Source organism: Tenrec ecaudatus, chromosome 13, assembly GCF_050624435.1.
Source record: "Tenrec ecaudatus isolate mTenEca1 chromosome 13, mTenEca1.hap1, whole genome shotgun sequence".
Classification (NCBI taxonomy): Eukaryota; Metazoa; Chordata; class Mammalia; order Afrosoricida; family Tenrecidae; genus Tenrec; species Tenrec ecaudatus.
Genome location: NC_134542.1, coordinates 83,621,878 through 83,693,966, shown reverse-complemented (window position 1 = coordinate 83,693,966; position 72,089 = coordinate 83,621,878). Strand labels below are relative to the sequence as shown.

General features: G+C 42.4%; 4 non-coding genes and 1 pseudogene across 4 annotated transcripts; 2 read left to right on the top strand and 3 right to left on the bottom strand.

The window, feature by feature from the left end:
• Positions 1-9,051: 9,051 nt before the first annotated feature.
• Positions 9,052-9,901, bottom strand: LOC142423886 (TLC domain-containing protein 4 pseudogene; annotated as a pseudogene).
• A 786-nt stretch (positions 9,902-10,687) lies between these two features.
• On the top strand, positions 10,688-10,831 carry LOC142425267 (small nucleolar RNA SNORA48). Its single transcript, XR_012779616.1, has one exon. It is a non-coding gene; the product is annotated as a small nucleolar RNA SNORA48 (small nucleolar RNA).
• A 29,905-nt stretch (positions 10,832-40,736) lies between these two features.
• On the bottom strand, positions 40,737-40,885 carry LOC142425182 (small nucleolar RNA SNORA57). Its single transcript, XR_012779541.1, has one exon. It is a non-coding gene; the product is annotated as a small nucleolar RNA SNORA57 (small nucleolar RNA).
• A 6,230-nt stretch (positions 40,886-47,115) lies between these two features.
• On the top strand, positions 47,116-47,187 carry TRNAA-CGC (transfer RNA alanine (anticodon CGC)). Its single transcript has one exon. It is a non-coding gene; the product is annotated as a tRNA-Ala (tRNA).
• Positions 47,188-47,469: 282 nt separating this feature from the next.
• On the bottom strand, positions 47,470-47,540 carry TRNAG-GCC (transfer RNA glycine (anticodon GCC)). The gene has a single exon. It is a non-coding gene; the product is annotated as a tRNA-Gly (tRNA).
• Between the last annotated feature and the right edge of the window lie 24,549 nt (positions 47,541-72,089).

Here is a 72,089-nt window from a genome sequence, read left to right as displayed (position 1 = left end):
GTGTTCTTGCCAGAGACACTTGACACCTCTCAAGGTGGCAACGAAGAAGGACTCAGCTCTCCATTTCAGAGGAAGAAGCCACTGAAACCCGTGTGCAGAGCTTCGAAGCATTGTCAGATACTGAGCGCTTAAACAAAGGAAGCAGAGCACTGGTGAAGGTACTGCTAGCAGCTGAGCCCCAACAGATCCAAGGGCACTTGAAATGTGACTGCAGAGGAGCTGATTTCCTGGAGGGGAGTCAGCCATGGTGACCCGTGAGTCCGATAAAGCCTGTGGGAGCGGAGTCTTCGGGACCTTCGTTTGCTGCTGGATCACGACTCAAGATAAAGAGAACCCGCTGCAAAAGTCTTCTAATGGTTGAAATTTAGACTGTGTGAAGTCCGAATTAAGGAAAATTGGAAGTGGTCAAAAGTGAAATGGAACATAGGAAAATCCTAGGCATTAATTAGCCTAAATGTCCTGGCATTGGCTATTTTGAATCAGAAAACCATATGATTTACTACGCTGGGAATAACACAATCAAGAGGAATGGTGTGACATTCGTGGTCAGAAAGGATCTTGCTAAATCCACCGTGAAGTACAATGCTCTCTGTGACCAGATGATAGCTATCCACCTTTATGGAAATCCAATCAATACAACTATAATTCAACTTTATGCACCAACTACAAAAGCTAGTGATGAGGAAACTGAAGAATTTTACCAGTGACTTCAGTTGGAAATTGATCAAACATGCAATCATAATAGTTATCAGTGATAGTTATTAGTGATTGGAATGCAAATGTTGGAAACAAAGAGTTGGAAAACATGGACTTGGTGATAGACGTGAACCTGGAGTTCCCATGAGTTCCCTAGATGGAATACACAGAAATCAAATTGACCACATCTGTGGGAAGACACAATGGAGAAGCTCAATATCAGCAGCTAAAACCCCATGAAACAGACCATCAATCGCTCAAATGTAAGTTCAAGATAAAGCTGAAGAAAACGAAAGCAAGTCCATGAGAGCCCAAATAGGACCCCGAGGCTCTCCCACGTGAACTTCAAGAGCATCTCAAGAAGAGCTGGCCCACTGAACAGCGATGGCAGAAGACCCGTGAGCTGAAATAAACTCAGCGGGAGTGAATTTGGCTGGGGCTATCCTAACACAAAAGGTCTGGTGGCACACTGGGGTAAGCATGAAAAGGACACACCAGCCCCTTGAGAGGAGAAAGATGTGGTGGCAGTCTGCTTCTTCCAGAAGGATATCCAATCTCAGAAACTCTATTTGAGTCAGAAACAACTGATAGCAATGGGATTGATTTTTTTTTCTAAATCATAGTAGAAAGGATGTGTGGTAGAGCAGGAGGTAAGCACTTTTGGCAGCTAAAAGTCACCAGCGGCTCCATGGGAGAGAGCTATGACTGTTTACTCCTATAAGGATTGCCAGTCTTGGAAACCATATGCCACAGTTCTCTCTCCTACGGGTCACTTGGCGTCAGACTTGACTTGAGGTCTGTGAATACAGAATTTTATCATAATAGAGAATTCTATGATCAAGCTCTGGACATGGAACACGGCTTTTTATCTTCCACCCCTTCTTTATGGTGGAAACTTGGCCTCCAGTTTCAAGTCCAAATCATGAATAATTGTTATGAACTAGTTGGCTCTGATTGGTAGTGACTCTATTGTGCAGAGCAGAACACCTGGGCCCTGGGCCATCTTCACGATCGTTATGTTGTGTCCATGTTTGCAGGAACTGTGCCAGTCCATCGAGTTAAGGGCTCGTTCGTGCTGCTCTTCTACGTGACCACGTGTGATGTCCTTCCCCAGGGACGGATCTCTGCCGATAACACGTCCAGTAGGTGAGATGAGTGCTTCTGAGGGGCATTCTGGCTGTACTTCCTCCAGACAGGTTCGCTGGTTCTTCGAACAGTCCAAAGTACTTCCCATATTCCTCACCAGCCCCACAATCCAAGGGCCTTCTCTCTCCTTCCTTATTCTGTGTGCAGCCGTCATATGCGAATGCGGCCATGGAAAGTAGCCATGTGTGGGCCAGGCGCCATAAATGTCCCTTGGTCCTCAAAGTGACATCTTTGCCCTCCAACAGTTTAAAGGGCTCTTGTGAAACAGCTGTGCTCAGTGCAATATGTCACTTGATTTCTTGGCTGCTGCTTCCACGAATGTTGATGGTGGATCCTGGTAAAATGAAATCCTTGACAATGTCAGCTGGCTTTTTTTTTTTTTTGAGGCAACTCCCTACAAATGACTATGCTACTTTCACAACAGAACCTTTGCACGAACGCTTTCCTCAGGCGAACCGTCCTTCAAGGTCGAGGTCAGGTGCCCAGCCTCTGTGAGCTGCTCTCCACACAGGCACTGCTCAGCCCTCACACTCCTCCACATGCTCAGAAACGAATTGCTCATTCATGTCACAATCTGCACCCATTTCTATGATGAGCTTGATACAATTTATGTTTAAAACTTCTCTCTCTTCCGTAGTAGAATAAGCTGCATGATGGTATAAAAATCTCTCCGATTAGAGATCTGGCCATTCTCACTGCCTTCAAGTCAGTTCTCACTCATGGCCACGTATAGGGTAGGGTAGAACTGCCCCCTTAGTTTTCCAAGACTAACGCTTTACTGGAGTAGAAAGCCCACATTTCTCCCTTGGGGTGGCTGGTGGTTTCCAACTGCTGGCCTTGTAGTTAGCAGGCCCACTTGTAACCACTCTGCCCCAGGACTACAGGCTGGGCCATTTGGCTATGAACAAGTATGTGTCAGTAGGAAAAATCATGGAAGACATGAAATGAAGGAATGGGAACACAGAAAGCTTCACACTTTTTGTACCCTGGAGCTCAGAGTTCACCTAAGTGTACTGCTGTGGGCACATCAGGCCACAATCCCGGGAATTATGTGCTTGTAATTTGTAAGGCAGTGGATTTTCAAATGTCATCAGGAGTCATCATATGATAGTATACTTTACATTATCTTTGTCTATGTGTCGCAACATATTGAAAAGTTAAAAAAATTTGTGTTTGAATGCGGCTGCGTTTTCTGTGTCTTTTCAATGTAAGACTTTCTCTCGGGTCTCTTTAAGCATTTTGTTTGCCCTCCGTGGCTGCATGATATCTGCAATAGCAGGTTTTATTAAAACTAAGCTACAAATATTGGCTTCTTTAATGAATGAATTCAGGTACCTAAAAGTATCTAACTAAATATAATGGAAAAAGGACTTTCCACTCAATTTATAAACAACCCCCCGCTCCACATACACAAACATCATCCTAAACCCACTGCCACTACATAGAGCTTCTGAAATAGGAGCAGACAGACTCACATAGAGCTTCTTTTCAGGAGCAGAAAGACTCACCTTTATCCTAAGGAGAACAGCTAGTGGGTTTGAACGGCCAACCTTCCGATTGCCAGTTCAACATCTAGCCTACAATGCTACCAGGACTCCTTAGGCGAATCTATAGACCAAACCAAGCCAAATCTACTGACATCAAGTCAATGCCAATTTACAGCAGCACTGTAAGGCAGGGTAGAACTGCCTCTGTGGGTGGCAGAGGCTGTGAAGTATTTCTGGCAGCAGAAAGCCTCATCCTTCTCCCAGGGAGCGGCTGCTGAGTTCAAACTTCAGACTTGGTGGTTAGCGGCCCAGTGCTTTACTCACGATGCCACCAGGTGGCTTCATCTTTGCGTAGGAAGGGGTTGTAGTCACTTGAAAAGAGTAGGGCAATAGATCCTGTCTTATAGCTCTATAGCAATCGGGGCATGCTTGGAAGCAGAATGATGAACAGAGTGGGAATCAACACAGCTTTGTATAAAAAGATATGCAGTTATTTCTCTTGAGGTTAGATTCTGTGCAGATTATGTTACATGTGGGGAAACGTTCCACTTCTTTCATGTGAGTTACCTTTTACTGTTTGCTGTTGGGAGATGTGTGTGTGTGGAATCCGGAGGATGAGCAAGGAGAAGGTATGGCAGATCTTCAAACACACCAAGAAATGCACGGTTAGAATCCATCTCTCGCATTCTGTAGACTGACTCACTCAGCCTTTGGGAAAGGCATTCCTACTGAGAATAACCTGTGGGTGGCCGCATGGCGTGCCTGTTTGCCTTGACTTCCCATGTCCTTTCTATAGTTCTGTGCATCAGCAGACCCTCGGGACCCATGATGATCCAGTCTCAATGGTCCCACCCCCATATGGAAAATAAGTCTGGGTCTTTCCTTTATTCTGTTTAATACTTGAACAAATGTTCTCCTTAAAAAATAAGTTAATTAAATTACTGATGGGTTGGGCTGCTTAGAATGGGAGAATGGATTCTATTTGACAAACTGCCATGAATAGAAGCAGACCCATTGAACCGAACCTGCCGCTGCCAAGATGATTCTGACTCGTCATGGCCTGCAGATGAGGAGTGTTGGTGGCGGCGCATGCATGTACATTAGCGACATCAAGAAAGTCACAGGAGGGCCCGGCCAATTGAGTAGCCGGGAAGAGGAGAGCAGTGGCCCCGAATGGGTTATGAACAAGCAGCTAGCACGAGAGCAGATGTGGGGAAAAGCCAAACAAATCTTTCACTCTCAAAGGTTTCAGAGGTTTCCTGTCAATTTTATCTTCAAATACTGTTCCTCTTTCCCTAAAAACAAACAAACAAACAAACAAACAAAAACAGTCTGTTCCTTACATCTTCCTTTAACTTTCATCATGTACTTCCAGAACTTCCACAACAGCCTCCTCCTGCTCTCACCAGCAGTTCCTCTGCTGGTGCAGTCTTCTATGCCAACTCTCTGGTTCCCTTTCTGAAGAGTGCTGACTCATGCCCTGCCTATTTAAAAGCTAAAAACCAAAAACCAGTTGGTGGTGAATAAAGTCCAACTCATGGTGACCCAAAGGGCATCAGAGTAAACCAGAGTTCCATAGGTTTTCAGTGATGGATTATTTTTAAATCATTGTATTGGGGGCTCATACAACTCTTATCACAATCCATCCATCCATCCATCCATTCATCCATTGTGTCAAGCATAGTTGTACATTCTCAAAACATTTGCTTTCTACTTGAGCTCTTGGTATCATCTCCTCATTTCCCCCCTCCCTCCCTCTCTCCCCTCCCTCACAAACCCTTGATAATTTATAAATTATCATTATTGTGTTATGTCTTACACTGTCTGACATCTCTCCTCACCCACTTTCCTGTTGTCCATCCTCCAGGGAGGGGGTTATATGTAGATCCTTGTGATCGGTGCCCCCTTTCTACCCTACCTTCCCCTTCCACTCCTGGTATTACTACTCTCATTATTGGTCCTGAGGGTTTTATTTGTCATGGATTCCCTGTGTTTCCTTCTGGTCTAGCCGGATTTGTAAGGTAGAATTGGGATCATGTAGTGGGGGTGGAGGGAGCATTTAAGAACTAGAGGAAAGCTGTATGCTTCAATGGTGCTATACTGCACCCTGACCCTACTTCACCTTGACTGGCTCATCTCCTCCCCGAAACCCTTCTGTAAGGGGATGTCCACTTGCCTACAGATGGGCTTTAGGTCTCCACACTGCACTCCCTCTCATTCACAATGATATGATTTTTTGTTCTTTGATGCCTGAAAACTGATCCCATCAACACCTAGTGATCACACAGGCTGGTGTGCTTCTTCCATGTGGGCTTTGTTGCTTCTCAGCTAGATGGCCACTTGTTTATCTTCAAGCCTTTAAGACACAGACACTATATATTTTGATAGCCAGGCGCCATCAGTTTTCTTCTCCACATTTGCTATGCACCCGCTTTGTCTTCAGCAATTGTGTCAGGAAGGGGAGCATCATGGAATGCCAGTTTAATAAAACAAAATATTCTTGCATTGAGGGGAGTAAGGCACCGCTGGGTGGTTTTGAATCACCAAATTTTGGGCCAGCAGCTGAGGGCATCCATTGCACTCCATTTGTTTATGAAATTCAGTGTTCACATAGTAATCGGTAAGACTTCAGGAATATGCTTTCTAAATAACTCTAAAAATCCACCAAGTGAGCTAATTTGGGAGAAACAATAACTAGGTCGATGATAGAGAGCATGATGGCATTCCCCGGATACAAATTTTGGAGGCAAATGGACTTATTCTGACATTTTCAGTGTGATATACTTGAACAAGTTTCTTCACATCACCATTGTGTAACATCAGAGTTTTATGACACACATAACCTGGTTAATTACATAAAAGTTAGTTATTTGTTATTAGGTGGATGTTAAACTCATGTCCTACTTTTGAACGTGCATAATGGTTTGGGTTTCTAAACACATATAAAAGAAAGAAGTACTTAAACACCTAGAAAAATAATCCCCTCTCTCCATTCCAGTAAAGACATACCACTAGAAAGGGACCCAGGCTTAGTTTGAAATTCAGTCTGGAATTCCCATTACCCCTCTCTTTTCATATCTTTCATCTATTTTGACAGAACGGATAGCATAAAGCTGATATTTAGAACCTTGCCCTCATCTGTGTCGTAAAGAAAGTGCATCACTGATATCTTCATAAATGTCATTGACATAAGATTTCTCCAGTATCAACGATGATGTTATAATACGTTCAACTTTGGTATTTAGTTTATATGCCTTACATTCAAAAGCTCTTCACCCACTGCTGCCCACAAATGCTGACAACCGTTCAGTTCCCAGCAGGAGTAACAGATTTTGTTTCTCAAGCATCGCAGAAGTACAACCAGAGTGTTATTATTAGATGGAAGATCTCATACTGGTTTGTGATAGAGGAAAAAAATTGAGATGAAAATAATTCAGGGTAATTTAAAATATCCCACGTGACAAAATTGCAATTCAATTTTCATTTTGAAAATAAAATATTTAAATGGATCAAAATTCTAAAGTCACGGAGTATAATTTCTGTTGCATCTTTGTTCACTTAATTTAATTCTTTCCAGGCTATATCAATGTTATAAGATATTTGTATTTCCTCCCAGAGATTGTCTATGTACATACATGCAATCACATGTAAACACACATATGCATTTCAGTATGCACCTTGTCTGTTTTCTCTTTAAAAAAAAAAAAAAAAGGAAACTGAGCTGATTCCAGGAACCCAAGTAGAAGGTGAATTTTGAGAATGACGAGTGCAACAAATGTATAAGGGTGCTTTGCTCAATTGATGTTTGTATGGATTGTGATAAGAGTTGTATGAGCCCCAATTAAAAGATTTATTAATTTAAAAATTTTTTTATTTCAAGATTTATTTCTTTCTAAAGGAATGAATTTCCAAAATAGTCTTATAATATAAATGGTTTCCTTTTAAAAAGCCATTTTTTTCTGCAAAACAGCAAGAACAAGATAAAATCGCTTACTTTCCTACCCCTTTAACCAACCAATACACATTGAAGTGCCCGATGTGGAAGGCACTAAATTTAGTAGCAAATTATCGCTATCATACTAGTTAACTCAAAAACAGAAGACTATATTTCACATTATTTTAAGTCTTTCAAAGAGCAGTGTCCCTATATAAGACAATCACATTGTATCATTTAGTTATTGACTGAGATTTCCAGTATTTTCTTTAAGTGTCCTAAAACTTAATTTTTCTAAGCTCTGTCTATCTTGGGACATGAAATCAAATCAAAGGTCTTGGTTATATTCAGCCAGCTTCCTGACCATAATATAAACAATGTGAGAAAGTTGAAAATTCTTCTAAAGGTAAAAACTGAATGGATTAGGTCTTTTGGTTCGGGTTCAGTTAAGTTCAAGTATTCGCCACTGTCGAATTAATTATTTTTCCCCAGGCAAGAACAATAATTGCAGTCAAATATTAGAGAAAAATAAATAAAGGCAGTAATAGCTAAATGTATGATTTTACTGAGCTGAACGAACTAAAGCAATAGCAAGCACACAGATGAACAACACCCAAAAGAAGACAAAACCAAAGAGTCACCAGCCGTTTATAGTCACAGACAGGTGGCCTTTCTTTAGAGGCACCTTTGAGGGGGCTGCAATCTCCAACATTTCAGATAGCCACTAAATATACTAACTGCTTGCTCGATCCAGGAAGTCTGATTTGGGGGTTATAAATAAATTTTAGCAAGTAGGGGAATTCACAAATATGGAATCTGCAAGAACCGAGATTGACTGGAATTTATTGTTCATAGAAAACAGTGCCAGGGAGGTAGATAGGAACAGCAGTGTTAAAGCTCTTTCCTGTATGATGCTCCTGTTGGTCTAAAGAGTGATATTATCAGCATGCATTTGCGAACTCATTCACTTCGGAAGGAGATTTATAAACTCCGTCTTAAGCCTTACTGTAAAATTAAAAGGCAGTAACTTGACACAATGCCTAAAACAGAAAGACGAAATGGATGTCTGGGGGGAGGGGGGCAGCAAGTGTTTTCCACAACTAACAAATCCGACTATGCAAATTAAACATGCCCCAAATAAGTAAAACACTTCATCATTAATAGATTATATACATGAAATGAAAATTACATCACTTCTGAGAAGCAACCAAGAGAAATGACTGCCGTCCGGACTATTCAGACTTACAGCAGCCCCCTAAGAGAACAGACCTGCTCCTTCACGGGAGGAGACGGTCTCAGCCTTCTCCATGGAGGGGAACCCACCAACCTCCCGGCTCTCTGTCCCATTCAAAACATCCTATGCCCCGCGGGCTCCTCCACTGCTAAGAGTCGAAGAAAACAACATTTCGACAATGTAGAACGCAAGCTTTATATAGGTCTTGACAGTCATGGAAAGGAGTATAGTGCAAAAAAAAATGTTGAGAAATATTTATAGGTTTAAAAGCGGTTTTCCATTCTTTCAACAGAATTAATGATGTAAAACCAAGTGTACTTAATTAGCATAGAGAAAAATACCAATGCAGATTTAAAGGTTTCTTAAAAGATTCACCAATATATTTGTAAATTTTCATTTAAACCTTAGAATGCAGAAGAAAAAGCAGAAAGGAAATCTTGAAGAAAAAACCGAATTTTAGTTTTACTTTCTAGAGTTAAAAAACTATTCACACGGAAACTCTGGATAACACTTATAATTAATAAAGAAACACAGGAACATGCCAAGATATCATCCTATCAGCAGCTATAAATGCCAGGCTGGAATGAAGTTTGCTTCTCTATCTCCCACTTTTAGTCAGTTTTTCCATTTTGAAGAGGATTCTTGGCCTGTTCTTGTCGGGTGGAGGAGATGACTTTGATGCATCCCTTCGTGATTTTGATCATCCACAAGACATTCATTACATCTAAGACAGCACAGGAAGAGATCCAGGAATACTGTATTAGCGGCCCAAGCCGGCTGTACGGTTCTGTCGCGCACACAGAATATATGAAGAAGTAGAAAGGCGGTATCACAGCAATCCTGACGATGAAAAACACCAGTGTCATGAGCACTCCATTGATGACGTTAGCTCTGGAAAACTTCGGGTACTGCAGAACTTCGAAGAACCACCGCTGGTTCACAAACGGGCTGGAGAGCTCTGCCAGGAGGCGGACGTTCCCAATACACCCCAGGCTTCCGTAGGTCAGGATAAAGTAGTATGCGTACAGCACTGTACAATGGTGAAGGACAAATATTTTGTCACCGATCACTCTCCAATACAAAATGATAAGCAACAAATTAGAAATGAGGTAGCCTGATGCAATAGAAATATTCACATTCACAAGCGAAGAATCACCCCAAAGGGGATCATTTCGAGAAGGTTCATCAAAAAGCAATATATACAGGCCAAAGATTCCGACCAATAAAGAATGGCATGTAGACACTACCCTGGAGTTCCATTCGATCTTCTTGGCGTAGCTGAGCCTCGGAAAAGCTGGAGAAACTTTTGCTGAAAACCAAGAACTTAGAAAGTGGAAAAGAAGCTGAAAGACGACAAAGCTGGTAAAAACAATGCTTAGTTTAGTGATGGCATCCATATTTCTTCAATCTCAGCTCCTCTTGGTGGTCCACGTGGAGGTGAGGCACGAGAGGGCAGGAGAGTGAGAGGGCGAGAGAGGGACTCATTGCTAACCCAATTAAATTTTTTTAAAAAAACTTACCTTGGGGAGAGTTTTGTAACAGCACATTGAGATATGCTTAATTCTCTCTTCTGGTTGCATACTATCCCATTGCAGGAACACATAATTTATTTCATTTGTACCAGGTGACTGGACATTGAAGCTATTTCCAATGTTGAGCTAGTCTGGACACTTCTGTAATGAAAATCCCTGTGTCTACATTATCTGCTTATGTTTAGGTATTTCCTAATTACACACTGTGAGGTATAGGCTTTCTTGGTTTAGGTTATATATCATAATTTGAAAGGAAATTAACCTACTCATTTTTATTGTAATACAAATGTGAAAATAACAAAAGGATGAATTTGAAAATTAAGTCATTCCCACATCTTTTTTTTTATCTAATCAGACACCACCTCTCCCCAGAAGAAAATATGTTACCAGCTTCTTGTATGTCCTCTCTGAGATTTCTCTCTCTCTCTCTCTCTCTCTCTCTCTCACACACACACACACACACACACACACAAAATGTAGAATAATTATAATAGAAAATTTGGTTGGGTAGATTTATATTTTCTTCTGTATTGTAATCTACAGGGATCAGAAGGCTCTTGATAAGATACTGGCTGAAAAAATTAGTTTAATAATTTTTAAGTTAAGAACATACTCTTATAATCCGATATATTATCATCACTTAAAATGAGACAATTCCAACCCCTGGCTATAGGCAAAGAGACACCTGATTGATGGTGGTGCTCTTATATCAGTCAGGGGCAGAGCAGACTGGCAGCCCTTTATTCATCCTAGTTTGATGCCTAGATCATGGCCAGAGCTGTTTCATGCCTAGGGCACATAAGAAAAAAATTAATTAATTAATTAGATGAAACAATTCCACCAATTTTCTCTATCATATAAATTCTGTGTGGAAGAAATATAAGGGTTAAAAGCTCTGCCAGATCCTCAACCAAAGTTTCCCTAACAAAAACTAATCCGGACTGTTTGCTCTCTCTGGCTGTTGTTCAGCATTTGAATAAGTTCCAACTCACAGTGACTCTGTACCACAGAGTGAGATACTGCCCAGTCCTGAGCCAGCCTCACAATTGCTGTCATGTTTAAACCTATTGTCACAGCTTTGTGACAACCCATCTCATGGAGGGTCTTCATCTCTTTCTCTGACCTTCTACTTTACCAAACATGATGTCCTTTTCCAAAGACTGGTTTCTCCTGATCACATGTCCCCAACCTATGTCTACTGAACAGGGATCATCCTGCCGTCCTGCCCAACTTTGTCTATGGATTCTCCTCCTTTCTCAGAATGTCTTTCAGTAGCCCCAGAATAAGGACATTTGAGTTAAAATTTTGAGATATTGCATTTCTAAAATTCTCTATATTTTTTCCCTTCTCCTTGTTAATAGTTTGGTAGGTGATAGAGTTGTGGGTGTATAGGTAGCAGGGTTGTAGATTTATAGTTAAGAAACCCAGTGTCATTATGATTTGTGACTCATGGTTGGTTGGTTTGCTTTCTGGAATTTTCCGATCTTCTCTTCGCCCCAGTATTCAAATATTTTGCAATGATATGCTTTGATGTCATTCCACTTTCGTCCATTGTTCTGAGCATTGAGTGGATTATTGTTTTGAAATACATGCCATACTGTACTAGGAGGGTACTTCTTGAATTGTTTCTACTGAATCCCATTCCTTCTCTACTCTTTAAAATTCTCATTTCAGTTTTGTTATATTTTCAGTAAAAAGTTTTAAAATTTATCTTCATAACTGTCTATCTAGTTGCTTTTTTTTTTTCCCCAAAGAGTGCTTTTTTGGTTTCTGGTTGTTTTATTTCTGTAGTACTTTGTAAATTTCTTTTAATTTTTTCAAAACTGTGACTATCCTCTATATCTCTGAGGATATATATGTTTATATATGCAAACAAACTTTTCTCTGAAGACAGCTCAAAAATGGTTGCAGTGTCCCATCGGCAGCGAGCTGCTGAAATTCTCGCTGGATTCAGAAGATGATATGTAAGGAGTGATGTCATGCTGATGTGACCGGGACCTTGACTGAAAGCAGAGTTTGACATGGTTAGGAATGATGTCAACCAGGCATCCCTAGGTTAGGGTAAGAGCCAGGGCCAAGCTTCTCAAGTGGATTGCAGGCTAATGACTCCTCCTTGGGGGGGGGGGGCAGGGGTGACCTTTCTGTACACAAGAGAGAGACTGAGCAGAGTCATATCATTTTTGACCCTTCGCCTTCTGCTAGTGCTGGATCTTGATCTTGCCAGGAGCCATCAACAGAATACCAATAATGGATTCATTTGGACAACTTCAGATTCATATTATCTCTGCATCAACCAACCTGGGCTGCCCCATGCCACCAACACCCTTCCTGTTCATCAGGTTCCAAGTGTCAGGAGAAGTCTAAATTGAACCAGACTGGACTGACCTGTGGTTAGCAGTTCAAAACCATCCCCAAGGGAGAAAGATAAGGTGTTCTGTTCCAGTAAAGACTGTAGTGTCAGAAACTCACAGGGCAATTCTACGCTGCCCTAAAGGATCACTATAGGTTGAAATCGACTTGATGGCAGTGACTTGGGTTACTTATTTCTACAACTGTTTAAGCCATTTCTCGATAGAAATCTTTTTCTATACACAACACGTAAAGCCATATAACAACACATAGAGCTGTACCAATATCACTTTTGTTTTTCCTCTAGGGAAGCCGATCTAACACATAGAGAATATCAGAAAGATTTGTATTGACTATGTAAAGGCATTCAGTGATGGGAATCATAGCAAACTTTAGATAACGCTGTGGTCATGAAGAAGTTGTCACGAATAGAGAGGCCATGATTTGTGCAGGTAGAAGGAAACCTGGGGTTTCAAATTAGGAAAGGTGTGCATCAGGGTTGTTTACTTTCCACAATCTCATTCAATCTGCATGCCGAGGGAATCATTGGAGAAGCTGGACTCTCTGAAGAGCACTTGGCATCAAGATTGGGGGAAGGCTTCTTAACGCCTGATGTGTAGGTGATTTAACCTTGCTTGGGGAAAGCGAAAATGACTTGAAATACTGATGATGATCAAAGACTACAGTCGTCAGTATGGATTATGCCTCAGTGTATCGAGAATTAGAATCCTCACAACTGGATCAAGGAACAATATCATGATAAGTGGACAAAGACTGAAGCTACCAGGGAGTTTATTTGACTTGGATTCACCATTGGCACACCTGGAAGCAGCAGTCATGACATCAGATGATGACAGTGCATTGAGCAAATGTGCTGCTAGAGACCTGTGTTACGCGTTAAAGATCCCAGATGTCACTTTGAACGCTAAGGTTCGCCTGACCTGTCATGATATTTCCAACTGCTTCATATGAGCGGGAAAGCTGCGCAGTGAACAAGGAAGAGTGAAGAAGAATGGGCACACTGGAATGACAGCATTGGTGGAGAAGGAACAGACCTTTCTTGGAAATTCTAAGCAGCCAGCTCCTTCTTAGAACTGAGCGTAGTGAGGCTTCGTCTCCCATACTTTTGACATGTTATCAAGCGGGACCAGTCCTTGGGGAAGGCTATCATGCTTAATCAAGTCGAGGGTTCTTGGAAAAGACCCTCAGAGAGATGGATGGATGCAGGAACGGGCTCAAACATAACCACGACTGGGAGGGTAAGGCAGGACTGTGCAGTGTTTGTTTCTGTTGTATATGTGTTGCCATGGGTGAGGCAACTTGTGTCGTGTGTGTCTGTACGAATATATTCAAATGCGTATGTACACCGATGTGGGAGTGCAGCCGGGACACTTTGGACTGCTACCAAGGTCAGCAACCCCAAACCACTAGCCGTTCTGCTGGAGGAAGATGGAGGCTTTTTACCTTCCTAAAGAGTCGCAGTCCCAGAAACACATATCAGGCAGTTCTACTCTGTTATACAGCATTTCCATGAGTTGGCATTGACCTGATGGCAGTGAGTTTGCGTGCTTTGAGCATGTATTATATGTATTCATGTAAGGGTGCATACACATGCACGTTTCAATTTACTTCTCCATGTATTGTATCTGTTTCCTCCAAGTGCATTTGTCTCTCTCTGCATGGTATCCACTTCGTCCAAATTGTTTTCGATTGCTGGGCTCAGAGGAGGGGTCAGGGATTCTTTTCAATAGACTGTGCATTTTGTCAGTCATACCTGACTTCCGTCAGTCCCGAAACACTGCTGTACATACACTTCTCCAGACAATAAAACCACAAAGTTATGCCAAGGAAGAGAGTCAGTCTCTCACTGGTGTGGAGATGGAGAAGAGATGTAGAGATCATTGCCTCTCAGTCTGCTTTCTCCCAATCTTCTTACCATAGCACTGACCTTCCCTCCATCTCCTTCACTTTCTGCATCATTTGACACGGCTTGTTTTTAGCCTTTTGGTCATGCTGTTGTCTTGATAGGGGGGAGGGGGGGTTGGTCAGTTTTGCCAGTACCCGCTGAATTTCCGCTCTCTTGGGTTGACTAAGTCAGATACATTTCACCCACCTGTTTTCCAAAAAGTCTGTTGCTGTTATCTCTTCCACCCTATCTGGTGTGTGTGTGTGTGTGTGTGTGTGTGTGTGTGTGCACAAATCCTTAAGATTGCCTTAACAGGATTTCCTGAAGTGGCGACAGCTAATGTGTGTGCTTGCGTTTCATCGTTATTTTAACCCTGAACTGGCACAACATATTCGTTGCTAGGCTAGAAAAGATCATAAAGATTTTATGGGCTCGTTACACTTCTAAAGGATTTGGAGATTTAAATTTTAGTTTTTTGCCATTGAAACTATGAAGAATTCTTTCTGTTTCCTTATTTTTAAAGTGAGATTTTTAAAATCAGCTCATTTGCTTCAAAATTAAGACATTAAAGTCTGTGCTTATCTCATATGAGATGTGTGCATCCTGCACATACACTTAACAAGAAAAAAAAAAGAAATCTGCCAATAGATGCACGATTACAAGGAATTATCATTGAAAAAATTGTCTTTGCTGATCATAGATTTTGATGATCAGTGATTCGGGCTCTTTGGTCCCCATTTATGAATGAAGGGAACGACATAAACACTCATCTAGGTAACATTTTTTGAGAAGTTTCCCATATTTTCTTTGAGGTCATTGCAAATGAGCCCATCACAATGCTAGTGTTGCCGTCCTTGAAGTAAATCTGCAAGAAGAAGTAAACTTGAGAATAAAAATGGCACCTGTTTATCGCCCAGATATATCTACTCCCTCTGCTTCGTTTTAGTCATCGCTATTTAATTTCCTGAAACAAAAAACAAACAGATTTTTCACTAATGTCAGTGCCGCAGAACTAGCATGGGACAGAAGAGCCAGCTGTACTCTATTTCGTCTTATGCATCATCAACAAAATTGGCAGCTAAGTTCTGATTTCAGAGCCTTTATGGTTAATGATGATGTACAAGCTGTGCTTGATTTTCAGATACAAGACTGATCTTGCTTTGCTGACAGAAAAATCTATTTTTGATTTTTAAATTGAGCAAATTTAAGGCAAGATTATTGGTGTAGGATAAACGCAGATCATGGAGATACCATTTTTAGACTCATATTCCTAACCCTGGAACCCTCTGGGTTTATCATGATTATCACCATTATCTTTATAATTATTAGCATCCTGATGATGGAACCTAAGCATGTAACTGTAATTGCTGTTGAGTCTTGTGAATGAGTCATGTATCAACAAGTGTCATACTAACTTAAGTGTGTGACTGCCATGAAAAGGAGCAACAGAAGTCAGTATCAGTTATGTTAGCATCCTGGATTGAGTGCAATGTGAATTCAGAATTAGACAGTGCAGGTCATCATGGGCAAAAAATACCTAATGTTACATAAAGGATGGGGGAGTAAATCAAGGTGAACGAAGAGGGAAATGTTCTCTTTACACACTCCTTCACACAGAAATAACATCTCAGTGATTATTTTCCATTGGGAAAAAGTCATGTGATCCTACTCGTCATGAGTGTATGACTGCAGTTTTTCGAGGCAGCCATGTTGACCCTGTGAGGAAACTATGTAGCTCTAATATCCCGGACATCCTTTCTTCTTGTCTCCTTTTGGAGCCTCTAGTACAAATACTTGGGACTTTTGTGCTGTCTTTACTCTGGAGGTGGTTCCCTGTGCTTTTACCTGGATTTTCTTCTCTCTTGTTTTTACCACACTTAGCCTGATCAAAAATTACCAGAACTTTTCTCAAAATATGGCATGGACACAAATTCACCTATTGTCCAAAAAGCCTAGCAGTGTAATTGCTTTGAATATGTTATCCATCTAGAAGTTCATATTTGCGATTTTAAAAAGAACCCTCGAAGTCCTTTTGCTTGCGGTTAAAATGTCACCTGTCTGTGAGCAGTGGCATAAATCTATATCGTACAATAATCAGCTTTAACATATTGATTCCACTCAGCTTAAACCGGTGTGTATTTGAAGCATAATGAGATCATGAGCTTTGCCTTCAGACCAACCTGGCTTGGGAACTTGACTCAGCCATTGGTTTACTGTTAGTCCCAACTGCCTTTTCATTCAGATTTGATAGCGGTGCCCACTCATAATATTGTTGTAAGAAATAAATTACTGCATATAAATGTAAAATTACTTGTGTAATGTTGAGAAATGGTAAGAGTTTGGTCACTGAATTGTTATTATTTAGGTATGGATATTGATATTTATATATTGAGATTGTTTTCTAAATTCTTCATTTTTTTCTTGGTCGCATATATATAATATATCATTATATATTGCAATATTTGCATCCTATACAGAAAATGTAGACACCTAAGTAAACCAAGAATGGAAGGCACTGTATTATTCTGGGTACTTTAGAGAAACAAATCCACAGAAACTCATGTATAAGAGAGAGTTTTATATAAAGGGTAAGTGCACATCAAGAAAACATCCCAACCCAGTGCTACCCAAACCCACAAGTCTAACAGTAACCTATTAACCCATATGTCCAACACCAGTCCACAAAGTCCTCCTCCATCTCACAAAACATACACTATGGTGTCTACTGCAGTAGGACAGCAGAATCGGTGAACATATAAGCATCTCAGCACTGTCAGGGGTCTCCACACGACTGCTCTAACACCCAGGGCTGCATCGGGGGAGGTTCATGTGGCTTCTCCTCAGGAATGTTTTGCAGGAAGTGAGCCTTGCCAGCTGAATCAGGAACTGCCTAAGGTAGCTGCACCCTAGTCCATCACAAAGCAAGAGACCCAAGAACTCAGAAGGTGAGGCTCACTGAGCCATTTATCTCTCTGCCTTTCAAGTATCCCCATATGTGTTTATTGGCCACGTTGGCACAATAAACTAACTACCTCAAGCACCAAACCTTATTCAATTTTGTTTTCCCAATAATGTATAAGACTTTGCATATAAAATGTGTCAAATACATGTGGAATTTTAGTCAAACCAACATTAAATTTCTTTAAAACATATATGTGTACTTTCATTGAATTAAACAGTGTGTGTGTGTGTGTGTGTGTGTGAAAATCAAATGAAACTTTCTTTTAAAATAAATTGGGCCCATCTCTTCTGTCATCAGTGCCACATAAACCTCGCAGGTTGTAAGTTGTAAGCAATAAAGCAGTGTCCCAGGGCCTAATTTACTTCCCACAAACATATTAGCTTCCTTTGGGTTACTAGCAAAGTACACCAAATTATACTCTGGAGTTCTGAAAGCATTAATATCTCCCTACAAAATGCTTCCAGGATTATTATTAGAGAAGAATTTAAACATTGAAAGAATCTGTTTTTAATAATATCAACAAAGTAACCACAGCATGGATGATGTTTGGTCCAATTTTGTAGCATATAACTGATCGTCTGGGAGTAAAGTCTCCTAGAAATGGGGGTAAAAAAAATCTGTTGTTCAAGAATCATTTTTTAAGATCCAGACATCTAGTAAAATTTCTTCTCTAAATTGAATTTAAAATACTCAGAAAATAAGTGACTCTCTATCTGATACAAAATGCCAGGGCATCAAATAGATAAGTTAATGCCCAATAAAATCTAAAAGCTTGCTTGACAAGAAGCAGTTGAGTCATATTTAAACACTGGAGAAACATGAATGAAAGCCTACTCAGTTGTGTCCTGTCTCAAACAGCATTCTCTACTCTTTCCTAGATCCTATGATTCATCGAAATGATCACAAGGAAGTCACAGACAATGCTCTTGATTATAGGGTTTATTAAGGATGTTACAGGGTTACAGTGCAAGTGAGAGATGCTCGGGATACAGTTGCTCAGTCGGGTCATGTTATAAAGTTCTTTCTGGGCTGCTAATAAATGCCTACAGGGCATGCCACTCTGATGTAAGCCCCAACTGGAAGACATTTGACTCAAGTTCCATGCTCCAGCCAACCCAACTCCCTGAATTAAGTGCCCGGACACACCTCACACCAGTAAGCTACAGCCTGAAGGTGTTCAGCTCCACCTTCCTGGGTCAGCAAGCCCAGCATCCTCTCTCCCCTCATAAAATGCCCAGAGGCAGCCCACTCCACAAGCCAGCATCCTGTCCCAAAGCATTAAGCTTGATTTGTTCTGTGGGCTGGGAAGTACACCACGCTGGTCCATGCTCTGACTCTTGGTTCTGCTGCTCCTCTGATGTCACAGCTGTCTTTCTGATCCAGGAGGGCCACAGCACAGGGATCTTGGGGTCTAGAAGACACACACCACACCTTGCTTTTAATGGTAGTGAAATCCTCCTCTCCTGTTTCTAGGAGAGCTTGTTTTATACCCAGCTGGATGGCAATCACAAGGACTCCTGTTCATGCTTTCTCAGAGATGAATCCTATCAGGGTCTTCCCTCGCTGTCTTACACAGACCCATGCAGGAAAAGGTTGTTTGATGGGACTTACAGAGACTTTGGCTGAAAGAGCCACATTAAGTAATCCACTGCCCTGCATCAGTGCTGGCATTTTTGGATTTTGACATTACCCTGGTAATATAAACCTTCACCACTCCCAAATTTACTAAGGTCCACAACTACTGCTATTGAGAAACTCAATCAAGGTGTTTCTACCTATATGAGAGGGTCTTATCCTTTCTTCCTGAGTTAAAGTGTTGGAGTGGAAGGTCTTCTTTCTTATTCCCATAGGATTTATCCACTGACCTAGGATTTACCACTCTGAGAAAATAGACATCCATGAAGGAGCACATGTCTCTGAACATCCAAAAGAGGTGGTCCTAAGTCTCTAGCTTCAAGTGAGAGCCCCTTAGAAAACAAAGAAAAAGATGCCATGAGGTTGACTAATTCATGGCGACAAAGTGGAACCATGCTCCAAAGTGGTCTCAATGGCTGGTTGAGGTAGTTGGTTTATTATGCCAACCTGGTGATAAACACATGTGGGGTTAATTGAAGGGCAAAGGGATAAATGGCTCGGTGAGCCTAGTCTTTCGAGTTCTCGGGTCTCTTGCTTTGTGATGGTCGCACCAGGGTGCAGCTGCTTTAGCAGTTCCCTGCTTCAGTTTGCAAGGCTGACTTCCTGCGAGATGTCCCAAAGAGCAGTCACATGGACCTACCCCAATGCAGCCCCATGCAGCCCTGAGTGCTGGAACAGCCGCGTGGAGACGCCTGCCAACACTGAGATACTTACTCATTCACTGACTGAGCTTTCTTCCTGCGGTCGGTATCGTTGTGTCTGTTTTGTGAGATGGAGGAGGACGTTGTGGATTGGTGTCGGACATATGGGTTAATGTTGGACTTGTGGGCTTGGGCAGCACAGGGTTCGGATGTTTTCTTGATATGCACTTACCTTTATATAAAACTCTCTCTTATACATGAGATTCTGTGGATTTGGTTCTCTAAAGTACTGAGACTAACACACTGGTTTTTCCAGAGATTACCTGGTCTTCCATCTGGGGGATACCTGGGTATACTGGAACCTCTAATCTTTCAATTAGCAGCCACTTGTGTTAACCAGTTGCACCACTTGTACAACACCCCAGGCTACCAAAGCAAATGTCTTCACCCAAAACAACAAATGCTCCCTGCCCTTTCTCCCAGCAATTCCACGTCAGGCCTTCTCTCCCTTCTGGCTGCCCTATCTGGGAACTGGCAAAGCAAACAAATGCTCAATAGCCGCACACCTTTCATTTTAAGCTGGTTGTCATCTTTCTCCAAGAAACACCAAGCACATCCATCTTGACCTGCATTAACCCTTTAAATGGGTTATGCATTGGATGGCTGACAGCAAGGTCAGTGGTTTGAACCCACCAGCCAATCGGTAGGAGAAGAGAGATCAAGCTATCTGCTCCTGTACTGAGTTATAGTCTTGGAAACCCAACCGGGTAAGTTTACCCTGCCCTATAGGGTCGCTATGAGTCAGGATCAGCTCAATGGCAGTGGGTGGTTTTGGATGTTCACTCTGCACGGGAGCCTAAGTTCTCTTATTACCAAGTCTGTTTATTACCCAGGGGCCAGACCCAGCCCACTGAATGGGGATACTGTCACACCCAGTCCTTCACACAGCTGCTTGGAAGCTAAAAGGCAGAGATGCAAAGTTGCAACTGAGATCATCTGACCTGGGAAACCAAAAATATTTACTATCTGGCAGTTTGTAGAAAAGGTTTCACAAACCCAGGGCTAGATATTCACCCCCAGAGCACTCTAAACATCCACAACTCTGACCTGCTTTTCCACCCCCTGTCCCCTCCCACTCTCTTCCAAGTTGCCATTTATAGCTGGTCCTCTAGCGTCATCAAACTTCTCTGTAACCTCGACTGCTTCATTTTCTTCCTCCCCTCTGTAACGCTCGCCGTGACCTGCTGAGGTCACTCTGTTGCCGTCATTGTCAGTGGATTCTGCTCCTTCTTTGAGTGCTGCCTAACTAACTATAGGCTTGACCCTGGGGTCGACATCCCTCTAAACAGAGACGTGGATGAGGATGGAGTAGAACTTTAAACATACTGTAGACATGTGGAGCATCCTTTCTCGTGGATCGCCTACACAACTGGCTTGGCCCTGGGGTGGGAACTGCTGCTCTCCACTGCCACTTTAAATCTATTCTCAACCCTCTTCCTTCAAACTCGCCAAACCAGAAAAAATAAAACAAACAAAACACCAAACCCGGTATCAATGAATTAATTCCAACTCTTAGCCACCTGGAGGACAGAGTAGAGCGGCTCCCTAAGGTTTCTGAAGCTGTAAATCTTTGTAGGAGCCGACAATCTTATCTTTCTCCTGCAAAGTGGTTGGTAGTTTTGAATCACGAACCTGGTAGTTGGTAGCCCGGCGCTTAACCCACTGTGACACCAGATTCTTTTCTAAACCCCGAACTGAACCGCAGCCTATGCTGACTCATAGGGTTTCCAAGACTAACTCTTTACAGGAACACACAGCCCTGCCTTTCTCCCATGCGCTGCTAGGTTTGAACTGCTGACCTTGAAGTTAGCACCCCTACTCCAAACCCTCACAGTGTCACAAAACCCCCAACATCTTTAAGTGGTGCCATCATATTTTGTCTGGTTGTTGTTGTTTTCTAGAAAACTCAGCTGCCTCTAGTCTTGGTGACTTAACCACTGGCTCATCGTCTTTTCATTATTCTGATCTCACTTGCATGAACTTCAATACTAGCAAAGATGGCACATCTAATACTGCTGACTCTCAGTTTCTGGACCTCCCTCCCTCTCACCTAAATAAGACTAAACTAAACCAGCTGCCATTGAGTTGATGCTGACTCATGACAATCCCGTGTGTCAGAGTGACACTGTGTACCATAGGCTATGGACTGGCTGGTTCTTTGGAATTAGATTGCCAGCCCTTTTCAGATGCTGCTGAGAGGATGAGAACTTTCAACCTTCGGGTTACCAGCCAAGTGCCTTAACCATTTGCATCATCCAGCAATTTCCCACCTCATCCCTAACCCATCTCCATCACTAACTCTTATGATTGTACATATTTATTGATTATCATCATCAATATTCTCATCATCCCCAAATTCTCAAGTTCAAGGATTCCACTCTGTGACAAGCCTTTCCTGACAGCTCATTAAGTCAAGTATATCTCTACAAACAACATCTTCATTTCTTTAAGACTTGAATCTGCAAGTTCCTCACTTTCTCACCATCAACCTGCCTTTCTCCCATCCTCTCTGCTCTCTAAGTAGCCTCGATTCTAGAATGCATTACGGAGCCACTCCTTGAAAGCATTCTTCTTACCTTGCCTCTGCCTCCCAACCTCACCTGGTTGAGCTGAAACCTCAATTATACTCAGAGTCTCCTGCAATCACACAGCTGTACTTTGATGACCCCACGAGAATGGTGCAAGCCAATATCACTCTAAATTCTGGCTACAAGGCTCAAGCAGGCAATCAAATGCAGTCGTATTCATTCCATGAGACTTTTGCTCTCCCACTTCCTAAAGTGATCGCTTTGCTTTAGTCTTTACTCATGAAGTCTCACGCATCCCTTTTCCCTCATGCTCTTCATTGAGCACACTGCTTTCTAAATTGCTGAGAAACTGGAAGCAATCTGACAAGAATCTTCTAAGCTTTCCATCCTAAAACAATCCACCCACTTCCGTTGATACCCGCTCCCTGCTCGCATGGAATTATTATAGATCAACTGTCTCTGCTCTGTCGAGGACTCAGCCTTGTAGTTTTGGACCCTGTTCCTCTTTCCCCTTTAAAAAAAAATCATTTTATTGGGGGCTCATACAACTCTTATCGCAATCCATTGTGTCAAGCACATTTGTACATTTGTTGCCCCATCATTCTCAAGACATTTGCTTTCCACTTGGGCCCCTCATTTTTCCCCTCCCCTACTCCCTCATGAACCCTTGATAATTTATAAATTATTATTATCATGTCTTACACTGTCCAACGGCTCTTTCACCTACTTTACTGTTGTCTATCCCCCCCCCTTTCCACCTCACCTTCCCTCCTCTTTACCTTTTTTTTTTTAAATCTTTTAATTGGGGCTCATACGACTCTTATCACAATCCATACAAACATCAATTGAGCAAAGCACCCTTATACATTTGTTGCACTCATCATTCTCATAATTCACCTTCCACTTGGGTTCCTGGAATCAACTCGGTTTCCTTTTTTTTCCCCTCCCCCTCCCCGCTCTCCCCTTCCCCCTGGTCCCTTGATAGCTTATAAATAATTATTATATCTTATCTTACACTCCCCAGTGTCTCCCCTCACCCGCCTCCCCATTGCCCATCTCCCAGAGAGGAGGTTACACATAGATCTCCAAGATCGGTTCTCCCTTTCTACACCCCCTTCCCTCCTGGTGTCGCCACTCCCACCGCTGGTGTTGAGGGGTTCATCCGTCCTAGATTCCCTGTGTTTCCAGATCCCTACTGCACCGCTGTACATCCTCTGGTGTAACCAGGTCCGCAAGGTAGAATTGGGGTCATGATAATTGGGAGGGGAGGAAGTGTTCAGGAACTAGAGGAAGGTTTTGAGTTTCATTGTTGCTACACTGAACCCTGAGTGAGACACAGTGGGGGACGTGCGACTGAGCTGACCCCACCACACTGAGGCAAACACTGGGGGCGTGCAATGGAGCAGCGGAGGAAGCAGAGCAAAGGGATCCCGAGGGAGTATAAAGGATGGACTTTCGGGCCAGGACGTGGCACCTCACAAGCTACATCTAGAAAACACTCCTAAAGGCCAATGAACTGACCTTGAACTACTAGCAATTTTTCTTTTAATATTTGCTATCTTTTTGTTTTGTCTTTTGTTTTGTTTTGTTTTTTACCTTGTAAATTTTGTATGTTAGTGGCTTTTCTGCTTATCAGCGTCCCTCTTTACCTTTTAAAGGGCCTAGTTTCTCCTTTACCTCTTCTCCCACTCCCGTTTTACTTCTCTATTCTATCACTTTCCTTGTCTTCCATCACACCAAGAACTCCTTTTTGTCACCCACCTCCAGCACCAAGTACTATCACAACAATAACAATATCAACAATCACAGCAAAACCACCCTTCTAGCGCCCCCTGTGGTCTCTTGTGCTTCCACTCAAACGTGGTCTTTCTAGAGGCATTGCTTAGTCCATCCATTTCGAAGTAGCCCCCCCACCCCGCCACTTACAATCGTATCGTTCTATTTGAAGTCTACATTGCATTCATCACTCTCTTACATGTATAGATGTTGACGTACGTGTGTTTACTATTACTCTTACTCTCCACCCTCCCCTAGGCTTTTCGCTCTATGATAATTATGCCCTTCGAGCTACACCTGTTCTCTGCAGCAAGTTATGACAGCTCGTGTCTGTGCTGCTATCACTGGCTCACCTCATGCAGGTTGTTAGACTATATGACTGACATAGAAGCTCTAAATAATAATTTTTATAATTTTATTTCAGGGGCTCATACAACTGTTATCACAATCCGTACATATATCAATTGTGTAAAGTACATTTGTACCTTAGTTGCCCTAATCATTCTCAAAACATTTGCTCTCCATTTAAGCCCTTGGCATCAGCTCCTCATTCTTCCCCTCCCTCCCAATATTTTTCTTAATGGATGGAAATTTCCTCCCTTTGCAACCACTCCCCAACCCCACCATCTAGCTAGAATCCACTCGATGGCAATGGACTTTTTTGTTTCAATTTGCTTTATACTACCAACCAAAAGCTTGGTGATTGGAACCCCCTGCCTCACACTAGGGAACTGGCTCCTGTGAAGATGACCACATAGAAAACCCCACCTGTGGAGCAGCAGCGCCCGGTCACATGGGGTCCCTCAGATCAGAATCGTCTCAACAGTGCACAGCAACAACACGAGACTGGAGGTTTACAGGGCTCTCTATCTTATATATCCTTATAATTACTGTTTAACAAATGCCGTAGAATTGTGAATGGGATGAATCATTGATATAAATGAGCAATAACCTAAAGATGAAAATTATTAGCAGGATGTTCTCCTTTTAAAATTAGCATGGCCATTTTTACTTTTAAAAATCTGGATATATATTTTTTAAGTTATACTTATTTCCTTTAAACTAGTGCTAATTTGTATAAAATCCATATGCAACAAAGATTAATTTTTCTAACTATAGCTATGGCTTATAAATAAATAAGTATACATATATGTATGTAGATGAATGGCTATATATACACCTACCCACACACATATAAAACATATGTTAGGCCTGTTGTAAGACTCTGCCAAGCGTTCTTGGTGAGACTTGCCAATTGCAATCATGTGACAGGATGACAGTTCGCTTCTCTGGGAGAAGTCCAGACTCCCAGTGTCTGGGACAGAAATAATATAGACCAGGGAATATATATATATAGCTGATGACAGGTGATTTTTGGCTCCTACAATCAATGTGAGATTTGGTCCTCTTATTGGGAAACTTTGAAAATCATTAGACCAGAAATTATTTTAATTCTACTCAGCTTAAAGAAGTTTTCCTTCTTGTATTTCTGCATGCAGATACACTGCAAAGGCAATCTGGCTGATCAACATGGGTCTGTACTGAACTCTGCCACTCCATAATAGTATAAAATATTTGGACAACATAGCAGCCTTACTTTATTGGCAAAAGTATAGTATTTGCCAAAAGATACTCAACTACGGATGTTGTCAGTCATACTGTCCTGGTTAAGAGTAAAGATTTGTTCATCCTTAACCAGCATGAATTCTGAAGGGGTGACAGGGCACTCAGGGACTGCATTGACACCCACACAGGAGGAACCGGGACTCAGTGGTTCAATGCTTCCCAGGGTGCCATCTCTGCAGTCTGTCGGCCTTTCTGTAAAGTCAAAGGATAGCTTCAATATAAAAGTATTCTGGCACTTTTTTTAAAAAGGTGCTCAAAGTTCAGAAAGCAGAAGTTGGTGCGAGCAAGGGCATGCTCTCCTGAGGTACAGTCCCACCAAGAAAACGCTTCTTGGAGACGCTCCATGGACTTCACTTTCCTTTTGGGGGGCTAGAAATTGATGCCATGCAAATCCGTACACCAGTTGATGAGGCCACCTTTTCTGATATCTAATCCCATTGTTCCATTTCTGAATACAGTTTAGACTCCAACTGAAAGAAAAATGAAACCGCTTTTGAGTTGACAAGGAGCCTGGTACCACAGGCCACCAAGCACAATCATGAGATTTCATAGAAGGCAGATTATGCTTACACTGAACTTTGAAGGCAAATAGAAGTTGGTCAGATAAAGAAAGCCTGGGAATGTTTCAGTAGCAGTGAAAGCTAATTATGGAAGTGTAAGGAACAATCAGAGAACTGTACAAATTCATGATCTGCTCTGTCAACTTGCACCTAGACCATAATAAAAAAAGTTAAAAGAAAAATTACAGTTCAGTGGTCCACCCACTAGATATTCTGACCCAACCGGACACGAGTAAGGTTAGCGCAGGCAGGAGGCAGGGCTACCATTGTGGCAGACATAAGCTCTCCTTCAGTTACGACAGCTCTCCTTTGCTTGCTTTTCACAGAAGTCTCTTCCCTGCTCGCCAATCTGCTTCCATGTGTCCGTCAGGCTGTACTCAGCTTGGCAAATGCATGAGTCATAACTCTTCTGCTCCGCAGTTTCTTTCTTTACTCTGTTGTCTCAGGGATCTCCTGGCTCCGTTTTCAACACTGTTTCCTCATTCAGAACTATGACGAGAAGGTGGCGTCTCTCTAAGCCATGAACCACATGTTCACAAAGAGGCAACTGTGACATTAAACCTCAGACACTTATCCTGAAAGATGGAGAGGAATTCAACCTGTGGATAGAATTATTTAAGATCACAACTTTTATAGTTTTACCTGGATATATTATATTTTGGGTGGGTAAGATTAGACCACATTTTAAAAATATACTCTATACCTACTGCCACAAGTCAATTAGACTCATAGGACAGAGTAGAACTCCTCTGGGGTGAGCCTTGTGTCAACTGGGCTGAGCTAGGATTCTCAGTCACTTAGCAGTTGAGGCCCCTCCCTTGATATGACCTAACATGTAACCATGTATGGGATCTGCTGTGAGTGGCCAAACACAGCCCTGATGATGCTTCCTCAGGAGTGTGCCCTACTTCACATGTAAGTAGATGCTGTGGAGAGCTGCTTGATTCTTAATGGTCTGGATCCGACATCTGGATCATCAACTTCTGGTGCATTGGACTTGATCCAATGCTACACCACGTTGCCTGACAGCCCTGGGAGCCATCAGCAACTTGCCATATGACATGCTGACATTGGACTCATTGGATTCTGTATCCATCAGCTGTCATCTTCCTACTTGGCCTTGCCAATTCTGGGTTCATCAGCCTTGGCAGCTACAGGAAGCAGGAAAAGCCCCTAGCTTAACATCTGACCAATGACCTTGATCCTGACTGGACTTACCTGTGTCTACAACTGTGTGAACCACTTTTTTGATAATAGATATATATATAAGCATCAAAGATTTTGCTTCTCTAGGATTGATCATGACAGGGTAGAACTGCCCCTGTGAGTTTCCAAGACGCTAACTCTTTATGAGAATAAAAAGCCTCATCTTTCTCTCCTGGAGCAGCAGGTCATTTGTGAGTCCCTGACCTTGCCATTAAGAGCCCAACATGTTAAAAAAAAAAAAAAAAGGAGCTGATGCCAAGGGCTTAAGTGGAGAGCAAATGTTTTGAGAATGATGAGGGCAATGAATGTGCTTTACAAAATTGATGTATGTATGGATTGTGATAACAGTTGTATGATTCCCCCAATAAAATAATTTTTTAAAAAGAGCCCAACATTTAGCCCACTACACCCAACCAAGATTTCCTCACTGTTCCATAGGGCTCCTTCCCTTCCTATGCTACCTTCTATATTACGTGACAGAAGAGAGAAAAGTATCAATGCTCTGTGTGACTTACAGCATTTTAAATTATGCTCAATAGCATAATTTAAAAATCAAAAACTAAGGCTGTCTTTTAATTTTTATCAAAGTAATTTAAGGTATATATTTTTTAATGAAAACAGAAGCCCCCTTCTCCACCCTCTACTCCTTGTAGCCCATTTTCCAAATAACAGCACAATTTTTATTAAATCAGCGTTAAAAGTTTATAGTGCAAAGCCATGAAAAATTTCAGTTAGGCTTGCTTGGTTGGTTGGTTTTTGCGTGCTCAACAGCATAATTTCAAAATCAGAGTAAGGTCAGATCAACAACAATCAAACTCACAGCCACCCAGTCAATTCTGACTCAGAGGACAGAGTAGTCACTTCTTCACATTGCTGAGGCTTGAAATCTTTATGGGAGCAGAAAACTTCCCTTCTTCCTTGGAGTGGCTGGTGGGTTTGAACCACTAACCTAGAAGTTAGCTTAATGCATAAGCCACTACACCACCAGGGCTCCCTGAAATAGTATTTACCCACTTCCCAAACATTAATCTCTTGTTTTTATATGAACCTCTCCCAATGTTATGAAAACTAATGCATATAGTAAAATGTATTGAGTTATTTGTGTGTGTGACATTTCCCTCAATTTGATCTGTCCAAGGAACACACAGACTCACTGCTTTTTTTTTTTTTAAAGCTTCATTTTCTCTCTCAGAGTACATTTGAACTGCTGACTTTGTAGCTGTCAGTCCAATGAGCAACTCAGGAAGCCAGCAGGGCTCTCTGACTGACTGCCTGCCTGCCTGCCTGCCTGCCTGCCTGCCTGCCTGCCTGCCTGCCTGCCTGCCTGCCTGCCTGCCTGCCTGCCTGCCTGCCTGACTGACTTCTATGGCTTCTTCATGCTTGCCCTGATGAGTGAGGATGGTGCGGGATCAGGCAGTGCTCTGTTCTACTGCACATAGGGCCCCGTGTGTCAGAACTGGCTCGATGTGTGTGATGAGATCTCTGCTGGAATACATTTTTCAACAACAGGGTGTTTTCTCTGATTACTTCCTTGACCATTTCCTTTTGTCCATCCATCTGCTTGTCACTCTCTTCTCTTCCTTTTTGGAATTCTTTGGGTTTTTTTTTTAATACTTTTATTGGGGGCTCTTACATCTCTTATCACAATCCATACATTCATCCATTTTCAAAGCATTTTCTTTCTACTTGAGCCCCTGAAATCAGCTCATTTCCCTTCCCCACCCTTGCCCGCCCCCTCCTGAGCCTTTGATAAGCTATAGACCATTATTTTCATATCTTACATCGTCCTCTGTCGCCTGGAATTCTTATTCATCTGATGTGAGGCTTCCTCAGTTGGCACTCTTAACTTTTTTTTCCCCCTGTAATGAATCGTTTTTTTGCCTTTTATAATCCCCCACCCCCACCCCGGGAGATTCCCTAATCTTTAATCCCAACATTCCATTGCTTTTCCAGTTTATGTGGCTTCCCCCCACCCTTAATTTATATGAACTTTTATTTCTCCTCCTCCTTCCTTATTCATTGCCTCTTTATTTTCTCCAAAGCACAGTTTTTGATTTATAGATGCAATATCATCTCCGAAAGTGATTGCATTAATTTATATTTTTTAAAACACAGTTCTGTTCCCTAAATCTCTTATTCTTCTGCATTCAATTTTATCTTTCTTTCCATTAAAAATTGTGTTTTCTATCTTGTAGGTTTCACTCATGGTGTCAGGCCTGACTGACTTTAGATTCAAGCTTGAAGTTCTGTAACAAACTGAAGTGCAGAAGGAGGTGTTTGTGGTAGGGCCTTCAGTGAGGGGAGGTTGTTGACTTTTGGCTTTAATATAAGATGATAGGAGGTGGGTCGAGCTGTCCAGGCCTTAGCATTTGTTGACCTTTTCTTCTGTAGCAAATTACCTAAACTTCCTGACTTCAAACAACGTAAATGTATCATATCACAGATCTCTAATGCCAATGTCCCCAGGCCAGTCTCTAAGTGTTGGTGGGTGTGTTTTCCTTGCTGAAAGTTCTAGGGGAACTTTTCTTGTTTTTTTCCACATTTGTCATGGACCATGGCCCTCTTCCATTTCCCACACCAGTGATAACTGGTCAGCATCTTTCATGTATTTCATGCTCCTGCCTCCCAGTTCCATGCTCAAAGGACCCTGTGAATGCATGGGACCAGCTGGATGATCCAGAATAAGCTCTTTATTGTGAATGCAATGGGTTCACAGCTTAAATTCCGTCTGCAGCTGAAATCCCTTTTTTCCTTGTAATGTAATCTATTCGTGTGGTTTAGGGATTGGGTGTGGACATCTTTGGTGGGCAGGGTGTGTGTTGGGGGGGGATGGTAATGACGGGACACTATTCTGTCTACCACACACAGCACAGCAGTTCCTACCTGATGATCTCTTCCACGGGCAGAGCAAGGAACAGGTGTGAGAGGTCTTGATATTCTACAGAACTTGTGCGCACGGTCCTGTCTTTGGCGGTGGCCTCACTTCCATTCTTCCATGTACCTGGGTCCTCCAGTGTGAAACGCCTGTGATTTAATTTATCAGACAACCCAATCCCAGAATCCTGTTAGAAATGAAGAGCCTGAAGCCTACTCGGGAAGATGCGATTCCCCGTGGTTGTGTTGTCTGAGTGGAGGCTTGGCTGGGTGCTGTGGGGTAAAAGGAGGAGGAGTTTCACTGTCCTTTACAATCCGTTAAAATCCCAGTGTTTTTTTTTCCATTGCGGCCACCCCTGTTACATTCGGAAGCACTTGGTGGCTGTCGCTCTTGTACCTTCCCAAGGTTCATCCATCTGCTTTCCTTCTTTGACCTAATTCTAGACGCCTCTGCTGTCCTTTCTGCTCTTTTCCTTTTGTAGGTTTATGCTTTATGCTATTCTTTTATTTCCTGCTTAGTGGGAGTTTTGCATAGATCACAGATAAAAAAGGTGATCATTAACCAGAAGTTGTTTATCATTTTTTAACAAGTGATAAAACCAAAAAATAACAGATATTAATCTAAGGTGTCACGAAATATGGAGGGAAGCTCTAAACAAATCAAAAGGTAAAGCTGTGCAAATAAACATTCCTATTTGGGAAATCAGACGAAAAACAAACAAGTTAGGGAAGCATTGCAGATTCTTATTGTAAATGAATGATTGTAAAGAAATCATCTGATATTACATTTTCAATTGGATTAATGAGAGGAGTCCAAATCCTGCAAGTCTTTTCAACTCGCTGTTTATGACTGTGTTCTTGAGTTCTTATTTTTGAATGGTGCCTGAATTATAAGGCCAGAATTTTCTGAGAGAATGCCTATTTACTAGCATTAACACTGGCATAATCCAGCCTGACTATTGAATCTGCAAAATAACTATTTCAGCTGGATTAATTATCATGTTTATTTTTAACTAGTTAATTTCTTTTTCTTGACAAATCTCCTATTCAAATTACAAATGCTATTTTGTTTCTTTCTCACACCCTATTGTTCTAGAGTGTGAGTCTCATGGACTATGAGGTCCTTGAAGATAGAAGCCATACTGTACATCTCCATGTGGGAAGAGGCACGCCCAGCCATCAGCAGGAAAGGAAGCCAGCAGATGTGAGTTGTGGACTGTCTGCACACAGGGAGTCCATATTTAAGGAAGGAGTTACAATGGCTTAATTCTCATCACAGCTTGATCCTGGGCTACCCAGACCATGGGAACTGACCTGTGGTTTTTGTTGTGAACTTTGAAGTTGCATAACATACACAGGATATTTGCCCTTAGTAGCTTCAGGGCCACGGCACCTATGAAGGTTAACTACAGGTTGGTACTATCCACAGAGTGTTGGATAAATTCTTGAGGGTTTGAAGTGCGATAACCATGCTGGATTATGCCCGTGTTAACTCTCACAGAGTGCTCACTCTAATAAATATGCATTCTTTTAGAAAAAGCATCCCAGTTGTGAATTTCTAGTGCAGTTGGATCAATAGCCCCATGCAGTGCAAGCATATGCTGAAGGAGGTGAGAAAGAAATGTAAATTCTGAACCTGCTTAAGAGTAGTTGCCACTGAGTCATCTGCATCTCAAGGGGACGCCTCTAGGCCAGGCCAGGGTAGAACTGGGCTTTCAATGGTTCATTGCCAGACCCTCCTCTCACAGTGCCCTCTGGATGAACTGAAATCTCATATGCTCATTCATTCCCATTTGCCTGTCCCAGCCCTGAAACTCCTAAAGCTGTTTACCACTACCCACCCACCGCCATGGCCATGGAGCCGCGACTCACAGCAGCCCTATACAGGAATCCCAAGGCTGTCAGTCTTTACAGGGGTAGACAGCTCCACCACCACCCAACACCCCCTGGTAGATTTGAACCTTTAACCTTGAGGCTAGCAGCCCAATGCTTACCAAACAGCCCTGCCAGGCCTCCTATACTTGGGGGCCTTTATTGTATTTTGAATATCTTAGGCTTTGGAGTTTTTAGGGAAATTCTTATTCTCCTCCTATCCTCACAGATCATATAGTAACTTGCAATATAGGTTAGCCCCATTGAAGAATTAAATACACCTAAGTTTGATTTTGCAATAGAGAAAATTTTAATCGTGTGGTCTACTCTTCCTTGAATGAACACATTCAGCTCTACCAATGACTAAAATATTTCACCAGCCACACGCTGACTTGGAGGCAGAGATTTCTGGTGTGAAATCTGAACGATTGCCAGGAGAAATGAAGTTTTTGGCTTAACTGAAACAAGGTCAATTAAGAATCAGGCTCTGTTAATGACGCTCCAGATGTTTGTTTTGGCTCTGGCCTTGCTCCTAGTTTATTAGAGAAGGGGGTCGACTTAATGAGCACCTGTCCTAGTGGACGGGAGCAAACAACTCTCTGCCCCCTCTCGCATTGCTCCCCCAAAGACTTCACCAGTCTTGTAGTATTATTATTTATTTATTTTGCCGTTTTCGTGGTAGAATACCAGAGTCGTGATGGCTCATGTGTTTGGAAATAGTTCACCCACATAAATAGAGTGCACTGTTTTTGGTAAAAATACGATAGTCGAAATAATTTGGAAAAGATACTTCATTCATATTCTAACACTATCACAAAATGGATATCCAAACTGCATATGAGACACAGAATGTTCCTTAAATACCATAGTTCTGAGAATTGCTTCTGTATGACAAGTCCCTCGGTGGCAACCAGCAGTTTGCACCCCATCACTTACCAGAAGGATGACACTGTGGACCCCCCAATGGTATCCCAGAAGAAAGACCTGGAGTCTGCTGTGGCAGCACCCTAATCTGGTGTCAATTTCAGGATTAAGAGTGAAGGGGTGGAGTTTAGGCTGTCAATCAGATCGCGGCTTGATGACCTCATTTGGAGGCTCTAAGGAGAGGAGAAAAATAGCTCACTAGCGGCAGTAGACACTCTCTCTCTGCTCATTCCCTGTGAGACATCCCTGTGGAGAAGACACATGGAGCAAGGCTTATGGAGCTGGAGAAGCCATGTGGAGACCGCTGCCAGCGCTGAGATGCTTACAAGTCTTCCACAAGACTTCCCACCCACTGGCCTGAGAGCTTTGTGCATTCATTGTCATTGCATATGTTTCTGTGAGTCTGACGAGGACACTACAGATTGATAATAGACATATTGGCTAATTTCAGACTTAAGGACTTGATCTGGACTGGGCTGGGATGTTTTCTCAATATTCAACTGCTCTTGTTTATAAAGCTCCTTCTTATACACATATGAGAGTCTCCCTGGTTTTGTTTTCTAGTCTACCCAGACTAACACATCCTGTAAAGATGTAGATCCTTGCAAACCTACAGAGCCAGTTCTGCCCTGTCCCATAGGATGGCTATGAGTCAGAATCAACTACACACCGATGGGATTGGTTTAATTTCTTTATTATGCAAATTGAACTCCAAACAAAAACTAAAATTCTGCAAAGGGATGCCCCTCAAGTCTCACTTCTCCCTCAACATCCAGAATGATCTTTCCCATGCATCCCAGAGATCTCTTGTGTGTAGCTTCCATATTTTCTGTTTTTTGTGTTCCTGGTAAATGACCTATATATTTTATTTAATTTAATGTAGTTATGTAGCTGTAACTAAAGCATATCACTTGTATGAGACAAGCACAGTTTCAAGTGCTTAGGACATATTGACCACTAAATTACCATTTACCTAGTGTTATGCCCATCTGGAAACTGAAAGAGAGAGGATAGTACTTTCTCAAGTTTTGCATAGACAGAAAGAGGCAAAACAAAGATCTGGTACTAGACCATCTGACTGCCGAGTCAATGTGCTTAGTCAGACACCATGACGCTCCTCTAAAATTATCACTTTGCCATACATACTTATCAAATCCCATGATTTTAAAAGAGAATTTCCAGAGTGGGAGGGAAAGGCAAAGGAGAACTGTACAGAAACACTGTGATCCAATAGGATCACTTATTGGATGGTTGTCTTCACAGTCTTTTACTGTTCTGAGAAGAAAAAGAAATGTATCCACATCCAGATATGCACCAAATTGGGCATTCTGAAATGGATTTAAACTCGGGATCCTTCATGATTATAGGTGAGCTCTATAGGAGAGCCTAAGAAGTCTGTCTGAGCTGAATGCAAAGCTCAGATTAATTGTACAACTTAAAAACATTCTCTGAAAGGCTACATCTTTGGATTTTCATCCTCTTTGGAAGAGGAATGGGTTCTGTTAATAGGACAGACTTCATGCAACATATGTTAAGAAAAATTTGGAAGCACTTAAATGCAAGCTTGGAAGCTGAACCATGCAAAAAAAATAAGAGGGGGGTGGGAATTCCTTAAAAATGTTTAGAAGAGAGTCTATATTAAAATTATTATAGAACACAGATCAAGGACTTTATGAATTGAATGACAGTGCTTTTTTCCTAAATGCCAGCCTGGAAACCCAAACAGAAGAGGTAAGTTGGGGCCCTGGAAAGACGAGGGGGAAAACTGAGTATGAAGTTTGTGACATGGTTGATGGCAACCAAAAATTGTCAAGTACATGGTGACAAAGAATTTCCTGGAATTATGGGTTCATCACGACCTACAAACGAGGGCAATTTGGTGGCCTGTGCTTTAAATCATGATGGGATCTATCTGAGGCAGTATTACCAGCTGCTTGAGCAATGTTCCCATATCTTTCTGAAATTCACAAACCATTCTCAGAGAGCTTGAGCTGAGCTATAGATTGGATTGATATTTTTTTAATTCAGCAAAAAATGAAAATAAAAGTCAATGTTAAACCATAATTCGTGATCTTTTTTCATTTTAACATAATGATCTTAAAATATAATACATGGTTATTAACAGAAGCGAGGACCTACTTTATTATTGCTTTTATAGTATCATCCTGAAAATCACTTTAGCTAAATAGAGCTTCCTCTGGGCATGTGACCAGGTAGTCTAAGGAGAGCAGGAACGTGGCTTCCAGTTCAGAGTGATCACACCAGCCTGGGTCTTGGTTTTCTCCTGTATAAAAAAGAAAGGACTAATCTAAACCCTCTGAACAAGTTTGATGATTTGTTGTTGTTATATTAATTGAACTCAAATCTTGATGACAGGTCCCTCGTCCTGTTGTTGTTAGGTACAATTGAATTAGATTCGACACATAGGAAGGGCCTCTATGAACAACAGGGTAACGACTTACTGCCCTGTCCTGTTCCATCCTCCGAATTGTGCGATTGTGCTTATGTTTCACCCCTCTCCCAAGAGTGACCCAATTCTAATAGAGCAGTGGTTTTCTACCTTCCTAAGGCCACAACCCCTTCAGACAGTTCCTCATGTGGTGGTGACGCCCAGCCATAAAATTATTTTCGTTGTTACTTCATAACTGTAATTTTGCTACTGTTATGAATCTGGCAACCCCTGTGAAAAGGTCGTCTGACCCCCAAAAGGGTCGCGACCCACAGGTCGAGAACCACTGCAATAGAAGGATCTAGGTATATGTGTATGTATGGGTGTATTGAACAGAATCACACATACACACACAAACACACACACACACCACATGGGTAAATCAAAAGGTATTGCTACAAACATTATAGAAATATTATTTTTTAAAATCTCCAAAAGGGAGGCGATTGTTTCTCAACAGAACATCCACCTAGACCTATACACTTCAGAGAATGGAGTTCTCATTTTGCCAATCCTTTCCTGCCAAATTCTGCCTTCTTTCTTTTCACCATGTTGACATGGCCACTTTGGCTTCTTTCTTTGAGAGACTCAAACAGTGCTCCTTGGGAACGTTTTTTGAGTTATGGGAAGGAAAAGAAATCGAAAAGAGCCAGGTCAGGAGCTGCCGTGAGGGTGGGGTACAGTTTTCTACTGTCGTTCTCGCAGCACACCCTGGAAGAATGAGCCCAGGTGCATTTGTCCTGATGGAAAAAGGAAAAAGAGGGGGGAATCCCCTTTGCAATGTCCTTGGTCCTCATGTCACAAATGCAGTTTTAATTTTCATTAACATTTCTTTATAATAAGGCCCTGTGATCATCTGTCAAGATTGCCCCTTTGGAATCTCACACTCCAGCCCACCCACCTCCAAAAAAAAAAAAACCCACAACAAAGGAAAAAACCAACACCATACTCGCTACTCTGAGAGCTCAGCCTTGAATTTAACTGGCCTGCAGATCCCCTTAGTAGCCTCTGTTTGGATGGGACCTTTGATTTTTAAAGGAGCTCTGGTCACATGGTGGTTCCACTTTGGGCTCAGATCTTCCAGGTCAATGGTACAAACCAGGAGCGCTCTGCGGGAAAAGACAAGGGTCTCTATTCAGTAAAGTTACCGTCGCCGAAATGCACAGAGGCAGGTCTGCCCAGGGCTGGAGAGTCTCCAGGGCAGCAACTCCAGGGCAGAGAGTATTTGGGGGGTTGTTTTTGCTTTTTTAAAAAGGCAACCTGAGAAGACGAAGACAAATGTATTACTGAGAGATATCTGCAGTCATCTACTGAGTGCAGAGACATGTTTAGACATGTTTTGTTTGTAATAAACCAGTGCAGGTAGGAACCAGACCCTAGTAGTAGTATTGTTTAATTCCTTCTCCTGTGTTTGTGCATGTGTTTATATTTAGAGATAGGTCTATAGATAAGTATGTTGTGAATGGGTATATTTATTATACTTATGTGCACAATACATATATAATATCACAAATAAGAGCCACAAATGGATGGTTCTTGGTGACCTTACCACACTGTGAATAAGAAGCCCTTTCGGTGAAAACTAGGAAAGAAACTTATCTAGTTTTCCCAAGATGTTCTCCCAGAGAATTTCCCAAACACCCACAACGTCTGCCTAACTAGAGTTGTGGCCTCTTCGAAAACTTCGGGTGTTTCTGCCTCATAACTGCCCGACTGGGCGAACAATGAAGGGCTGGTGAGTTTTTTCGTTGTTGCCTTCAGTATTTCCTCTCTAATTAAAGAGATGGCACTGTGTCAACACTGCTGTTCTGGAAGCTGACGAACCTGAGATGTCAATAAGCTATTGAAAGACACGCTCTGTCTAAAGACACTGGGAACTTTCATCGATCCTGAATTCTTAAATACATCATCTGATTAGAAAGCAGAACGTTGGAGTTGCTGCGAACATTAAGCTAGTAGAGATTCTTGCAAAGTCTCTGCTCTGCAGGCTGAGGAGAGAGAGCCAAGCCTGACCTGGCTTCCAGAGTCGAGGAAAATCCCAGGCTCCTCAGTCCTTGCAGCCATGTGATGTCCTTGCAGCCTTTCTGTTACCTGTTAGCACGCTTGTTAAGTGTTGGACAGTATTTAACACCAGCACTGGGAAAGCAACCCTCTGTGAGAGATACCATGATTTTTTTTTAATGTTGTCTATCTTTCTACTTGGGTTTGAGGTGGGGGGCTCTTTATACATTGACCACAGATCAGCCCTAGCCACTATCAAGCTTTCACCAATCCTCATAATTTTCAAATGGTGCGGTGTTGACTGCACAACCCTCGTAAATATACAAAAGCAAGCAAGCAAACAAAACCCTTGAATGATACAGCTTAAATTGGGGGATTGTGTGATATTGTTAGAAAGAAATGGTGTGATATGGTTAGAAAAAAATACTGTGCAAAAAGCCTACTAGGATGCTTGCTTCCTAGTCTCAACCCAAAGGGGAAAATCTGTAAGTTCAAAAGCTAAGTTCAAAAAGTTGCATCTGAAACATCTCAGGTGAGTGCGATGAAATGACCCAAGGCCTGTAGTTTTAAAGAAATCTAAAAGATGCTCTTTGTCATAACTCCTCCTAAACAAGGACAGCCCTCCTGAAAATGGCAAGAATCAAGTAGTAAGTATGGTCAGAAACCATAATTCTACCTAGTTTCCAATTCCCCACCATCAATGTGAATTTTGTTAGTCATGAAAAAGTCATGATCAAAATCTTTTCATGGCAGTTAGGTCAGAAGTCCCTTCCAATAGAAACATATAAACATTGAACAGATTGGAAAGGAATTTCCTGTATATTTTCTTACTGTTTATTTTCATCATAAAGATCCTATCGAGTTGTAGGAGCTTCAAATGCCTCCCATCTTCTCCAGATGGGAAGAAGGAGATTAAGGTATGCAGAATGTCTTCCCTAGCAATGCCTTAGGAACCAGGTCTCTGACTTACCATCGTTCAGTACTCTTTACTCTGTAAAACGCTGCCTTTACAGATATTTCTTCAGTATGTACCAACAAGGGCTACCCCCTATCCTTTGGAAACTATTTGAACCAATGTGAAGCTTTTATTGTAATTAAGTATGTTGTTATTGTTGTTCTACATGCACCAGTTCTCACAACTGCACCAACCAATAAACAACCTCCTGATAAATGCAGGAAAGATTGAAGTTGTCAAGGATTTAATTTTATTTAGACTGCAACCAATGCTTATAGATGCAGCAGTCACAAAATCAAATCAAGTATTGTACTGGGTAAATTGTCTACAAAAATATCTCTTAAAAAAAATTAGAAAACAACTAAATAAAGGCATGTACATATACAAATATATTTATATATGAGGATGGGGAAATAGATCTATGTGCATATATTTATAGGTTTAGTATTAAGGTAGCAGAAGGACATTAGGCCTCCACTACAGTACTCCCTCAATGCAAGAATACTCTCTTCTATTACATTGGCATTCGATGATGCTCACCTTCCCGACACAACCACTGAAGACGAAGCGGGTGAATAAGGAAAAGTGGTGAAGAAAACTGATGGTGCCCGGCTATCAAAAGATATAGTGTCTGGAGTCTTAAAGTCTTGAAGGTAAACAAGTGGCCATCTAGCTCAGAAGCAACAAAGCCCACATGGAAGAAATACACCAGTCTGTGCAATCATGACGTGTCAAAGGGATCAGGTATCAGGCATCATCAGAACAAAAAATCTTATCATATTGAATGAGGGGGGCAGTGCGGAGTGGAGACCCAAAGCCCCTTTGTAGGCCACTGGACATCCCCTTACAGAAGGGTCTGGAGGAAGAGATGAGCCAGTCAGGGTGCAATGTAGCAATGATGAAACATACAACTTTCCTCTAGTTCCTAAATGCTTCCTCCTTCCCCACTATCATGATGCCAATTCTACCTTACAAAACTGGCTAGACCAGAGGATGTACACTGGTACAGATAGAAAATGGAAATGCAAGGAATCCAGGGTGGATGATCCCTTTAGGACCAGTGGTGTGAGTGGCGATACCAGGAGGGTGGAGGGAGGGTGGGTTGGGAAGGGTGAACTGATTACAAGGATCTACATGCGACCTCCTCCCTGGGGGATGGACAACAGAAAAGTGGGTGAAGGGAGACATCGGACAGGGCAAGGCATGACAAAATAATAATTTGTAAATTATCAAGGGTCCATGAGGGAGGGGAGAGCGGAGAGGGAGGGGAAAAATGAGGAGCTGATGCCAGGGGCTTAGGTAGAGAGCAAATGTTTTGAGAATGATGAGGGCAATGAATGTACCAATGTGCTTTACACAATTGATGTATGTATGGATTGTGATTAGAGTTGTATGAGCCCCTAATAAAATTATTTTTAAAAATTAGAAAAAAGTGTTGCCACTTTGAGGAGTTCAGTATGTCTGACCCAAACCATAGTATCTGTAATAGCTTAAAAGCTTCCGGAAGCTGGACAATGGCTAAGGAAAACTGATAAAGAACTGGTGTGTTAGAATTATGATGGACTGCCAGAAAAGCAAACACATTTGTCTTTGAAGTACAGCCAGAATGCTCCTTGAAAGTAAACACTGAGAAATGTTGTCTAGCACAGTTTGGACATGTTATCAGGAGAGAGACCAGTCCCTGAAGAAACACATTCTGTTCGGTCAAGTAGAGAATAATTGAAAAATGAAGCCCCTCAGAGAGATGGAGTGACACCGTTGCTACAGCAACAGGCGCAGGCAGAGCAATTGTGCAGATGACACAGGACGGGGCAGTGCTTCATTCTGTCATGCATAGAGCTGCTATAAACCAGAAACGACTCAAAGGCACCCAACGACTGCATCTGCACACACACACACACACACACACACACACACACACACACGAAAGTGCATAATTGGATGTACTTCCCCCAAATTGTAGCACAGTTTTGGTCTAACGCACTCAAATGATCAGGTATGCCAGCAGTGGAAGCCTATTTGAGAATGTGGGCACTTGAGCGTGTTGATAAAACTATAAATGTATGTGTGTCCTCATGTGTTTGTAAATAGAAGAATCTAACATGAAATTACACAACTTGTTACTGCTGCTTGTGGGCTGTGGAAAGAAGCAGTTCCTGGGTAGCTGTTGTTAGTTGCCATAGGGTCAATTCAACCCACAGTGACTCCGTGGACACAGTAGAACTTCCCCATAGGGCTTCCTGGGCTACAGTCTCTAAGGAAGCAGATTGGCAGACCTTTCTCCTACTCAGCTGCTGGGTGGGCTTGAACCAATGAAGAGTTACTATGCTGTGAATGTGCTTCCCTTCTGTTACCCCACTTCCTATTCTTTTTTTTTTCGGGTTCTTGTCCCGGTGCTTGAGGATAGAACCCGCGGATGGGCAGCCGCCGGCACCAAAGACATGACGCCGAGGGGACCTGAGTCCACTCCCTCTGCCTCCGTACATAATGGGGACTGGGACTGCATGCCCGGGCCCCACCAAGAAAAGGAGGGATATTCTTTGAAGATTTAAGCACTGGACTCTGCCTGCTACACCTAGATCCTGCCTTGTCTCCTGAGGTGATATAACATCTCTATGAGTGTCTCCGATTTTCAGTTCCTCCATTCTCTCATCTATAATAACCTTCACCTCCACCAACACACTGTATCCTGGAGGCTCAGGATCATATTTAAGGGGACACCAAGGTCAATGACATGACATAGTGACTATGTCTATATCCTACTTTGATAGTAGCACCTGCTAGTGAGCAGCCATCTAAAGTACAACTATTGATCACTCTCCATACAGAGCAAAGAAGAGTGAAGAAAAATGACAATAAATAGAAGTATTTCCCAATGACCCATGGGAACCTCAGCATCTACAATCCTGGGATCAGAAGAACTAGATAGTGCCGAGCTGATATTACTGTCCACTCTGAAAGTGAGCACATTAGAAGGTCCTGAATAGAAAAGGAAGAAAAATGTGGAGCAAAACTCAAAATCATTTGAAATAAAGACCACCCTTACTGGTAGGATAGATACTGGTGGAAGCCTCAAGACTAGGGTCCTTAGTCACCCTTCAGACCTGTCATTGAACTCATCACTCCCCTGCCCACCTTTTATGGCTATACTTTCAGCCAAGGTGAAAAATAACACCATGGAGATACAAATCTCTGAGAATAATCCACCATTTGAGATCAAAAGACAGCATTGGCCCAATAATAAAATTCAGATGGCAGAAGGATTGGGAAAGAAGACATGGAAAGAGGGAGGGGGGGGGAAGGAAGCTACATAATCTGGTGTCAATTTGAGGATTCAGAATGTAGGGGTGGAGTCTGACCTGTCAGTCTGGTCATAGCCAATGGGGCCTCTATGTGGGCATGGCCTTCTCCTGAGGATTCTGGGAATGCCTGTGTTTTCCTCCTTGGAGGCAAGAGACATTTTCTCTCTCTGCTCACTCCCTGAGAGATGCTCTACTGACAAGACACATGACACTACACTGATAGAGTCTGTGCTCTGGGAACTGGAGGGGCCAACGTGGAGACCTCTACCAGTGCTGAGATGCTTCTACCACCACTGGATCCACAAGACTTCCCACCCACTGGCCTATGATCTTCGTGCTTTTGGGATCATTACATGTGTTTTGTGAGTTTGAAGAGGACTTTATAGATTGGTATCAGACATATGGGCTAATATCAGACTTATGAACTTGATCTGGATTGGGCTGGGGTGTTTTCTCAATATTCAATTATTCTTGTATATAAACCTTTTTCTTATACATATGTGAATGTGTCTATGAATTTGTTTCTCTAGTCTACCTGGACTAATACAGAAGGAATGGGAGTCTACGATGTTATATTTGAGGATGGCAATCAATGACACGAAACAAAAAGTGTATGGATTATAGAATAAAAAAACTGATTTGCAATATAAACTTTCACCTGATTCACGATAAAAAAATAATAAAAAGAATGTGGCTTTCTGTGTTTAAATCTACTCGCAACTTTTAAAAAAGAGTTTTATTAGCGTATAATCCACATATCCTATAATTCAATAGTTTCTTGGCTTTTTATGAAAGTGCTTTCTTATATTTGTCCTTTTGCGATGGATATTTTCACTCAGCATAATATCCTCCAGGGTCGTCCCTGTTGTAAGAGGTTTCACAAACTCATCATTATTTGTAATTTTTCCCCATAGCGTTCCATTGCATGAGGATGTTCCACCTTTTGTTTACCCATTCATTCATCCATTCATGGACACTTAGGTTGTTTCCATCTTTTTGCTATCGTGCATAATGCTGCAGTGAACAGGGCTGTGCATATTTCTCCGCATCTCCCTGCTCTCTTTCCTCTAAACCTAGGAATGCATCAGCTGGCAGTTCTGTCTTTCCAAGGAAGTGCCAGAGCCTACAGCCCAAAGCAGTCTGTGTGAGATCCATTCCTCCACAACCTTACCAGCATTGTTGTTCTCTGTGTGATCAGTGTCATTGTTGCATGGGTGGGATGATTTCTCATTGTGAGTTTGAGCTGCATTTCTCTAATAGCTAGCGATCATAGGGGTCTCCTCTGGTGTTTCTTAACCACATAAATGTCTTTGATAAAGTCTGTTCCTCTTTTCTGATGAACAGATTGGATTGTTTTAGGATTGGGTTGTATTTTTGTTTTGCTTTGCTTTTATTAAATAAATCACTTTATTGGGGGCCTTTACATATATTATAACAAACCATACATCTGTTATCTCAAGAGGACATGTACAATTATTAGCATCAACAACTTCTAAATATACCTTGCTTCTTGAGCCCTTTGATATCAGCTCCTCTTTTTCCTTTCTCCCTCCCCAACCCTGCCAGCCCTCCGTAGATCATGCACTGTTATTATTATTTATACAGATCTTACACTGCCCAATCTATCCCTTCACCTTTGATGCTGGTATTCTTTGCTAGAGGGGAGTTATTCTGATGTCATTGCTATCCATTCCCCATTCCCTGGATTGTATGCTTGTTGTTGAAGTTTTCTTCATAGAGAGCTTAGACCCCGTTAGAGACCTTATTGTCGAAAAACATTTCCCCCGTGTGTAGGTTTTCCACAGTGGATTTTTTAGAAGTAGCTCACCAGGCCCTGTCTTCTGGAGGCTCTCTGGGTGGCTGCAGACCTTTGAGGACCAGCTGATCATGGTAACTGTTTATGCCTCTCAGATATGTTCCGAGACTATTTAAATAAGTTTATTTGTGGATGGGACCCAACCATCAATATTTTTCTAAAGCTTGCTACCTATTTCCAATATACGGCCAGGTTTGAAAACCAACAGGTTGCTAATAAGCCAAAGTCCACTGCTATGGGATCCATTCTGACTCAGAGCTTCTTAAACTGTAGAGGATGGCTCCACGTGGGGTCTTATCACTGAATAAGGGAGTCACAAACATTTTGGCAAAATTAAAGGTCTCTGAAGCACAACGACCAGAAGTTAACTCGAAATTAAATGTGCAATGAATCTGAGCTGTGTCTGACTGAGCTTGCCTGCGTGGCACATTTCATGGGTGAAAGGGGGTCATAAGAGGGAAACGTAAGTAGGAAACGTTTAAGAAGACCTGTTCCTCTAGGAAGGAGCCTAGGTGGTGGAGTGGATTGGCAGTTTGAAACCTCCAGAGGTGTTCTATTCCTGTACAGATTGATAATTTTTTAAACCTGGAAGGGGAGTTCTACTGTGTCCTAATGGGTCACTATGAGTTGACATCGACGTGATGCCAGAGCGCCCTATAGGACAATGAGCTCTATAGTGAGCCCTATAAAACAAAATAGAAACCATTCAATGGTGGTGTGTGTGTTGGGATCCCTGGTGGTGTGTGTGTGTTGGGATCCCTGGTGGTGTAGTTTACCTTAGCTGCGATCCGATCCGCATGGTCTACAGTTCAAAAGCACTAGCCCTCCATGGGAGAAAGCCCAGGCTTTCTGCTTCTGTAAGCAATTGCCGTGGGGATCTTCACAGGTGGTCACTGTGCGTTAACACGGACTCGATGGCAGTGAGTTTGAGTTTTTCTGGAGGGCTTCTTAGACGGCAAAACCGTTAGAGCAGCGGTTCTCAACCTGTGGGTTGCGACCCCTTTGGGGGTCGAACGACCCTTTCACAGGGGTGGCCTGAGACCATCAGAAACCACATAAATATTTCACCATATATAATCACATATTGTTCTGTGATTCATCATTATGCTTTAGTTATGTGTAAGTATGTTCAATGTGTAACAATGAAAAGACATCCTACATATCAGATATTTACATTATAATTCATAACAGTAGCAAAATGACAGTGATGAAGTAGCAAGGAAAGGGATGTTATGGTTAGAGGTCACCACCACATGAGGAACTATAGGACAGACAGGGTCGCGGCATTAGGAAGGGTGAGAAGCACTGCTTTAGAGGGAAGCAACAGGCGTGGCTTGTGGGCTGTAACTGCTGACCTTCAATGTTAGGACCTCTACATGTAACCCATGACCTCACCAAGCATTCCAAAAGCAGATTGCTCTTTAGCAGTGGTTCTCTGCTTTAGATGCCTGGGAGTTTGCAAAAACGTACTGGTGCCTGGGCCCCACCTGATAGACGCAGATTGAATTGGTCTGAGTAAAAGGTTCTGCTGGTTATTCTAATGTGCAGTCAGGACTGAAAGCTTCCGCCCCGACCAGGGACCAACATCCTTGCTCAGTCAGGGAGGAGGGAAAGAGAATGCTCAACACTTGCTAGACAAAGGGTGTCCAGGGTGGAGGCAAGACATTTGAAAGGGAATGTGGGAACAGAGCCGGAGATAAATGTCACCTGCCTCAAAGGGGACACAGGTCAATCCTGAGAATGGATGTGTGTGTGTGTGTGTGTGTGTGTAAAACAGAAACTGAGGGAAATTTTCAAACCAAAAGAAAGAAAGGAAAGGGAGGTTTTTCTATATTCCTTAATTGGGAACATATTTGCAGCCTCTCTGGGACTGAAGCTGAGTCTATTTAATTTCCATATAGAAGTGACCCCTACATTTTTCCCAAAATGCACCTCCTGGTTTACTCTCTCATCAATCACAAAAGTGAAAAGCTCACTAACTTCTTTTCTTTGAGGCCAGCCAAACCAGGCCATTAAATGAACTTCCTGTCCTCTTCAGGAGCATTTAAAGAGGGGCCTTGGCTGCGCTCGGCTCTGAAATGTTAGAATAGTCGGAGGAAGACGCCCCAGAAAGGGGTGCCTCCGGCTGTGTAGAAATTCACTCTAAAAGGAAGACCCTAATTGAACTTCAAGACGAGGTCATGAAGGCAAAGCTTGCTTGCGTCCAATTATCTGACCAATACAAGTGCAATGCGCGCGGTGCAAGCTGCTGGACTGCTCCTCGGCTCCTGATTCAGAATCAACTAAAAGTGTTTACTTCCCAGCGCTCGGGATGGAATGCAGCGGTGGATTGAGAAATGTGCTGCTTTGGAGTGGGCTCTTTAGTGATTGTTCACTGACGTGGCCGTTTTTTCTGTATTGTAGCTGTATTAGATCAGCATGTGGCTTGTTGTGGTTAACAACAAAGTCGGATTGTGTTTAACTCACTGTAAGCAGACAGCTTTTTCTTGTTGTTTCAATGCCGGGGTGGATTATGAAGCTCCTGCTTTACCCAACGTTGCTTTCCGTCCTGACTTCTGACCTGCTGGCCATTTCATTTGGCCAGCTGCTCCTGGACGGGAGAGAAGGGAAACTCCAGGGCTTCCCTCTGCTGAGTGTTGGGGTCCCCCGCCCAGGGCGGGGGAGGTGCCCGCACCCTGTTGCTCCTTTGCTCCCACCCTGGCGTTGCCTGCGCTGCTGACAGCGGAAGGCACCGAGAAAGGGCAGGCCCACTCATTTCACCGTAAAACCAGGCAGCTCATGCCAGTCATGGATCATGCTGCCAACCGGAGACAGGCGAGTTCTGAGCGAACAGGATTTAGGAAACGTTTTCTTGGTGTTCTCACATTTGCGTTGGAGGATGGCATTGGCCATTAGAGAGGGCTCCGAGGGCCCAAGAGGGGGTGTTCGGGGGCTTACGTGACTATCATAGTAAGATAGATTGACCCACGGTGTAAATGTCAGAGAGAAAACTTCCTTTGGAGCAAGACCCCCCCCCCCAAGGTCATCATTATCTATACATTGTTCAGCTGCAAAGGGATAACAATGTTTCTTTCCTTTATTTTGACTCCCGCAAAAATGAAGAGCACCTTGTGATATCACTTTCATCCCCAAGATTTGGAAGGTCCCTTAGATCATGGGGGTGGGGTGGGGAGAAGGGGCTCAATGCTTCAGCAAACTCCATAAAGTTTCCTGGCGCGAACAGAAAGTCGCCTCTGCTTTGGGAGCAGGGCCCTCGGGCGTCCCGGCGAGGGCGGGGCCCTGGGTGGGCGTCCAGGTTTGGGGGGCCGCTCCCGGGGCGGCTCCCGGGTGTCTGCGCGGTCCGCCGCCCAGTCGAGTCCCGCGGCGGCGCTCTGCGAGCGCGAACCCGAGCCTCCCCGCCGCCCGCGGCTGTAGCAGGAGCGGAGGTCTAGTAAACCCACCGGTTGGTTCCCTGCTGCCCCTGAACTTGAGCCCTGAATGTGGCCGCTGGCTCAGGTGGGCGAGGATGCCGCAGGAACGCAGCGAGCCTTAGGAATGGTTACAGGACAACAGGCTCCTGAAACACTCGAAACTTTTTCCCCGTCATTTGACTCGATCTAAGCAATCTCAATGAATAGCGATACCAGAAGCCATTCGGTCGGCTGGGGGATGTAGCTCAGTGGTAGAGCGCGCGCTTCGCATGTGTGAGGTCCCGGGTTCAATCCCCGGCATCTCCAATCAGCCATTTTTAGAAATTTTCTACCTTCCTAAAAGTCTAATGAAATACCTACCTGCAGCTAAATTTTGCTCTTACTTATTCTACAGCTCGCAAGAACTGTCCTAAAAGGAAGTGGGGGATAGGGATTAGCAAGCCTTTTTGATTGCTTGAAGTCGAAGGGAAGTAACCTTGATTCATAGTTCTTCATGTACATAAAGATAACTTGCACACTATTATTGAGCTTCTGTAGGAACCTAAGATGCATAAATACAAAATAAAAATTTTGCGAAAATAAACTTGCTGCATTGGCCGGGAATCGAACCCGGGCCTCCCGCGTGGCAGGCGAGAATTCTACCACTGAACCACCAATGCTGTTGTAGCATTCCCTTTCCTGTACTGTACTAGGAGAAACTGTATTGTGAATCCTCCCTGTTTCCAATCATTACAGGGATTTAGAATTACAGGCAGCAATGGAGTTTTAAAATAAATAATCGTGAAATATTGGGAACAATACCTATTACATATATTTGAATTATATTAACTAATACTAAGCATTATATCTTTATAAAGAGATTCTTATTACATTTTCCTTGGTGAAACGAAAATTTTGTTATATTTGTATAGGATCACGCAATCACCAAGCCTTATCTATAGATACTGAGATAACTTAGGATACCCACCACGTTTTTTCTTTATTTTATCACTATGTTAACTATGCAGACAAACAGGCCGAGGCTGGGCAGGGGTGCGAGAGAAGGGATCTGAGCACTCTGACCCCAATTAGGAACTCTGAGCTGACTGGGAGCATTGAAGCATTACTGACTCTATAACCAAGAGACCTAAGTTCTCCACGCTGTCCCTTCCCTCATCTATTAATGACTTTTTCTCGAAACACCTTTCACTCTAAAAAAGCATAAGTTGAACCTTTTCCCCTTGGTTTCAGTGGAAAGAAGAGATTGCAGCTGACACAACGATGTGTGAGAGGAAGAAAGGAACGGGGATGAAATGCATTTATAGAAATGAGTATTAACATAAACACTCACTGGCCCATTTCCACTGGAAGGGAAATTCCCAATAACCTGCAGAATCTTTCTTTAGCCAAAGAGGATTGGGAGGGACATTATGAGAAAATAACAGTTAACACATACGTAGCAATTGCTGTGTTTCGGGCCGTAGATATATGTATTACATGTGAACTTCAACTCAGTGAGGTAGGGGTAAATTACCCAACTTCACAAAATTGGAAACAGAGGCTCTTCGCTGCAAGATTTGAAGACATGTAGACTTTCTTTCATCCACTTGGCCACCACACATTACTCTGTCCCGAATAGAAGAATCACCTGTGCGTTTCCACCTGGAACGAGCAACACCTGGCAGTGTTCTCCTGTAAAGAGTTGCAGTCTCTGGAACCCACAGGGGCAGGTCTAGCCTAGCTGAAGGGGCTCTATGAGTCAGAATTGGCTCACTGGCAGTGAGTTTGCTTTGGTGACATTTCCACCGTAATTTTGCATGCAACGCAGGACCGTAGAAAGCAAGAACCATGGACTGTAGTTAAAGAACTTATTTCCTCTTGCACTCAGCTTCATTTAGAAACAAGACTGTGACTATAGCACAAGAGGCCTCAACAGAACTGTCTTGCCAGAGCGCTAAGAGAATGATCTCTTGGCTGTGGAGGGTAGAGTAATTGTAAACCTGGTCTCCTGGGAGTGATCTTGCTTGTTCGAAAGAGAAAAACACGAAAATGATCCCTAATATGACTTTGAGCCCCTAGAAGTAGCCATGCATGACTGACACAAATTGTAGATTTCTTTTATGTGAGCCAGAATAAATTATCTTTGTTTTTCTTTAGTATGAGTAGTGTTTATATCATTAATATCTAAATAACACAAAAGGATTTTATCCCCCAAAATGTAAATTTAGAGACACCCACTCTCCCCCACCATCTCCGAATATGATATAGCCTGAAAATATGAGAGGTTGAGACAAGTTTGAAGTTGATAGAACTACAAAGAGGCACTAAAAACAATGAGAACCTTTTTAGGGCATATGTCTACCTTGTTGAAAATATGAAAAATTCTTTTTAAAAAAATCATTTTATTAGGGGATCATACAACTCTTATGACAATCCATACAAAAATCAAATGTGTGAAGCACATTTGTACATTCATGGCCCTCATCATTCTCAAAACATGTGCTCTTCACATAAGCCTCTGGCATTAGCTCCTCATTTTTCTCCTCCCTCCCTGCTTTCCCAGCTCTCATGAACCCTTAATAATTTATAAATTATTATTTTGTCATATCTCACACTGTCCGACGTCTCCATTCACCCACTTTTCTGTTGTCCGTCCCCCAGGGAGGAAGTCACATGTAGATAGCATTCAGAAACCAGTAAAGAATTTTTGAGTCAGAGAAAGCTCTTAGCATTTGAAGGATTTGATTTAGGGGAAAAAGGTGTCAGAGAAGTAGCAAAATGAGAAACTGAATGATGTTATGGTGTTTAGGATTCTTCACCCAGGGGGGTAGCTCCCAATGGAGTCAGGAGCAGAATCCAGAGTGGAAAAGCAATGAACTCCTGAAACAGGGCGAAAAGTGGAAAATGAACAGAGCTGGAGGTTTCCGGCAAGGCAGAAAGGAGAAGAACAATGAACCCTGGATTTCGTGGAGGGGATTGGGGGACCAGTAGAGCAGGGAAGTCAGAAGGTGAGTAAAATGTTCCCTTTAAGAGATACAGACCTTGAGCTGCTTGCTGGTAGCTAGTGGGAGACGCCTACTAGGCAGTAGGGATCTAGGTGGGTCGCTCTGGAGAAACCAAAACCACAGAAGTGAATTTTGGGCATCCCCTGCAGAGCGGTCAGAGGTGAAAATGCCCAAGGAGAGGAAATGATAGAGAAGAGAGCAGACGGCAGAGCTCTGGACGGTTGGCTTCGGGCAGCGGGAGAAAGCTGAGGAGCCGAAGGTGGTGGGGACGCCCTGCAGTGGTGGCATGGCATGGAATCCGTAGGGACAGCACTGTGGAGGCGGGCAAAGCCTGGCTCTTTTGCTAATTCCGCGTAACACATCATGACAAATAACACGAGCTATTGTGTTTCGTAGACAGATTCGGTATTAATCCTGTTTCACACCCAAGATGCTATGGCAGGCAGTGATTTCTCTATCAGTGTGGTCAAGCATGAGAAGATCAAAGGCCAGCCAACCGTGCCCTCTGTGTGGTACACTCTCACACTTTCCCTACTTTCCGGTGTTCTCATGCTCTGACAAGCGCCCCGTTGACGTTGGCAGAGAGAAAGACAGCACGAGAGTGCCGTGAACTGTTACACAATGGTCTCTCTTAGGCAACCCTGGTCACTGTGACACCCCAATGGGACAGGCAGGGACTTGGACGTTTCATCACAGCACCTCAGAGCGTTTGCTCAGACACCAACTTGAGGTTGGCTCACCGTGGAACTGTGACCAGGTTTTTATCATCTGAAGAGTGTAAACCATTAAGATACAAACATAGTTCACATAATACATAGCCCACCAGAGCAATGCTTTTTTTTTTCAACTGGTGAGTGATTGTATTGATTTAATACACAGAGCTTATTTCTGTCCCAGGTTACACACTAGCCCTGGGGAAATGGTGGAACCAGTCATTTGGATTGCCCTTTACTGGCTGGGAATTAAATCATTACTTATTCCATTTCAGAATCACAAGTAGTACCCCAAGGCCTAGTTTCCTAAGGATTAAAATCAAGGCATGGAAATGAAGAATCCAGATGTAATTCTCAGATGCATGCAGATGTTGAGAACACGGCAATTTTTCCTGGAAAGCTGTCACTGCAAAATGGTCTGCTCCACATAGGCTCACTGCGAGTCCTCCAGCACGAGTCAACAAGTCTGGCTGCCCTCCTTTGCAATGGCATTGAGCTCTGCTCTTCCTTCTGATGCCTGCGGCCTCTCCTCTGCGGTGCTTCTCAGCTCTCTCCCTGGGCTACCAGGGAGACCTCTGTGATTTCTTTCTCCAGCCTCCAGGCTACTTTCTGGTGAATTTTCTCCTTTCCTCGGATCTCCCTCCTGCCAGTTTTCTCTCTCCTATCTCTTAGCCTTTCTTCCTTAATTTTTTGAAAATTCAATCATTCTTTTATTGATGGTTCGAAAATCGAATTAGTTCTAATCTGTACAGATTCCTCAAGGTGGAGAAAATGTGGGTGTAATTCTTTATCTGTCTCTTGATACCTATGTCTGTGGGCAGAATTTATTCAAATATATATTTTTTAAATGTAGTATTTAACCACCCCTATCTGTTGACAGAAACAACTTTCTCCTCTTTTCCCTAAATGCACTGACTTCTTTCTAAGCCATCAGTTATGTAGTAGATATAAATATATAGATATAATCCATGCATATGTTGCAAAAGGAAAAAAAGAGTAAGTGTATAAAAGAGACAATAGGTGTTTAAAGCAATGTCTTCATCCCACCCCACTTCGGTTTCTGAGTTACAGTTCTTAAAGACAATCAATCAGTGTTAGCAATTTCTTGTGCTTCCAGCTACAGGTATTAGATGTAGATGCATTATATTATTTTTGCTAAACACAAATGTTACACATACTACAGGTTTTTGTGCTTCTTGCCCACCTCCACTCCAACCCCAGCCCTACAACTAAAGAGACACATCTTGTATATGTTTCTTTCACAGTATACATCAAGCTATAGCTCTTTCTTCAATGGCTCTGCGTTCATTTTTAACTGCTTTTGATTGGCCCAAAGAATCCTGAAGGTGCCAGTTGTTAAAGGCTCAGTTGCTGACTAAGGTCTGTAGTTCAAACCCAAGAGCCACGCCCTGGGTTAGAAATGGGTCAGCCTGTTATGTTAAGACCTACAGCTTTGGACATGCCGTGCAGCATCTTTTTTCTAGTCTATAGGGAGCAGTTCCATTCTCGCTTCTAAAGAGCATACTGGCTGTACGCCTTCCAAGACATTGACGGTATTTGTTCTTCTGGTAGTCTGCGGCTTTTTCAATATTTTTCATCAAAACCATAATTGAAATGCATCTGCGTCGATAGAGCTCTTATAAGTCAGATTCAAGTAGATGACAATGGATATTACAGATTTACTCATCAAAGAGGTACAACTTTCGCTAACCATTGGCTTCATTGTGTTACTCTTTTGTGCACAAATCTCAGTGAATACTAACCACAAACACACGGAGGAGCCTCTCCTGCTAGCCCAGGGCCCGCTCCATTACTGAGAGGAGTCACACAGGCTTCCCTCCGGGGGTGACTCTGCCTCTGCTCTGTGGCGCTGATGCCAATTCCGATTTTGCCCGAAAGCCCTTTGGATATTGATCGAGCCATTTAATCTCGCTAGCCCTCCATTTCTTGGGTGTACTATGAGGATAAAGTTCTAGATCACTGAGACTTTTTTTGGCAGTAATAATCTGAAATGTTTATATGGCAAGTTAGAGGGTGCAGAGAAAATATGCCAATTTGAGCTTGTGAAAAAAAATAGTTGGATTCTAAGAGAGGTCTTAGCAGGGCAAAAGGGAAGATTTTTAAATATTTCGATGGAATCATAAAATGCTTCAGGGTTACTAGGTAAATAAAGGTGGGTTTTTTGTTTTGTTTTCAAATAAAGAGAAATGTCACTTTGCCCCAATTAAGCTACAAGTTGTTCAAAGCGAGAGATGCTAGGCAAGGTCAAAGGTGGACAGGAATGTGTCCCTCACCTATATTTTGAGCCAGTGAATGGGTACAGTGGTTGGAGATAGCAGCTAGTACTACTTGGGAACATGGGGCTTATGCTTGTACCAGAATCTAGCATTTGATGCAAATAAATGCTTGATTAGGACAAAAATAGGTTGCATAAAGGATGTTCATAGTAGCATTATTTCTAGAAGCAACATGAGTATACTTGGGAGAGAGGTAGGTGAATTACAACAGTGTGCACCATGAATCTGTATGCGCAGGAAGCAGATTAGATGTAACAGCAACACGGGAGATCTCAGAAACACGGTTCGTTCCTACTGAAGAAATGAGATATTTGACAATCTATAAATTTAAAATCTAATACCCCAAACAATGCACATTTTCAAAGTCACAAACAGAAAGGATATATGCTAAATATACTGTCATGATGGCCTATAGGGAGATAAAAGGGATGAGGCAGGGATATGGAAAGAAAAGTTAGTGAATAACGATTCAAAGCAACAAAGAGGCTGTGGCCCAATGGTGAGGAGGAGGATGCGTCCTACTTAGGGAACCATGAACTCAATTTCAGGCAAGTGATGTCCCCCAACTCAAACGTAGAAGTGGTAGCAGTGGCGGTGGTAGCTGGTGGTTTTAAACTACTGACCTTATGATTAGCAGTTCAAGATACAACCACCATACCACCAAGGGTCTCTCAAAGAAAGGGAAGCAATGTACTAAGTTATGCTTTCCTTCTAGCATGCTTCTCACTCCCAGCCCATGCCAACTCAGAGTGACGCTATAGGACAAGGTAAAACTGCACCTCTGAGGTTCTGAGACACTCCACAGGAGTAGCAAACCCCATCTTTCTCCTACAGAGTGACGACTGGTTTCCAACTACTGACCTTGCAGAAAGCAGCCCATGCAACCACTACACCAGCAGAGCTCCAAAGCCTGGTTACAAGCCATTAATAATTTCTTGATTAACCTATATCTACATATCCATGTTCATATCAGCACAGGCAGATCTGGCTTTCCTATGATAATGGCAGAGCACACCGCAGAATAGACATAGCATAATTATAAGCCACCACCCATCCAGGGACCTTGCTTACTAAAATGTTTCTTGTAGTCTTTACTTTGTAAGCATATTTATATATTAACACATACCATTTATGTTCCCTCGGTCTGAGCTTCTGCAATATATCTAGTCTTTACCAATGTCTAGCTCCTAATTAATATTATATATTTTAAACTAGTATTTCATTTTATCTTTTTTTTTACATTTTATTAGGGGCTCATACAACTCTTACCACAATCCATACATATACATACATCAGTTGTATAAAGCACATCCATACATTCTTTGCCCTAATCATTTTCAAAGCATTTGCTCTCCACTTAAGCCCTTTGCATCAGGTCCTCTTTTTTTTCCCTCCCTCCCCGCTCTCCCCTGCCTCATGAACCCTTGATAATTTATAGAATTTTATTTTATCATATCTGCCCTATCCGGAGTCTCCCTTCCCCCACTTCTCTGCCGTCCATCTCCCAGGGAGGAGGTCACATGTGGATCCTTGTAATCGGTTCCCCCTTTCTAACCCACTCACCCTCTACTGTCCCAGTATCGCTCCTCACACCCCTGGTCCTGAAGGTATCACCCACCCTGGATTCCCTGTGCCTCCAGCTCCCATATGCACCAGTGTACAACCTCTGCCCTATCCAGTCCTGCAAGGTAGAATTCGGATCATGGTAGTTGGGGGGAGGAAGCATCCAGGATCTGGGGGAAAGCTGTGTTCTTCATCAGTACTACCTCGCACCCTAATTAAGCCATCTCCTCTCCTAAACCCCTCTGTGAGGAGATCTCCAGTGGCTGACAAATGGGCTTTGGGTCTCCACTCTGCACTTCCCCTTCATTCACTATAGTGTATATATATATTTTTTTCTTTTTTCGTTTTTTTTTTTTTTTGCACGATGCCTTATACCTGGTCCCTTTGGCACGTCGTGATCACACCGGCTGGTGTGCTTCTTCCATGTGGGCTTTATTGCTTCTGAGCTAGATGGCCGCTTGTCACCTTCAAGCCTTTAAGACCCCAGACACTATCTCTTTCGATAGCCAGGCACCAACAGCTTTCTTCGCCACATTTGCTTATGCAACCGTTTGTCTTCGGCAATCGTATCATGGAGGTGTGCAGTCAATCATATGATTTTTTGTTCTTTGATGCCTGATAACTGATCCCTTCAGGACCACGTGATCACACAGGCTGGTGTGTTCTTCCATGTGGGCTTTGTTGCTTCTGAGTTAGATGGCCGTTTGTTTATCTTCAAGACTTTAAGACCCCAGACACTATCTCTTTTGATAGCCAGGCACCATCAGCTTTCTTCACCACATTTACTTGTTCACCCACTTTGGCTTCAGCACTTCTGTTGGGAGGGTGAGCATCGTAGAGTGCCAATTTAATAAAAGAAAGTATTCATGCATTGAGGGAGTGCTTGAGTAGAGGCCCAAGGTCAAGAAGGTAACTCTTAATTGGAGGAGAAAACCTCTTTAGGGGGTGAATTGATTAAATGTTAAACCAGTATGGCCCGAGAATGATGTTATAAATATCCAAATAACCTTTGGCAGGCAAAAGGTCCCCATCCTGCAAAGGTGAGAATACTGAGTCCCTTTGGGCGGAAGGTTCACTTGCAGAGTGGGGTACAGGCATTTCAGGACTGAGCAGGTGGCTCGGTTTGACAACCCAGGGATGAGAGCTGAGTACCTTCGCGCTGAAGCTTTGGGCGTTTATTGTCAGCAAGGAAGGCGCTTTGGAGCACTTGCCAGAGCAGAGAGAAGAGAAGGGTGCTTGTCAGGGCTCAGAGGAGGTGCCACACTGATAGGAGAACTCCTGAGCATTTCTGATCCTGAATTTTAACCAGTGAGCTTCCCTGAAATGCTCATGATCATCAGTATGATCTGTGAGTCCCGTGTGACCCTTTCAATGGATTATCAGACCCCTCAGAGAACTAGTGTCATGGGAGGGATGATTGGTGTCCAAATTGGTACAGGAGGTTTAGGGGTATGGAAGTATGTCTGACCCCAACTTCATAGGCCTCATCCTCAGGGCTGATGAGTTTGAGTCTCCTGTCCCCTTTGAAGAGGAACCCTGGAAAGCACCGGCCACTCCATGGGAGAAAACAGAAGCAGAAGTTACAGCTTCAAAAACCTACAGGGACAGTTCTATCCTCCTCTAGGGTCTATATGGTCAGGATTGACTCAGTGGCTGTGAGTTTGGTGTTGAGTTTTCTCCCTTGGGTAGGCAGAGAGGGCTCAGAAGCTGCCTCATGCCATTCTCACAATGAGATACACTATAATAAAAAAAGATGCAAAGAAACTTTAAATCTTCTATGGTAGTGGTGCCATTCATGAATATTAATTCATTGATTCTGAAACTATTTTATTTTTTAGGAGAAAGTAAATGTGTAGATATTTGGGGGTACTGAGATTCTAATTGTGGAGAGGGAAATTAAAAAAATAGAATGAGAAAATTATTTTTTAAATAGAATGAGGAAAATATGAGGGAGAACTCCATATTACTGAGTTTTGAAGTGGAAGGTACACTCTAAAAGCTGATTACATAGGGGTATCGATACCATGAGGGTAGGGGGAAGGTGAGGGGAGAGAAGGAGAAAGGAGGAACCTATCGCAATGATCAACATATAACACCCTCCCAGAGGGATGATCAACAGAAACATGGGTAAAGGGAGATAACAGATGGTGTAAGGTATGAAAATACCAATTATTTATAATTTATCAAGGGTTCATGAGGGTGGGAAAGTGGAGGAGGGAGGGGGAAAAAGGAGGAGCTGATGCCAGGGCGGGGTGCCCCAACAGACTGGACTGGAAATCACTCCTAAAGGCCAACAACCGATCCTTGAACTAACTACAAGCTTTTCTTTCTTGAAAAAAAGAGGAGCTGATACCAAGGGCTCAAGTAGAAAGAACATGTTTGAAAATGATGATGGCAACATATGCAAAAATATGATTGATACAGTTGATGTATGGATTGTTATAAGAGCTGTAAGAGGCCCCAATAAAATGATTTTTTAAAATCATGATTAAAAATATGTCTCTTACTTACTTTTGACCACTGAAAGGTCCCAGAAGCCATGAGATCTCAGTAGATAAAAATCATGTCATGACTAGATCTTGATTTCTAAATACCATTGTACTATGAGAAGAACCCAGTGTCCGTGGACAAATTGCAGGCAAGGGAGAATACAAGATGAAACTGAAATATTTTGTTATACCAGAACACAAGGACATGTTCAAAGATTAAGAGGCATCTGTTGGAAGGATATGGCAGCACACTTGACATGGTTCCCTCTGGACATTCATTCAATAGGCTGCAGAAAGTTTGTAAAATTTCCATTTAAAAATAACTTTTTATTGTGAATTAGGTGAATTCCATTATCTTTTAATTCCACTTTTCCACATGCTTTTTGAAAGCCCACCTCCCATGTGTGAGATGGTATGCAAATCAAAGATGATAATAAAGATAATGGGTTATAAGGCATTAGCATAAAAGAAGCTATCCATCCCAACTGCTGTGAGCTACCCCGTTAGTGGAGTCGGACTCAGGGTGACTCGTGTGCTCCCAGTCGAATGGCTCTGTAGGGTTTTCAAGGGACGGATATTTTGGGGGTAAATTGTCAGGCCTGTCTCCCAAGGGATTTCTAAATGGGTTCAAATAGTCAACCTTTGAACTAGTTGTCAAGTGCTCAGCCATTGGCATGAGCCAGAAACGTCTCAGTTTATAATGAAAAGAGTAGAGGAAAAAGAACTCCTCTGTTTAATATGAAAATAATAAAAGAAAAAAATTTTTAAAGAATAAAAGAGAAAGCCCTTTTTGAGTAAAGAGTTCTGGATGGAAAATGGAAACGTAAAAATAGTCTTAGAAAAATAGTAATTGTGCAATGGGTGGCAATGGAATACTTGATCCAGGGGAGGCTAATTAACTGAAGCTAAAGCTCTTGTGGGAAAGGTGGTTTAGAAATAGCAGGATGCCCACTGCCTCTCCAAGTATTTTCTTGCAAACTCGGCGTTATTTACAAAGGAAAAAGGCAGCTTTAAAATGGAGGGATCTGACTGGCCCGACCTTAACCAAATGATCAACCGGAACATCACCAATAAGGAGACAAATGAATGGGTTTTGTGTCCACTTGTGAAGCAATGGAATATAAACTAGATTGCCTTTGAAGTACGCTTGGCAAAATATTTAGCCCGAATCTCACCATGAAAAAATACGCAGACAAATCCAGATTGTGGGGTATTCTACAAGACAATTTGCTTGGATTTTTCAAAAATATCAAAGGAAAATTTGTCCAGTAAAAGGCAAGAGGGGCTGGTATAATTTCAGCAGACTAGAGAGACCAGACAAGCAAATGCAGTCTGCCGTCTTTGATTAGATCCTGGATGAAACCAAAAATCTCAAAAGAACATTTTTAGGCAATTGGGGAAATTGAAATACCATCGAATCAGTGTTAAATTTCCTGGATGTGCTAATTACATTGTGCTTGTGCAGGACAACCTATATATGCTACTATTAAGAGCCACGTGCTTGGAATGTATTTAGGGATAAAGTGTCCTAATATCTCACCAACGCTTCAGGGGCTCCACACACACACAGGGTGGTGGTGGTTAAATTTTCATGGAAAAATTGGACAAAGATAATTAAACTTATTTTTTAACCACTTCATTGGGAGCTCATACAACTCTTATCACAATCCATACATACATACATCCATTGTGTCAAGCACATTTGTACATGTGTTGCCATCATCATTCTCAAAACATTTGCTTTCTGCTTGAGCCCTTGGTATCAGCTCCTCATTCCCCCCCTCCCCGTTCCCCCTCCCTCATGAGCCCTTGATAATTTACAAATTATTATTATTTCATCATATCTTACACTGTCTGTCATCTCCCTTCACCCACTTTTCTGTTGTCCATCCCCCCGGGAGGAGGTTATATGTAGATGCTCGTAATTGGTTTCCCCTTTCCACCCCACCAAACGTTTACAAAAACTTTTTAACTCCTCTCTCTTCCACGTGTGTGTGTGTGTGTGTGTGTGTGTCCAAACTCACTGTGCCATTTCTCTGATTCCAGCCTATATTGACCTCATAGAACAGAGTAGAACCGATTCTTAGGGTTTCTTTTGACAGAAACAGACAGTCTCATATGTTTTCTGTGGAGCAACTGGTGTGTTTTATCTGCCAACCTTGAATTTAGCTGCCCAACGCTTAATGCACCATGCCACCAAGGATGAATGGATAGAGAGATAGATATGTATATGTATTATACTGTTCTTCCAACTATTCTTGAATATTTGAAAATTTTCTAAATTAAAGGTTGTGGTGGGCAGGGAATGAATGCTATACCCACTTGTTCTTACATATGTCAGACCCAGGAATTCCCAAAACCTTCCCTAACCTTTCTTATGTGCTCAAAAACAAATCTGGGGAAGATTTATTCTGAATCCAACAGGCACTGCTGTCATTTCTGCTAAGTATTATCACCCATGCATCAGAACCCAAAGGTGACTCTGTAATGCTACCCTGCTGAGAGATGAATGCAGTTCCATTGGCAACTCAAGGTCTCATGAGCTCTTGACTGAAATAGCTCTTCTGAATTCTGTCTGCTACTCTTCCTATTCAGATGGGAATTGCTGGGGCCGGGCCACACCAGGGATAGAGGTGAGTGATATGTACCCACTGCCCTTTGAGTCGCTCATCATTTCTGACAGCTTGGGCCTACTTAACGTGGTCAGTTGTGTGTGGTCTGGGCTCTTGCATGAATACAAATTATCTCACAGAAATCACAGCCATCTCTTTTGTCAATGTAATATCTGGCTACATGTTTCTACCAGTTCACTAGTCATGACTAAGTATGCCTGAATCTGCTCTTAAGTGCAGGCTGGGAACCCTCAGACATAGGGATCGGTGGGGGTGGGGGTGCCTGCTACTAATAGAAGACTGATTAAATTACTGCATATCCATTTTAAAAGAACATTAAACAATTTGATAAAATAATATTTAATTGGGCAGTCCGCAGGCAATTCTGTTTTGGGGTGTCTCTTGTCCAATGCCTTATTCTCTGGGAATTTCCACCTTCCCTTATCCTAGCTTCATGTAGTCAACTTTGTGATCATATGTAAGCTCATTCTTTCACTACAGGTGACTGCACACCAATGAGGATCATTTTTCAGAGATGCCACAATAGGACTGTTGACCAGGCAGAACAAGGGGAAAGGTGACAATGAGAGGAATTCTAACACAAAAGGGAGGTGGAGGCCCACTTCCCTCACGCCTCCTCAGGACAAAGGAAGGGGAAGGGCCGACAGACCCATTTCCTTATCACTGGAGGCACAGATAGTAAAAGGGTCAATAGCAGGTGACACACCAGGAAGACATCCGTGACAGAAGGTCTGCCTTCAGCGTATGGAAACCTCTCTCTCCGCTTTCCGCAGATCTCAGATTAGCTGGAAAACTGTGCTGTTCAACATCAAAGCACCACGTCAATAAATGCGTCCTTCAGTTCACTTTCTGCTGACTGACCTGAAGGCCGCTCGTCTCGCGTCGTTCTTGCCATTGGGACAAGAACCGGCAGGGGAAAGGTTAGACACCGAGTCACCTCCTGGTAGCTGGACCCAAAGAAACCCACTTTATGCTCTTACAATGTAAAAAATACTTTTCATTGGCAAATACTTCACGTATCATGCAATTTAACTGGTCAGTCCTATGAAGAAATCACAGTCATCACCACAGACCATTTTCTTCCCCTACTTGTTGCTGCAAGCTCTCCATTTGTGCCGACCCTCCACTGCCAGACCCCCAGGCAATTACCATTCCAGTCACTGTCTCGGAGAAAGAAGTAAAACTTAGTGAGGAAGCTATTTTCTGCTGTTTGAATGGAAAAAATGCAAGAATCAGTGTGTGGGGAGAGCACAACAGGGAGAAAAGTTGAGCAGGGCAAAAGAAGGGAAGAAAAGTGAGGGGAGAGGAAGGAGGGCATTTTTTAATAAATAATTTTATTGGGGGCTCTTACAGCTTTTATAACAATCCATACATCAATTGTATCAAGCACATTTGTATATGTGTTGCCATCATCATTTTCGGAATATTTTCTTTCTGCTTGAGCCCTTGGTATCAGCTCCTCTTTTTTCCCCTTCCTCCCCCACTCTCACACCCTCATGGACCCCTGATAAATTATTATTATTTTCATATCTTACACTACCTGCTGTTTCCCTGCGCCCATGTTACTGTTGTTCATCCCTCTGTGGCGGTAGGGTGAGTTGGAGTTATATGTCAATCATTGTAGTCAGTTCCCCATTTCTCCCCCCACCTTCCTCCTACCCTTGTGGTATCATTATTCCCATTACTGTTCCTGAGGGGTTTATCTGTCCTGGATTCTATGTGTTCAAAGCTTTTATCTGTACCAGTGTACATGCTCCGGCCTAGCCGGATTAGTAAGGTTGAACTGGGGTCATTATAGTGGGGGAGAGGAAGCATTAAGGAACTATGTCAAAGTAAACCAGTCTCTAACAACCAAGAAGTTCGTAGGCACATTGTATGATTATAATATATAAAGATCATAATAAAATCATAGAAGATAGGAGAGAGGATAAAGTAGTCAGACATATTTCATCATAACATGGTCACCTCTGGGACAGCCATGATCTCAGCCAGCCAGGTCTGTGCAGAGAGAGAGTCTTTACTGTCTTGGGACATTTAAAGGTAGCCCAAAGACATGCATATTCAGTAGTTACATATGTCACAAGGTGGGCGGTAACCACAGTAAAGTCCCTGAGCTCACAGGTGAGGAAACCAAATAACTGCAGTGGTGGAAGGCATGAGGGGGGATGTGTGTTGCTGTGGGAGGAGATGACCAAAAAATGTCTGCTTCTGTAGGGAGATAGAATCAACCATGTGCTGTTTGGGGAGAATCTATGGGAATGATATTTAAAGCAGGATAATGTACTCAGACTTTATTGGTAACTTACCAAAGTGATGGCTTTCCTACCATGGGATACTAGCTTTCCAGAGTCCCTCTAAGTTAGGGAGTATAGTCTTTGTCATATATCCCTCAGTGTTGGTTTCCCAAGAACTAGAGGAATGTTGTGTGTTCCGTTCGTGCTATGTCGCGTCTTGGCTGTCTCATTCTTGCCTTGTGACCCTTCTGTGAGGCAATGTCCAATTGTTCACAGATGGGCTTTGGGTCTTCACTTCTTCCCCCATCATTTGTATCAATATATTTGTTTGGGGTCTTCTCGTGCCTGACACCATATCTCATGGACACCTTATGATAACACGGGTTGGTGTGCTTCTTCCATGTGTGCTTGGTGTTTCTCTGTAGGATGGCCACTGTGGATTTTAGTAATAAGGCCTTTGTCTGATGTGTCATTGCTAAAGATGTTTTTTCCAGTCTGTGGGCTCTCTTATTACTCTCTTGGTGAAGTCTTTCAAAGTGGGAGGCATTTTTTATAGTCAAAATATTTAAAAAGTCAAACTGCTAGCTTAGAAATATTGGTAAGCATGGCCTTGAAGCATGAAGACTTCATTGTAAATTTAATTGTGTAATAGCATCACTTTATGAAATACTAATATTTCCATCTTTACAATGTATAAATATGTCTGCTACAGAAATTGACTAGTTCATGGGCCAGGCCCTTCCCAGCCAGTGTGCCCCTTTAGTCATTCTATGCCAAGTATTACTAACCACTTCCCAGATGATATATTTTCTTTTGATACATTAATAGCATCAATAAGTTGTAACTGACCTAGCTCTTCTACTTGCTTAGGAGTCCCTTTTGGTGCTCATAACACATATTCCTGATGATTAAAACCAGTTGTATGGACAGACTTATTCTAAGGTTGTATTTGAAACTTACAATGTACACTATATAATGTAAAGCAGGAAGTAAAGACACCCAATTCAGGGTGAACTTCTTTTCCAAACATCATTGATTTTACCAGTCGAGAGTGTGAAGACTTCCTGGGTGACACAAAGGGTTAACACACTCGACAACTCACTCAAACGTTGGCAGTTCAAGTCCACTCAGAAACTCCTTGGAGGAAGAGCCTGGGAATCTACTTCTGAAAGTTCATCCATTGAAAGCCCTACAAAGTAACACTCTGCCACGCTGGTGCTGAAATTGACCTTTAAATTTGTTGTTGTTGCTTGTTTTTAAGAGAATACTGATGATACACAGAAATCTTGATAACTAGAGAAAAGGTTGAAATTGTCAAGGATTTCATTTTATTTGGATACACAACCAAAGCCATAGACAGCAAAAAACAAAACAAAACAAAAAACAACCTCACGGCCATCAAGTTGATGCCAACTCATAGTGACTCTATAGCAGCAATTCTCAAACTGTGGGTTGTGACCTCTTTGGGGGGGGGTCTAATGACCCTTTCAACAGGGGTCGCCCGATTCATAACATAGCAAGATTACAGTTATGAAGTAGCAACGAAAATAATGTTATGGTTGGGGGGGTCACCACACTATGAGGAACTGTATGAAAGGGTTGCAGCATTAGGAAGGTTGAGAACCACTGCTCTATAGGGTAGGGTAGAACTTCCCCGTGAGTTTCCAAGATTTTAACTCCTTGTAGGAGTAGAAAGCCCAGTCTTTCTTCCATGGAGAAGTTAGTGGTTCCAAAATGCTGACCTTTAAGTTAGCAATCCAGTGCATCTCCACTACACTGTCAGGGAGCCTCCAGGTCATGAGATCAGTAGTTAAAAACTCAAGCAACATCTTGCACCGAATGAATCTACTACACAAGATCTCTTGAAAGTGTTCAGGAGCAATGACGTCGCCTTGAGAACTATGGTGGCCCGGCCTGTCTTGGTATTTTTGATCCCCTCATCTGCTCGTGAGAGCTGGACAAGGAATCAGGATGACCACCGAAGAAGTGGTGCATTTGAATGACCGCTTTGGCGGAGAATATTCAAAGTATCACAGATTGCCAGAAGAATGAATAAATCTTAGTTGGAAGAAATGTGATCAGAATGTTTCTTAGAAGCAAGGATGATGAGGCACATGTAGTTTGGACAAGTTACCAGGAGAGACCAGTCCCTGGGAAAGAGCCTCCTTTCTGGTAAAAGTAGAAGGGCAGCAAAAAAAAAAAAAAAAAGTGGGGGGAGGGAATACTGACAAGGAACTGTATTAACACAGTGGCTGCAACCATGGGCTCAAACACAACAAAGGCAAGAATGGCAAAGGACCACATGAGGTTTGCTTCTGTTGTACATGCGGTTGCTGTGAGTTGGGACCAACGTGGCGGTGCCTAGCAACAACCAGGCCAATGCAATGGTTTGTCACGTCTTTGTACCCTTCAGCATGTTGTCCAGAGTTAATGTTCTGTAAGTGTGTGTTAATATCATTGGTAAATATGTTTTATGGCTTGCTTGCAAGTTTCTCAAGCCTTTGACATGTAACTAAGAACCATTCTAGTTGTAAAGCTCCTCAGAGCAGCAGTTCTCAACCTGTGGGTTGCGACCCCGTTGGGGGTTCAATGACTCTTTCACAGGGTTCACTTAAGACATCGGAAAAAACATGTTTCCATTGGAACCGAGACAGTGCCTCACTATCCATCTCCAGGCGGTCCTCCCACATGCAGATACACCACATACGAGTACCCGGCATGAAGACTGGTACCCCTGTTACACCATGCTTCAAGGCAAAATTTCATTTATTTGTAATTAGAAATAAATATTTCACAATATATATTGTTTTGTGATTAATCGCTATGCTTTAATTATGTTCTATTTGTAACAATGAAAATACATCCTGCCTATCAGATATTTACATGATGATTCATAACAGTAGCAAAATTACAGCGATGAAGTAGCAAAGAAAATAATTTCATGGTTGGGGGGTCACCACAACATGAGGAACTGTATGAAAGGGTCATGGTATTAGAAGGTTGAGAATCACTGCCTTAGAGGATGGCTAGACTTTGTCTCATGTATTTTAGACTTTGGTTGTCAGCAGAGAGCAGTGCTGAGAGAAGGACATCATGTTTGGTAAGTGAAGGGCATTGAACAAGAGGAAGGTCCTTAAGGAAAGAGATCGGCACAGGGTCTGCAGCAACGGGCTGAAGCATAGGAGCAATTAGGAGGACAGTGCAGGGCTGGGCAGCATTCTGTTCTGTTGGGCTTAAGGTAGCTGTGGGTGAGAAAGGATCACGTGGGGCCAACCAACAGCAGCAATAAAGATGTGGTCACTAAAAGATCTTAAAGTCACTTCCAACTTTAACTTTGGTGGAATATCAAGAACCAGTAACACATTAACCCATTATTTGTCTTTATTTGCACTCATTTGTGCTCATTACTCATGATTGGCCATGTGCCTATGACAGAGTCATATACCATGTGGCTTTGTTTCCTAAACCCTCCTGACCACCTTATCTTGAGAGTATGCATAAAAGGTTAATGTAGCTATTAGTAACTTGGAGACCTCTTTACTCTTCTCCTTCTTCCCTCTGTTCTACAGATAACAGTTACTTAAGGGGCTATTGCACTGGTGGAATATCCATTTGGTCAATTAACTAAATGTCTAACTCAGGCATATTGGTTCCAATTTAATGTGTTTTCTTCCATGTCTGAAATTAATTCTACTTAGTGAAAGAAAAAAAGACTGTACCAGTGAAGATAATAAAGCAACTATAGTATTTACAAAAATGAAATTTGGGATCAACTTGAATAGCAAAATAATTACCATAAGTTACAATGTTTCCATGAGCAGATTCGGAAACTCTAGTAAATCAATATGCCTACGATTCTTCAGAAAGGAAAGAGAGCGCTGGGATTCTGATTTGAAAGCTTATAGTCTTTATGGGACATAGCAGATTTAACCTCTCTGTGGTTCAGTTTGTTTCCACTATCAAAAATAGGTACAAAATTGTATTTACTGCATAGATTTGTGTGCTATATAAATGGGATAAAATATAAAATTCTTTTTTAAAAAACATTTTATTAGGGGCTCATACAACTCTTATCAAAATCCACACATACATCAGTTTTGCAAAGCACATCTATATATTCATTGCTCTCATCATTTTCAAAGCATTTGCTCTCCACTTAAGCCCTCGGCATCAGGTCCTCTAATATATAAAATTCTTAACATAAGGTCTGTTGCACAATAAATTTCATTTTTAAATGTTGTTGTTGTTGACATCGACGGGGCTCAGATGGATAGTGACACTATGTACAACAGAACAAAACGTTGCATGCTCCTGCACCAACCTCACGATTGTTCCTATGCCTGAGCCATGGTGTCAGCCCATCGTGTTGAAGGCCTTCCTGTTTCCCGATGCCCTATCACTTTACGAACTATGATGTCCGTCTCCAGGGATTGGTCTCTCCTGACGACATGTCCAAAGTATGTAAGATGAAGTCTTGTCAACCTTGCCTCTAAGGAGCACTCTGGCCTTAATTCTTCCAAGATTGGTTTGTCATTTTAGCAGTCCAGGCTACTTCCAATAGTCCTCTCCAGCACCACAATTTGAATACATCAATTCTTCTACGGTCTTCCATATTCAATGTCCAATGTTCACAAGCCTATGGTGAAATGGAGAATACCATGGTGCACCACGCTCTTTAAGCTAACATCCTGGCTCAACAATACTTTAAAGAGGTCTGTGCAGCAGATTTACCTAATGCACTATGTCTTTTGATCTCCTGACTGCTGCTTTCACAAAGTCAATCTTTTCTCCAATTATCATGATGTTGCCTATTGGACGAGTTGTGAGGACTTTGTTCTTTACACTGAGTCATAATCCATACTGAAGGCTACAATCCTGGAACTTCATCAGCAAGTGTTAATGAATTCCTCCTCACTTTCAGCAAGCAAGGTTATGTTATCTGCATATCACAGGTTAAAGAGCCTTCCTCCACTCCTTATGCTGCATTCTTCTTCATATAAGCCAGCTATGGTGAGGAATACAACTCTGACACACCCCTCTCCTGATTTTAAACCATGCAGGATTCCCTTGTTTTGTTTCCACAACAGCCTCTTGATCCACGTTTAAGTTGAGTATACTGAAGGGTTCGGGAATTCCCATTCTTCCCAACTTTATCCGCAGTTTATTGTGGTCCACACAGTCTAATACCTTTGCACAGTCAATGAAAAACAAGTCAACATCTCTCTGGTGGTGTCTTCTTTAAATCAAGATTCATTGTACATCAGCAATGACATGCTGTGTTCCATGTCCTCTTCTGAATCTGCAAGTTAACACGTTAGTTACTAATAGAGCTAAGAAGTCCCAGGGGGGTACAGTGGTTAAGCACCCAAAAGGGGGGCCCCTTGAGCTGCTTCTAAAATGTCACAAAACACTTGGGAGAAGTTCTGTGCTGTACACATGGCATGACCACGAGTCAAAATTGACTCAGCTGCAACTGAAAGCATTAATACATCCAAATGACCAACAGAACAACAACTAAATCCAAATGAGACCCAATCGTGTGATAGCTGTTTCTAGCCAGTGTAAAGATGAGGAATATGCTTATGAGGACCAGTAAGTATAAAACAGAGAAAACTGTGCAGCAACAACAATCTATTTTCCCCAACGTTTCAAAGAAGATTAGCCCTTTGTTCGTCAAACGTCCATATTCTTTGCTTTTTCCCTTTAGGGCCCTCTTGGCAGGAGTGATGATTGAGTAGTAGTTATAATGGTCCCTGTAGAAAACTTGTGGTCACAAAGCATTTTCAGAGCAACTATGCTTCCCATCAAACTTTTTTTTTTTGCTATTGATCATTCTTCTTTGCCTTTTTAAAAATTATTTAATTGTTTTATTAGGGGCTCATACAAGTCTTATCACAATCCATACATACATCAATTGTGTAAAGCACATTTGTATATTCATTGCCCTCATCATTCTCAAAACATTTGCTAGCTACGTAAGCCCTTGGCATCGGGTCCTCGTTTTTCCCCTCCCTCACCACTCCCCCATCCTCATGAACCCTTGATAATTTATAAATTATTATTTTGTCATATCTTGACCTGTCCAACGTCTTCCTGCATCCACTTTACTGTTATCCGTTCTCCCTTTCCAACCACCCTCACTCAAGCCTCCCAGTATCGCCACTTGCACAGCTAGTCCTGAAGGGGTCATCTGCCCTGGATTCCCAGTGTTTCCAGTTCCTATCTGTACCAGTGTACATCCTCTGGTCTAGCCAGACTTGGAAGGTAGAATTGGGGTCATGATAGAGTGTGGGAGAGGGGGGAGGGGCAGGAGGCATTTAGGAACTAGAGGAAAGTTGTAGGTTTCATCGTTGTTACATCACACCCTGACTGGCTCGTCTCCTCCCCGAGATCCTTCTGTAAGGGGATCTCCAGTTCCCTACAAATAGGCTTTGGGTCTCCACCCCGCACTCCCTGCCTCATTCACTATGATAAGATTTTTTGTTCTGATGATGCCAGATACCTGATCCCTTCAACACCTTGTGATCGCACAGGCTGGTGTGCTTCTTCCATGTGGGTTTTATCTAGACCTCTATAAATGCTCTTTGCCTCCCAGCTCTTTCCTCTATTTCCCTTGACGTTCCTCCTGTCCCACTATCATGCTCACTCCCCACCTGGGTTTCAGCAATTCCTCTTGGTTACATTACCCTTGATCATGCCCTACCAGGCCTCCCACATCCTCCTCACAACCGATTTGGAACACTTGTTGTTCCCTTGTCCCTGGGTTTGTTAACACCACTACCTTTCCCCGCACCTTCCCCTCTCCTATGTCCCCCCGCAACTGCCAGCCCCATTGTTTTCTGCTTCAGATTGTTCATCCAGCCTATCTTATTTAGACAGACCTGCAGAGATAATAATATGCACAAAAACAAGACAGCAAAAACCAAGCAACAATATACAACAAAACAAAAACAAACCAATGAAAAAAACAAAACAAGAAAGAAAAGCTTGTAGTTAGTTCAAGAATTGTTTGCTGGCGTTTAGGAGTGTTTTCCAGTCCAGACTGTTGGGACACCAAACCCTGGGCCCCGAATCCACCTTCGACATTCCCTGGGGACCTCACCGCTCCATTACCTTGCTGTTCTGTTGTACCCCCTTAGTGTTTTGCCTCGGTGTTGCAGGATCAGATCAGGTACAATTCCCACACTGTGTCTCCAGTGTTGTCCCCTGTAGGGCTATGGGTCAGTGAGGGACGTCATGTCTCATAGTGGGGTCAGCCATGTGATCCTCACTGTGGAGTGGCTGCTCCAATTAGAGTCTTGTGGGCCAAGATGTGCTCCACTCTCTCCTCCTTCCCCTTCATCTGCTCCCGTGTGCTCCGATCAACTATGTCCCTCTCCCGGAGCTGCAGATTCAATGACGTCCTTTGAAATAAATTCTTCTGGGGAGAAGGGCAGTTGTCCACTTAGTAATTGGGATTGGGGTCGGCCCCCCAGACCTCTCCACTGATTGCCTACTCCATGCCAACATGTTGCATTGCCATCTTGGAGCACTGGGTTGAAATCTGGTCTCTCCCTGCGGAGCTATAAACAATACCCTCCCCTTGGGTGGGTTAGTGCCCTATGCCCCTGCTACCCATTTCTTTTTTTTTTTATTATTTTTTTCCTTTCCCCACTTCCTTTTTAGTTGTCTACCCATGTGTGTCCCTGTATTTGGTCTGGTCCCTGCAATATTAACTTGTCCTCACCCCAGGAATGTTTGTATGCAGTAGCTTTTTCCCTTTGCCCCTTTTGCTTTTTGAAGCTTACCTCAGCGGACTCATGTTGTACTTGTCCTTTTGTGTTTGACTTACTTCGCTTAGCATGACTTCCTCTAGTTCTTCCCATGCAGCGATGTGCTGCATACATTCATCACTGCTTTTTAGCCATGCATAGTGCTCTATTGTATGTATATAACACAGTTTTAGATGTTGCCAGATCGATTTCCATAGTGGTCGTACATACTTACAGGTCCACCAGCAGTGGATGAGAATTCCTGTCTGCCCACAACCCCTACAACACTTGTTGCTTTCTGATTTTTTAATTGGACAATCTTTGAGGGTGTTAGGTGGTACCTCATTGTTGTTTTAATTTGCATTTCTCTTAAGGCTAAATATAGGGAATATTCTCTCAAATGTTTGTTGACCATTCGGATTTTCTGTCCATGTGAAAATTCTGTTCAGGTCCTTTGCCCACCTCCTCATTAGGCAATTAGTTTTTTTTTTTTTCTTTTTGGAAGCTAGCAGAGTATTGTAGATTTTAGTAATAAGGCCTTTGTCTGATGTGTCATTGCTAAAGATGTTTTCCTAGTCCGTGGACTCTCTTATTACTCTCTTTGTAAATTCTTTCAATATACAGAGGTGTTTTATCTTCAGTATATCCCATTTGTCCATTGGTGCCTCTTCTGTGTTTGTGTCCTTCCCTATTTCTGATAGCCTATGTATTCCCTGTGCCCAAGTTCTCAAGTTGGTTCCAATTCCCTCATTGATGACCCTAATAGTTTTGGGGTTTAACTTCAAGGTCTGTGACCCACCTTGAGTTTATTCTCATGCATGGAATGAGATAAGGGTCTTGCTTCATTTTTCTGCAGGTATATATTCATTTTTTTCCAGCACTGTATATTGAAGAGGGAATCTACTTTCCATATGATATTTTTGGGGCCCTTACCAAAGATCCGTTGTCTTGATGCTGATGATTTTATTTCTGGGTTTTCCGTTATTTTCCATTGGTCTGCGTATCTGTCATTGTACCAACACCATGCAGTTTTGACAACTGTGGCTGTATAGTATGTTCTAAAGCCAGGTAAAGCAAGCCCTCCCACTGCGTCCTTCTTTTTGAGTTCTCTGCTAATTCTGGGCTTCTTCCCTCTCCATATGAAGTTGGTCATCAGTTTTTCCATTTCTTTGAAGAAAGATGAGGGTAATTGCATCAGAATTGCATTAAATTTATAGAGTGCCTTTGGCAGAACTGACATCTTGACTATATTGAGTCTTCCAATCCATGAGCATTTCTTGAAGTCGCTCTTTGTTTCTTGTAAGATCTTTTATCATTTTCGTCAGATATATCCCTAGATATTTCTATTTGTATTTAGATAATGTGAAGGGTACCACCATTTTGATCCCCTCTTCTATGGTCTTATCTGATGCGTATAAAAGTCTGGTGGACTTCTGTTTGTTGAGCTTGTATCCTGCCACTCTGCCAAACTCCCCTCTTGCTTCCAGTACTCCCCTTGTGGAACTCTTGGTATTTCCATATATAAAATCATATCATCTGCAAATAATGATAGTTTACCCTCTTCCTTTCCCAGATGAATGCCTTTGATATCTTTTTTTTTTTTTTTGCCTTATGCTGTTAGCTAAAACCTCCAGCGTGATATTAAATAAGAGTCGGAACACAGGGCATTCTTGTCTGGTCCCATTTTTCAGTAGGAATATGTCAGTCTTTTCTCCAGTGACTACCACGTTAGTGGTTGGTTTTTCATATATAGCTTGTATTGTCTTGAGGAATTTTCCTTCCATTCCTGTCTTCTCAAGGGTCTTGAACAGGAATTGGTGTTGGCTGTTGTCAGATGCTTTTTCTGCATCTATCGATATTATCATGTGGTACCTATAGTTTTTCATGTCAATGTGATGAATAATACTAAAGGCCATTCGTTTGTTGAACCAACCCTGCATCCCTGGTATGAATTCCACTTGGTCATGGTGAATTATTTGTTTTATATATTTTTGTATTCTGTTAGCTAATATTTTGCTAAGGATTTTTGCATCAATGTTCATTAAGGATATTGGTCTGTAGTTCTCGATTCTTGTGGGATCCTTGCCCAGTTAGGATATCAGAGTTATACTAGCTTCATAGAAGGAGTTCAGGAGTTTGCCGTTTTTTCCTATGTTCTGGGAGAGTTGTGTAGGATTGGTGTTAATTTTTCACTAAATGCTTGGTGGAATTCTCCAGTGAAGCCATCTGGTCCAGGGGATTTTTGTTGGTAATCCCTTGATGCTCTTGTCTATTTCTTATATTGCTATGGGTCTGTTGAGATTCTTGATGTCCATCGAGGATAGTCTAGGAAGGAATTGTTTTTCCACGAATTTGTCCATGTTTTCCAAATTGTTGAATTCATTGGAGTACAATCCTTCGTAGTACTGTGTAATTACCCTTTTGATTTCATTACGGTCTGTTGTAATATCACCTCTTTCATTCCTTATTCTTGCTGTTGAAATTTGTTCCCTCCTTTCTTTGGTTAGGTTTGCCAGTGGTGTGTCAATTCTGTTCGTTCTTTCA